Source organism: Martes martes (genome assembly GCF_963455335.1).
Source record: "Martes martes genome assembly, chromosome: 9".
Lineage (NCBI taxonomy): Eukaryota > Metazoa > Chordata > Mammalia > Carnivora > Mustelidae > Martes > Martes martes.
Window position 1 is genome coordinate 92,735,348 of NC_137896.1, and position 72,089 is coordinate 92,807,436.

Here is a 72,089-nt window from a genome sequence, read left to right on the forward strand (position 1 = left end):
TGAGCCTTTATACAGTTTTTGACCTGTGTCTTACCAAAACTAATATATCCTAATACATCCCCTACATAAAACAAGTGAGACGAGGCATGAGATAAGATAATGATGTCAAAATAGGCAAATAACCCTTTACAGCTGACATTAACAAGAGAGCACACAAGAACACTAGAAAAGGAGGAAAAAGTGTTCTCAAATTGCCAAAAATAATCCAATAAATCATTAAGAGAAATCAGTAGAAGGGTGCTTTCTTGATTTCTTGATTAAACATGATAAGTTTTTTTCTAATACACAACTGCAAAGAGCTCTCAAGAAATGTTGTAGCATGTAATAATCCTACATGGAATTACAATATTATATTATTGGGCTTTACTTTGCCAGTTCTTTCCTAGTAATTTCTCTTGCAGTATTTATCTTTTTCCCATTGCTATACATAGATTCTTTATGGAGTAGAAAATTTTATTTATAAATTTTATGTACCTTTTATTTGTTATAAATATTAACATAATGTGTCAATGGAACTTTATTACTAGTGGCTCTGTAATATTTCTACCAAAGCAATACATATTCATTGCAGAAAATTTAGAATGAATGATAATAAAATTATTCATTAAAATCACTTTACACAAAGAAAGGTCAGGCCAACATGGCTTCATTGGTGAATTGTATTAATTAATTAATTGATTGATTAATAATTCAACCTCTTCTTTTTTATTGAGATAAAATTGACATATAACATTAGGTAAGCTTAAGGTTCACAATGTGATGATTTGATACATTTATATATTGCAATATGATTACCACCATAGCTTCAGCTAACACCTCTATCTGGTCACATAATTATTGTTTTTTATGCTGAGAAGATTTAAGATACAATTTCTTAGCATTTGAGTTATATAATACAGTACTGTTGAGTATGATCACTATGCTATATATTAGGTCTCCAGAACTTACTCATCTTCTAATTGCAAGTTTGTATACTCTGAACATGTCCCCAGTTCTCCCACCATCCCACCACCACCCTTGGTAACCAGAAACTTTTTTCTATAAGTTCAGGTTTTTAGATTCCACATGTATGTCATATCATACAATATCCGTCTTTCTCTGCCTGTCTTATCCTGCTAAGCATAATGCCTTCAAGTTCCATCCATGTTGTCACAAATGACAAGATTTCCTTCTTTCTCAGGGCTGAATAATATTGCATTGTATGTATATACCACATCTTTATTCATTCATTCGTTAATTTCATTAACAGACATTTAGGTTATATCCATAGCTTAGTTATTGTGAATAATGCTGTAATAAACAAAGGAGTGCAGATATCTTTTCAATACCCTGTTTTCATTTCCTTTGGACACAGAACTAAGATTGCTGGATCATATGATAGTTCTATTTTTTAATCTTTTGAGGAACCTCCATATTGTTTTCCATACTGAATGCATCAGTTTAAATTTCCACCAAGAGTGTACAAGGGTTCTCTTTTTTCTACCAACTTGCCAACTTTTACCATCTTTTCTTCTTGATGATAATCACTGCAACAGTTATGAAGTACCTCATTGTGTTTTGACTTACATTTACCTGATGTTTAGTGACATTGGGCATCTTTTCATGTACCTGTTAGGCATTTGGATGTCTTCTTTGGAAAAGAAAGTATATATTAAGTTCCTTTGCCCATTTTTAAATTAGATTGCTTTTACTATTTTGATTAGTTCTTGCTGTTGCCACATATGGCATTCTCGGGAAGTTCCACTCACACAGACTCTCACTCTTTGCTGTGTACAAACTGCACTGTCTTTCTGAGACTCAGTTCTTTTTCTGGGTTACAAAAGCAACAGATGCCACACTCCAAGGTGAGTAGAGAAGCCACATTGTAGGGTTTACAAAGACTATAACTGACCTAGTTACAAAACTAAAATCTTCACTCATAAGAAGATTATAATGTGTTGGAAGCTGTTAGAGAGCAAACAGAGTATTTTAATATTTTCAAAGCTGATGGTATTTCCTCTTTACCCTTAGTGAAAAAAGAAGAGTTGTTGTAAGAAGACCTTCTCTCTCGGGGCACCTGGGTGGCTCAGTGGGTTAAAGCCTCTGCCTTTGGCTCAGGTCATGATCTCGGGGTCCTGGGATCGAGCCCCGCATCGGGCTCTCTGCTCAGCAGTTTTTATAAACATATAATGTATTATTAGCCCCAGGGGTACAGGTCTGTGAATCGCCAAGTTTACACACTTCACAGCACTCACCATAGCACATACCCTCCCCAATGTCCATAACCCAACCACTTTCTCCCTACCCCCCTCCCCACAGCAATCCTCAGTTTGTTTTGTGAGATTAAGAGTCTCTTATGGTTTGTCTCCCTCCTGATCCTATCTTGTTTCATGAATAAATAAAAATCTTAAAAAAAAAAAAAAAGCCCTTCTCTTTCTTGGAGAACTTTGTAAATTATATCTACAGTTTGGGGGAAATAACGGACTGTGTGTACTTCTGTCTAGAGTATAAAAGATAAAGTTGGGCAGTCTGGCCAGTATCAATGGATCCAAAGAGAGGTGGCTATATTAGGATTGGCCAAAACATTTTAAAACAAAAGAGAGTGATTCCCATGGACAAGATGTGGGCCACATGTGGCAAGAGGTACAGGATGTTGTTATCACCTGAGATGGGGGAAATACCTCAGCAAAGTGAGGGGAGGCAACTCTGATGCCTGGGGGTTGAGAACATAGGAGTAATCAATGACTGCTGAATGGCATTCCTCTCTACATTTCACAGAAATTTCAGGTTTGAGAGCTCCAGTTAAGGGGTGAGGTTTCTTTTAAGTTCCCACAAAGCGACTCATAGAAAAGGAATTAATATTGCTTGCTTCTCATGTCTAAAAAAAAAACCCCATAAATTTACTTCATAAGCATATTGATCAAATAAGGACTTCTGACCTGTCTCTCCACTGAATATACTGGAATGGCCGAGAATATGATGAATAAACAGGGTGGGAAATGTATGTGGTGTTCATGCATCCACCTATCATGCCAAAGACCAACTTGCTTTCAAGACAGGCAGCTACAACGAGGAGTAAAGACTAAATGTTTTATGATTATGCTAGATGGAACCTGACATATTATTTATTAATTGACACTGTTATCTTTCCTGACAGTGACACAAAAAATCATGGAGTTCATTCACAAGCGGTAAAGCATCATTCACATAGAACAAATGTAGGGAGAGAGGGATAGTAAAATATAATACTCCTTCTGATTAGAGTCCTTGGGTCCTGTTTAATTAACATAACTATTCATAGTTATTATGGATGAATAAAAACATCCATTTGTGCATATCTTTGATATACATTACAAATTATATCAGTATTTTAATACTTTTATATTAATAAAATATTTTTTGCATAGTTCAAAAGCCCACTATAATTTGCTTCTTTTTCCCCAATGCTTGATCTGAAGTGGGAGTCAGTAAAACATTGCTTGTAGGTAAAATCTAGGTCCCTCCCTGTTTTTGTAAATAAAGTTTTATTCAAACACAACTTGACTGTCTTGTTTACATATTCTTTACAGCTACCTTTGGTTATAACAGCAGAGCTGAGCTGAGAGATTGTGTGGCCAGTAAAACCTAAAATATTTACTGTACAGAAAATGTTTGTGAAGTTCTGATCTACAGCACTATTCTATGCAACCTCCAGAATCAGATGCAAGAGCAACTTCATCATAGTAAAATATTTTTCACTCAACAGCTGATTTTCAAATTGATAGTAACAGATTGATTTTAAAGGAAAACAAAACATGTTAATGTGTTTATGTGTATAGCATGCTCTCATGAAATCTTGAAAACTGCCAAATTATGCATCTTGCTTACAAATATTGTTAATTTCTCTCATTTGTTTGTTGCAAAGTCATGCCAGTGTAGTTCCTCTACTCAATTATATGTTTATTTAAATCAGAAGGAGGATGATGTATGAGGCTTAATATATTATAAGCTTCAATTAAAATGATTTACAAGTAATGGACAGGATCTGGAAAAACATTTTTCAAAATTTACAATAATCCTTCTACAATATGAGTGAAATGGATTTCAATTTGTGGCAAAGAGAAAAATGAAAATATAACAATGTAAATATTGTAAAGAGATGAAATGGGACTGAGACAGACCTATTAACTATTAATCTAATAACTGATATCATGACATATATTTGCCATGTAAAATAAAACAGCAACATTAACCTTGCAACCGTTTAGTGACCCATCTACCAACTTCTGCAAAAACACAAAGTTTTAATGACTTTGAAAATTCACTATATTAAAAAAAAAATTTAATATATTATGTAACAAATAGCTCTAGAAAAAATGAGTGAGTAAAAATGAATAGTTGAAGCATTTAAGACAGGAAGTCAGAATTAAGCTTGAAGACATATATTTTGTTTATTTCTGGAATGTATTCACACATGAAAATACCATTAGTATGATAATTGCCAAAACTAAAGGACACAAAAAGCCCTGAAGTAGAAAGATATGATGAGAGAGAAGGGAGGAAAATACAATAAAAAAAGCAAACTACTGTATTCTGTGACATAAAGTCATCTTATTACACATAGCCAGAACTGAATGTAAACTGGTCAGCTGCTCAGTTGTTTAGGACACTTAAATATAAATGTTCAAACATTGTATTTCCAAGATGGAATGATCTGGAAACATATGAATTATTTCTGCTTTTATTTAGCATACTAGTAGAAGTCAGAACCCACACTCTCTTTCTCTCTCAAATAAATAACAAAACTAACAAACATAAAACATATCCAGTCATAGATCTATATTTCCCTATAATATATTATGATAAGCACATGAAGTCATAAACTAGCAGATACTTGATAATCTCAGGCAAAGGAATTCTATGACAAAATCAGTTATGATGTGCTGTTTAGTGGAAATCAATGATGTCTTTTATTACCTAAATGATAAAACCATTAACATACCCCTAGAATGTTCTGGTTTGGCAAATGGCAAAAGATTATTAAAGTAGATTACTTATGGCTACATAAGAAATGTTTCATAAATTTTCTTTTGAACCTTGACTTGAGGAAATGAATTAGCATAGATATTGGTTTTAATTTGCAAATTTTAATTAATTAAAACTGGATGTTTCTACTCCTGCAAAATCACATTTAATGTATATTTAGCAAATATCAGATTGAAGCAAGGAAACTATATATTTTTTCTATTTGTATATCTTTTGAGTTAACAAAAAAATCCTCATTGACAAATTTGTCCTAAGGAAAATTGTAGAGCAGGAACATACAGATCTCTTTTTAAAATGTTCTACTTAATATATTTTATAATAATAAATATTTCTCAAAGTTCTGTTTGTGATTAATTAAAACTAGGATTTGGCATAAAAGTCAAGTGGAACTGGTGCCTGTCATCCCCAGAATGGAAAGTAAAGACTGAGCTATTGGAAGAGCATGATCCAGGTGGTTGTGGTAAGTTATATCATGAGAAGACTAATATCTAAGTCTAGGACTATTGTTCCTTGGGAAAGGAGAAGGAGGAGATAGAGATGGGGAAGGAGGAACAGGGGAGGGAAAGGAAGATGAAAGAGGAGCTATTAAAGCTATTTCTTATGAAATAGGATATCAGAACTAAAGTACTGCTAAAATCTGGGAGATAATAAGAGGGGTTCCCATCTGAGAAGAGTAGCTACATTAAAGTTTTGTCCATCTGAAAGACTGGGATTTATCTTTGTGTAAACTTTTGACTTAATTGGTTGGGAATTGTAGGTGGAAGGACAAACACACCTTATTAATAGAAATGAATCAAGACCCCTACTATTCTGTTTGGAATGTGCAATATCCCCAATGTTTCTATGGGCACAGTACTTCAAGCCCTAATAATAATCCATGGTTTGGATCACAGGCCCAGAGCAGTAGGTAAAAGTAGCAGTAAAACTGGTGGAAACAATATGAGTGCAGAGAGAGAGAACAAAAAAGAAAATATTACCCTCACCACTGTCAACAAATAACAAAGAGAATGGCATACAAAACTTCCAAAAAGCACAAGATATTCTAATGCTAAAAAATATAACCGACAAAATAAACAATAAAATCAAGAATTTTGTTTCATGAAGGCACCTGGGTGGCTCAGTCAGTTAAGCCTCTGCCTTCAGCTCAGGTCATGATCCTGGAGTCCTGGGATCAAGCCTGGAATCCAGACTCCCTTCTCAATGGGAGTCTGCCTCTTCCTCTCCATCTGCCTCTCCCCCAGCTCATGCTTGCTCTTTCTCTCTCTCTCAAATAAATAAATAAAATCTTTTTTTAAAAAAAGAGTTTGTTTCATATGAAATACATTTTATAAAAATAGAAGACAAAATATTCTCAGGAGCATACAAACAAAAGGCATAATTTTAGCTAAATTAATAAATTGGAGCACACAAAAATGAGAAAGTTTGGAAAACTATAAAAGCAAAAGTAGGAAATAATGAAATGGAAAATATTGTGATTGGAATCTAAAATGCTGTAAAGTTTAAAAACAAAATGATCTCTAGGCAGGACAAGTTTAACAACAGAGTGAGTGGACTGGAAAACAATACTGAGACATTCAAGCAAAACACAGTTTAGATAGGAGGTTAAAGAATTAAAGATATTAATAAAGACGGAAGCCAGATGAAGAAGTTATAGTTCTGTCTAATAGGAAGGTGAAGAACTTGGAAGGAATGAGAAGTAGCATTTGAGGAGAAATTCTTTAAAATGTTCCTTAATCTCAGATATTTACACACAGATGCTCAGTTGAAAGATGTGAGATGTGTTTGGTCAAGAAGAAAATTGAATCCAGAAAGAGGTATGGGGGAGAAGCTATTTAACGCAGAAATTAAAAAATAAAAGTTTCTAAGTGACAATATATACTAAAATACATAAAATGAAACATTTTATGCTTAAAATATAATAATAAGTCTTTGAAAGCTTTTAACTAGATGTGGAAGTAGGCTAAGTTGCTAATCATTGTCAGAAAGAGAAAAAATAATTCAATAACTGTAGCATTTGTTATAAAAGGACCATAATTATATCTATCCCCTAAAATCTACAGATAAACACCAAAGGGATGGAAATGTAATCTAAATTTTCTAATCAGAGTGGAAAAGTGATTTTGGAAATTTGATTTATTCAAACAAAAGCCACAGAAATGGGGGAAAAATAAGAAAACTGAAGAGTAAACAAAATGCAAATCAAAATGGCATAAACTAGTGTAAATATGGACACCAGCAATTATAATATCTGTGTGTGTGAATAAACATTTAAAAATAGAATTAATAGATTAGCTAAGAAAAATACCCAGTTATTTGTTTCCTGTACCAAAAAACACACACCTAGCAGCACATAGAAGGACCAATAATCCTAAGAAGCTTTAAAAATCATGAACCTACATGGACTTACTAACAATTCCTTCATTTATTCACTAGTTATTTATTGCTTGTTGTACCAGAAGAGAGAGCTACCCATGAGACAAAATCTCTGATCTTGAAGACCTTGTATTTTAGCAGTGGAGAATATACATTCTCTCTCACTCACTCTCTCTCTCTTCTCTCTCTCTCTCTCTCTCTCTGTCACACACACACACACACACACACACACACACACACACACACATAGGCTGGTGCTGTGAAGAAAAATAAAGCAGGAGAAGGGGGATGGAGAGAAGGCAATGAGGAAGCTTGCCATGTGGACAGCTAGGAAAAATTATAGGGAGTGAGTAGAGCAAATATAAATGTCATGAACATTTGCAATTCTGAATTTGCAAGACATCTGCGGACATCTATGAGTAGATTTTAAAATGCTTATAACTCTGACTTATTAATTTCACTTCCATGAAATTATAGTTAATAGAAGTGGAATTCTATAGACATTACATATCTTATCATATATGTATATTATTCAAATAAGTATGTATTCCTACTTTGGGGAAATGGGTAAAAGCAGCAAACAAAATTAAAGTACCATGGAAAAAGTATTGGTTTAATATTAAATGAAAAAGAAAGGCCAACAACTATATTTTATACTTATAGTTCCCCAAAATAGAAATACATATTTACTTGAACATTGGATGAATGTTGATGATTATTGACAAGTATATATACACTTGTGTGAAAAAACTCCAATGATCACCTTTATATGCCTTCATACTGAATCACCATCCTACCCAAGGTGAAATCAATATTTGATTGATAGTCCTATAGATTTCTTAAAGACATGAAATTACTGGGCCATATGCTAGCCATGTGTTGAACTTTTATGAAACTGCCAATGAATTTTGCACCAGTAACGTGTAAGAGTACCAGTTGTCAGATATCTTTAACATGCAGTTTACTTCTTAAAATTTTAATCAAGCTAGTAGGTTTCTAATAATACTTCATTTTGGTTTAAAAACAATTCACTAATGCCTAGTGATGTTGGGCATCTTTTTACATCACTATGGGTCAATCATATGCCTTTTTTGGTGAAATGTCTCCAAACTTTTTGTCCACAAAAAAAATGGGTATAGGAGCTATTTTATCTATTCCAGAATAAGACCTTTGTCAGATATATGTATCATTACAATTTTCTCCAAATGTAAGACTGGCCTAGAATTTTGATAAACAAAGATTTTTTATTTTGATGATATCAGTTTTCCTTTCTTATATGCTTAATGTTCTGAGTTCTGTCTAAAAAAATCTTTTCTTACTCCAAGTTATCAATACTTTCTATGTTTCTTTCTATGTTTCTGTTTATAGCTTTCACTTTCACATTTAGATCTACATTCCATCTTGTCAGCTTGCATATGGTGTGAGTATAGCTCAAGGGTTTTTTTTTTTTCCTTTTTTCTTATATGGATTTATCTTGTTTTACCAGTCTTTATGAACATCTATCCCCTTTGCTTTCATTTACACCATTGTCAAAAATAATTTTACTGGGGTGCCTGTGTGGCTCAGTCATTTAAACATCTGCCTTCGGCTCAGGTTATGATCTCAAGGTCCTGCCATCAAGCCCCACACTGGGCTCCCTGTGTGCTTCTCCCTCTCCCTCTGCTTCTCCCCCAGGCTCATGCTCTCTCAAATAAATTATTTTAGTGCATATATGTGTGCTTGATTCTGTCCTCTCTTCCAAAACTACTATCTAATCTTATACAAATGCATTATTTTAATTATTGTAGTTGTATAGTAAGACCTACAATGTGGTTTTGTGAGCCTCTTGTTTATTCTTCTTTATCAAGATTATTTTGACAAATCCACGGATTTTATAACACTTTATGAGTCTCATTCTTAATTTATGAATTTCTTTTAAAAATATGGGATTTTAACTTGAATTGCATTGGTTCTATAGATCAATTTGTGAAAAAAATAGACAGTTCTTCAATACTGAATATAACAACTATGATCATTATTTACCTATTTAAATCTTTGTTAATTTTTGTCTCTAATATTTTGTCTTTTGAAGTAAACAGATTCTGCACATGTTTTATATTTCTCATTATATGTTTTCTTACTATTATAATCAGAAGCTTTTTTTTCAATTTATATACTTCTTGTTTATAAATAGAAATGCATTTGATTTTCACGTGGTAATATTTTTTGTGTGCCATTGGTAATCTCACTTCTTAAGATTTAATAGGTTTGAGGTAGATTTCTTTGTATTTTTACTTAACAATTATGTGTTATATTAATAACAACGTAGATTTCTCTTTCAGTTATTTATGCTATTCATTTTTCTTGCCTTATTGCCCTGATTGGGATCACTAGTCAATATTGTAAAGAAGTTGTAGGAGAATATTTCTTTGATATTTTCCTAACCTTAGGAGGAAATCAATTTATATTTTACCAAACCTGATAAGTAAAGTTTTCTCTAGATGCCCATTCTTGGCTTAAGAAATTTCCTTTGTTCCTAATATGCTAAAAAGTTTTATCATGAACAGATAATTATTTGTAAAATAATTTTTCTGCATTGAGATAAAAAGATTTGCTTCAATATGTTCTATTAATCTGAAGAAATACATGGTTTGATTTTGAAATATGGAATCACTTTTGCATTTCTGCAAACATAAATCCGTTTTGATCCTATGGTATTTTCCTATTTTTAGAATTCAGGAATTAATTTAATAATTCTCTTAAGGATTCTGGCATCTAAGTTTGTGATATTCCTTGGTAAATCTTGATTTTTTATAATGCTCTTAACAGAATAGGATGTTAGGTTATAGTAAGTCATGAAACATATTGGGATGTTTTTTCACCTATCATTTTTATAACATAATTGTAAACAATTGATTTCATTTTTTATTAAATGTTTGGTAACATTTACCATAGAAACTTTGGGGCCAGAATATGTCTTTATCTTTTTAAGAAATTTACTTTGAATTTATTTAACACATATAGGGCTTGTGAAGTTGTCTACTTCATCCTGTATCAGTTTTGTAAGTTAAACTTTTTTAAAGTATGTGTCCCTTTCATTTGTTTATTTTCTCAGTGTGAAGTTGTTCAAATTATTCTCTTAATATCTTTTAAAGTCTGTGGACAGGTGGTAGTATCCCTCTATAAATCCTAATATTCACATTTTTCTTCTTTTTTAATGTTGTATTTATTTGAGAGAGAGAATGAGAGAGAGGTTTTTGGGAAGGGGAAAAGGAAGAGAGAGAATCTCAAGCACACTCCTCTGAGTGTGGAGCCTAACACTAGGCTTGATCATATGACCCTGAGATCATGATCTGAGCTGAAACCAAGAGTCTTACACTTAACTAACTGGGCCACCAAGGCACCCCCTCCTTCTTTTTTAGGAAAAGTACTTTAAAAACTTATCAGTTTCCATGGATTCTCTGCTCAGCAGGGAGCCTGTTTCCTTCTCTCTCTCTCTGCCTGCCTCTCAGCCTGCTTGTGATCTTTCTCTCTGTCAAATAAATAAATAAAATCTTAAACAAACAAACAAACAAACAAACAAAAAAAGCAAAAAAAAACCCCTTATCAGTTTCCTTAATTATTTTGATAAATAACATTTAACTTTGTGTGATTTTCTCTATTCCTGCTGGAACAAGAACAATTGTCAGGTTGAATAAATTACTGTTGCATTTTTGAGATGTCTAGACTCTATTACACTACATTTGACTCCTCCATCTTTGCTAATACCTCAGCAGAACTCCCCCCATTTAGGTGATTTTTCAACAGGCCTATATCATGTGCCTGCTTATGCTGACACCATGTATTTGTCCCCATGAAATTATTACCACTCTCTGTTCATACACGATGTTCTGAATTTAGTTCATCTGTGCTTCCTTGTAAACAATGTTCTTTAATAAGTTTCTTATCCAGATTTTTAAAGTGTTTTCATGGAATTAAATATTTTATAAATCCTTTTATATCATAACCAGAAGTAACTCTCTATAGGTAATTTTAAACTTTCCTAGGGTATTTCTAAATCTAACCTCAATAAATATAAATTATTTCTAGATTTAAATAGAAACTTACTTCTTTAAGAAATGGAGGAATATTATTGACTTTTGAAACACTCACTTATATATTTGTCCCTGTCCTTTTAAAGACTATCAGTTATTTGTTTTCTTCAAAAGTGGGACAATAACTATGAGTTTACCTTCTTTGGTTCCTCAATGTCCGGCTCTAAGAAATGAGAACACTACAGGCCTTTCCTTTCATCTTTATTTCCTTTTTAAAAAAATATGTCTCCTTTATTGTAAACTAATTGTGGAGTTAGAATAAACTGAAGAAGGTATGATTTTATTTGTCATTCTAATGTGCTAAATTGTGAATTGATTTTGTTTCTGATGGATTTTCACCCTTGCAAGTAAGTGTAATGAAGTAAAATGTAATTTTGCAATCCAAACAAAATATGTAAGCATCTCTGAAAGTTCTCCCATACATATACAGAATGTATGTGTTTCAGGTATTGCAGAATTGTTGCTCTATAAACTATTCTATAGTACTCTTATCTTTGTAACTACATTTGTTGTAATGAAAAAAACACAAAATGTACAATCATAAGATTTGGGCTTGAATTTCATCTCTCTATAGAGTTAGCCCCTGTTTTTCTCTTTCCTATGTGAAAAATGATGCCATATTAGTATCTCTCTTCTACGCTGAAAGAGGTGAATGGGATAGTGAATGAGAAAGTGTCATCATAAACAGAAAGGCACCATATAATTGATCATATAGCTTAATTTATACTGCTAGAGTGGATGTAGGGCTGAATCAAAAACAGAATACAAACCCTGCAATGTAAATGTCCATCACCTGAAGGTGAATTGTAAAAGAGCTGAATGTTACTTGTCTAGGGCCAGCTGGCAGAAAGCCTATGTTGAGTTAGTGTTTCAGTTTCATTATGGATATTTAAAGAGCACATGCATTCATACACACACACAACTGGGCCCAACTTTGTAAATTCTATTATGCAGCCTTGGCACAATCACTAAGTAGAGCCTCTATCAAAAGGTCACTTTTACTCATTTCTTTAGAACCATTAAAGAATAAGCATCAATTACATATCTTGCCTTGACCAATAGAAAGGTCAAAAGTTGTAAAAAGGCATACCTTTAACTTAAAAATGTGATTATGCTTCCTGAAAATTACAGATTTACGCTCATCTGAAAAAGATGACAATATTTCCCTCAAAGGGCAAACACTGCAAAACCACAAAATCTTTTTTATACTTTCATGCTTCCTAGCTGAAATACAAATTATCCATGATGTTTGGGGAATAGTGTTAGGCAAAGAAAACAGTGATTTAATTTAAAAATAATTGTGTTATATTCATGATAAAAGAGATATATGTTTATTGCAAAAAATTGAAAAAATAGAAACCAATTGCTTTGATTCCAGGATGTTCATTTAAATTCAAATATTTTGATTATATTCAAATTGTCATTGAATTGACAAAACAATTAAAGCAGATAAAATTTTTTAAATCGTTTCTAAAAGGCAGAGAAGTATGTTATCATAGACTGAAATTATAATGTATTTCAAAATTATATACAGCAGAAAGTTTGTACCTTAGAAAGGAAGTGCTTACATGAAAGGATACTCATAATCACACATTACCTGGGAAATACATATCAAAACTACAGTAAGATATCACCTCACATCAGTCAGAATGGCTAAAATCAACAATACAAGAAACAACAGGTGTTGGCGAGGATGTGGAGAAAAGGAAACCCTCTTGTACTGTTTGTGCAAATGCCAACCAGTGCAGCCACTCTGGAAAACAGTATGGAGCTTCCTCATAAAGCTATAAATAGAACTACCCTACAACCCTGCAATTGTAATACTAAGTATTTACCCAAAGGATCCCAAAACACTAATTCAAAGGGATATATTCACCCTAATATTTATAGCAGCATTATCAACAATGGCCAATTTTTAGAAAGAGCCCAATTTTCCATCAACTGATCAATGGATAAAAAGGTGGTGGTGTGTACACACACACACACACACACACACACACACACACACACAGGAATATTATTCAGCCATCAAAAAGAATGAAATCTTGCCATTTGCAAACATGGATGGAGCTAAAGAGTATTGTGTTAAGCAAAACAAGTTAGTCAGAGAGAGACAAATACGATACGATTTCACTCTTATGTGGAATTAATGAAACAACAAACAGGGGTGCCAGGATCTGACTCTTTAAAAAAAAAAAAAAGGATCTGACTTTTGATTTTAGATCAGGTCATGCTCTCAGGGTCATGAGATTAAGCCCACTGTCAGGTTCTGCACGGGGCATGGAGCCTGCTTAAGACTCTCTCTCTTTCCCTCTGCCCCTCCCCACAGTGCTTGTTCTCTCTCTCTCTCTCTCTCTCTGAAAGAAAGAAAGAAACAAAGAAAGAATAGAAAAACAAAGAAAATAATAGAAAAGAAAAGAAAATAAAAACAAATGAACACAAAGAAAAAAGAGAAGAAGGCATACCAAGAAACAGACTTTTAACTATAAAGGATAAACTGATGGTTACCAGAGGGGAGGTGGGTGGGGGATTGGGTTAAATAGGTGATTGTGTTTAAGGAGGGCACTTATGGAGAGCACCAGGTGTTGTATGGCGGTGAGAATCACTAAATTCTACACCTGAAACTAACATTACATTGTGTGTTAACTAACTAGAATTGAAATAAAATCTTAAAAAAAAAAAAAAAAAAGGAAGTGCTTACAACTCTTGATTCAAAACATGTGAGCAACGGGACTATCCAATGCAATCGGCTTGTATCCCTGGGAAAACACCAAGTACTGCAAACTCCCAGATACACACTGAAGGAAGAGATACTGGTCCCTAGCAACCTACTTATCAGTGGAGGTGGATCTATAACTAATACCCTGATGCTAAAGTAGCAGAGTCTAAATGCAATGGTGGCCAAAGACAGCCCATGTGATAAAGACCTTTCACAGAAAACTAAGTCACTGATATAACAACTAACCATCCTTTGTTTGCCTTTGCAGATGTCACTGGAACACATGCCAAGTAAAGCAAGGACATAATTGCCATAGGTTACTTATAAAGGTTGTCCCCAAACACAAGAAAAATAAAACATTTAAGCACAGAAAGGGACTTCTCGGCTGCTAGAATTACTCTCTATTAACTTCCTTCCTACTTGTCAAAGTCAATCAGAACCACAGTTTCTGAAAATGGTATCAGAGAAAATATAAACTTAGGCCTTTTCCCTTTTGTGATTAAAGATTTGCTCAGAAACGAACAGTCTCTGATAGGACTCATATTAAATCACCCTAGTAGGAAAAGAGATGCCTCCTCCTATAACAGTGAGTAAACTAAGAATAATCCCTGGATACATATATGGAAGTATGCAGAGATGTAGATGTATTAAGGAATTCTGGAAAAATAGAGCCAATGTTCTCCTAAAAGCAGACTAGAAAATGCACAACACACATGAAAATGGCCCTTTACTTAGTATTCTAAATGAGATATGAGATAGTATTGTTTATGTGATAATAGCCATCATTTATTTAAAACGTATTATTTGGCAGGTAATATAGTGTTCTCAAATGATATGTCCTTGAAACTTGACAAATCTTTCAGGAAATAGATAACATTGTCCCTAATTTAGACAAAAAGGAACTGGATTGAGGGAGAGATTGCTGGAAAGAAAGAGAAACAAGCAAATAAAAATAACTATCTTTTGCTCAGGGAAAATATCATTTTGTACTAAAAATACCACAAACAACAAAAATATACAAAAATGTCCTGTTAGATTTTATTTTATTTTATTTATTTTTTTTGTACTGTTAGATTTTAAATATTGATTTTATTTTTCCTGAATTATTTGAAAAATAGTTACATAGAAGGAATAAAATATAAAAAAGTAGATAGATTATGGATCGATACCTAGAAAAATTACATTAACATTTTACATATGTCATTTTAGGATTTATAAAAAGCAAAATAATATATGTAAAATGGACTATGTTATAAATACACTAAGTGTGTTTTTTAACATACTAAGAACTATTTTTCACACACCTATTTTTTCTCCATGTGTCATTATTTTTAATGACTGAACATTGTTCTATTAGCTATATTTATTTTTCACTATGGAAAATGTATTTCTAGGTTTTTACTATTATAAAAAGATACCCTTTCATTTATATATTTGTTCATTTTCCTTAATATATCCCTTGTAATAAATGACAGCTATGGAATCATTGAATCCTTTAGGGTAAGGAAAGTTTTAGGGTTTTTTCCCACATTAACAACTTCCTTCAGCCACTTGCATCAATTTATTTATTTAGATATAATGTGTGAACTTCAAGTAGCAAGTAATTTCTACCCCATTACCTGATGAGTTTTGAATAAAAAAAAAATTAAGGTTTACATACCTTAATTTCAGAATAAGTTTTAATGTTGAATTTCAAAAATCAAGCTTTTTTAGACTCTTACATGAAATTGCATTGTCAGACACCTGAACAAGCCACATAATTCTGAACCAAACTTTGTCACCTGTGAGTTCTATATGCAGCAAAAGTGCCTTTGATCTGTGTGGCTGTCATGCTCACATTTCCAGGAATTCAGAACATTTATAATCATTGTATCCAGTTTTCAAAGTTTGTTTTCTTTAGCTTTTAAATAAGAGATCATTATTTAGTAAGATCTCGCAGATAAAGAATTCTGGGCCTTTCTACTGAATCTAAGAGGCAAGATGAAGTGGGGAAAGCAAAAATGTATATTACTTGTGATTATGTAGGGGAACTAAGTAAACACCGCTGTATTCTTAAAGTTGATTAGTAGAGAAATATATGCTTTATAAATTTGTACACTAAAAAGTGACCCTAGATGACATATATTTCCCAATTTACTAAAAGAAAACAAACACACCTACCCACCCATAAAACGAAAAAGAAATATCTATGTCATGTATTAAAATATAGCAAACAAACCATAAAGAACATAAAAATATAAATTATGAATTAAAACATAACTTGAATTGAGCACTAATTATGCATAAGAATTACCTCAGAGTTTTACATGTACTAAGCCATCTAATCTTCCCATCTAACCAATAACGTAGATGTTTCTACAAAGCTCAGACTCTGAAGCCGGACTACCAGGCATTTCTTCAGTAGCTCTACCACTCCCTAGTTGTGTGAATTTATTCAAGTATGAAATGATCAGGGAGTCAGTTTGCTCTCTTGAAAAGTGGGGATAATAACACAGCTGCCTCAAAGGATATGTTAAAATGTAAAATTTTCATTCAAGTGACTGACATAATAAGCCCTCAATGGAAAGTTGTATTAGTTTTGAAAGCCCATTTACATTTGCTTTCTACCCCATTTATCTGATTTTTACAGTGCTATGTTTGCTACATATTGTCTCTAAATGTCTAATTCTACAATGTTTTACATTTTTTTTTCTGAGTATGTTCCCTCACAATTAACTCATTAATGTCACAGATCCACTTTGACCTCTACTATCTGCCTGACACTCCTCCCTGCATTATGGTTGCAATAGTAAACCAAGCTGTTGACACGTTTGTCTTTATAAACTGACATTCAAGCGACAGTGACAACCAGAAATAGGATAAATAAGAAATGCATAGTATGTTAGACAATACTATGGTCTACGGAGTAAAGTATGGCAAAGAAAAGGATGTTTCTGCATGTGTATTTGCAATCTTAAATATTGTGGCCAAATATTTAATGATGGTATCTGAGACATTTAACAGGCAAAGGCAGGATTATGCAGATCTCTGTGAAAGACATTCCAGGAAAATGAAATAAATGTAAAGGTTCTGAAGCAAACGAATGCCTGGTGTGTCCTGGGAACAGAAAGGAGGCAAGAGTGGCTGATGAGTATGAATCAAGGGAAGGATATTGGAAGTAAACTCAAGCCAAGGAGAAGGAAAATGGAGAAGAGAAATTAACAGCAACATAGATTGAGACTGAGTGGCCAGTAAAGTAGAGAGGGAATGGGTGAATTAAATAACTTAGCAGCTAATAGGAGGGCAGAAAAGATTTCACAGAAACTGGAAAAATGACAAACCAGGGGTGGGGACAGTGGAAAGTGGCTGGAGTGGTTTCCTTGTACGGAGGACAGGAAGAGAAACCTAAGTGACCTGCAGCTAGAAGCATAGGAATATATCCTTTTTATGAGGAGAGAATGTCAGGTGTAAACACACAGGAGTTGGGATGTGGGTAGGAACACTCAAATATGATCAAGCCATCAAAGGCAAAGTAGCACAGAACTGCCATTTCATCAGGTTTTGCCTTACTTCAAATCCACTGAGTTGAGCTGAGCGCGGCCGGGCAGTCCAGTCCTCTGAAAGCCACCTCAAGAGAACAAGGAGAAAAACACCTCAGCTGAAATGGTATTATAATTTTATCTCCAATTCTGCCTAACAGTATTTGCATCGACTGATACTGGTTTTAGTTAACATGAATTGGATACTTACTATGTGCTTGATAAATTTAAATGTATTAACTCATTTAAGTTTTCCTCCTCATTTAATTTCACGTCGATTCTATCAGGTAAGCATGGTATAATATTTTACAGATTGAATATAACACCTATATTCAAGATCTCATTTCAGAAACAATATTTTTAATCGGTATGCCATAACTTTTACTTTGCAGTGCACCATCAACTATTACATTTTTGCCCTGTTGTTTTCTGAGATCTGTAAGAGGTGTAGGAAGGTGGCATCTGAAAGGCAAGTCTACCTCACCAATTAGTGGGAGGATGAAAAACATAGATCCCTTGGTCTCCTAGCCAGTTAGAAAAGGGATAAGTACAGAATATTTTCCTGCTTCCCTCCCAACCACTTCCCCATCCCCAATGATCTCTGTTAATTCTGCATATTTTTTTCAATTCAGTGCTCTATGCCTTTTAATTAGCGAACACTCCAAAACTGTAGATTAAATTCTCCCTTAGTCTTGCTTTAGTCTTAATTTTTAGGGCCTTTTTGCCTTTTCATGATTTCTGGTTCTCTGCAGACATTTTAGTTTGCAATTGGGACAGATTGCATCAGATAATTGCCAGTTGCTCTTTCTTGGCTAGGATATCCTCTGATGTTTTAAAAACTCTCTGTGTTCATTAAATAAAAAAGCAAAGAAAGCCAACTATTATTTTTCCTTTATCTGACCTTAGATTAATTTATTCAAAGGGCAAACTATGCCAGAGTTCTGAATGACTCCTAGAATACCATCATTTCAATAATAGTAGTGGATTATTTCCTTTAATGGGTAATTATGGTTTGACTCTAACTTGTCCATTTTATAAATTCATGAAAATCTGTGTTCCAACAGAAAATACATACATTGAATCACTTTTAATTTGCCAAGGGAAACTTAAACTACCTTTTTATATCCACAATAACATACAGAAAAGCTATTTTAACTCCTTTTCTGCAGAAGAGGGCTAAAATTTAAAAAGACATTTCTACTGTTGTTCAGCTGGTTAATGACAGACACATATTTTCATCTAGTCTGTGTGATTAGGAAAATATTCTATTTTTACTAAAACACATCACCAGGTCTCTCCACACTGCTCTCTGTCCATGTACTTGAACTCAGAGGATGAACATAACAGAAAGAAAAAAAAAATGTCTATGAAGATTTTTACAGAGATACATCATGTGTTTGTCAGTGCATAACTTATCAAATAAATTCTGTGGATAAGTTCCTACAAGGCATTAGGAAAATGGACAGCTAGTTTTACTCACTTATGCACCTTTTATATTAAAACATAGGTGGAATTTAAGAAACAAAACAAATAAGCAAAGGGAAGAAAGAGAGAGAGAGAGAAAAAAACAGACTTAATTATAGAGAACGATCTGATCTGATCATTACCCATGGGGAGGAGAATGAGGGGTTGGGTTAAATTGGTGGGGATTAAGGAGTGCACTTGTAGTGATGAGCACTGGCTGACCTATGGAACTGTTGATTACTATACTGTATAACTGAAACTAATATAACACTGTATGTTAACTAATTGGAATTAAAATGAAAACTTAAGAATTAAAAACAATAGTTCCCAGGTGATAACTACCTGAACACCAAAAGCGTACAAGGAAATTTTACTGATTTTTATGACCTGAATAAAGGGAGAATTGAAGAGCTGCATTTAAAGTTAAAATAGGGGCACCTGGGTGGCTCAGTGAATTAAAGCCTCTGTCTTTGGCTCAGGTCATGGTCGCAGGATCCTGGGATCGAGCCCCATATCGGGCTCTCTGCTCAGCGGGGAGCCTGCTTCCTCCTCTCTTTCTGCCTGCTTCTCTGCCTACTTGTCATCTCTGTCAAATTAAATAAATAAATAAATAAATAAATAAATAAATAAATAAATGAAATCTTACAAAAAATAAAGTTAAAATAACCTCTGAATTTTAGTTATTGTTCTACTTCCTCCTAGTTGTGTGATATTTAGACAAATTACTCCACTTTCTAAGACTGGTTGTCTCCATCAGTACAGGAGTCTGGCTGGTAACATTGACCCCATAAGGAATTGGGCTTACATAACCAGTGGGCATTTATTGCATGTTTGCTATATTCCAGGCATGATTCTAAGAACATTCTATGTATTCATTCATTTCATTTGCACATGGTCTCATGAGCTAGGTCCTATCATTGTTGACATTTTACAGACAGGATAAAGCAGCACAGAGTTAAGTATTTAACAAATGCACCCCAGGCGATCAGACATCAGGGCCTGTACTGTTAATCATTGGGCTTAGCTGCTTTTCATCAAAAGTGAAAGCATGGTTTGAAGGTACTTTGAAAACTGCTATTCAGCTTTTAGGTTTCCTTATTATTTATAATATTTTTTATTTCATTATATATGCATATACTGAATACTATTTAATCGAAGATGTCATTTACTATGGATATCGTAATTGTTTTTACATCATGACTATTTAAAAAAAATTCAGAGTGAGGCCTAAATATGTGTTCCATATACTCATAAGTCCAAACAAGTAGTCTAACTTTATAATATTTAATTGTGTACCTTGAGTATTTTCTTCAATTTTAAGATATTAACTAACTGTAACACATGAAATTAGGTGTCCCTGAACATAAGCTTTCTTAATTGTTTTGGGTGACTTTCTTCTCTTCTATTGGACTGTTACCAGTGTTCAATTGTACTTGTAATTGAGATCACCTTGCTTATCGGATATCCCCTACTTCCCTTCATTTCCCATGTAGAAATGGAAGACCCATATAGCCAATGGGCTGAGAAGAGAAGTCTCTTTTCCTCCCTCTCTCACCCCTTTCAGAGGCAAGTAGCTCACCACTGAACAGCACTACAAAGTCAGCTGCTTTGTGGATTTATTAGACCTACAGAAATTTGGTGTAAGCAAGAATTAAATTCTTGTGCGTGTGCGTGTGTATGTGTGTGTGGTATGTGTGTTCCCTAATGCAACATAAACTTATTCTATTCTGATTTATCATTTCCCATAAGCTCTGTACCATTTAAGCAATGAATGGATAACAGTTGTTGTTATCTTTACTAATGTTATCACCATCATCACTGACAAAACGGTAACATTCTGAAATTCCATTTTGCTGTCCTCTTGTGAACTAGGGGTTGATTTAGTAAGAACCAGGATTACTCACCTGTCTCAAAATGTCTAAACCAGGGTTACACAATCATATTTTTAATATTAAATATTAGGAAGGTGATCAGAAATTTTGACCATTTCCCCTGTCACTACGATTTTGGGAGTTTTTTTAAACCAAAAAAGTAGTTTCAAGTATTAATCAGTCAAAACACATTGGTAAAATACAGAAACTACGATGACTGTTGAATCACAGATGCCACATCTTGCTAAGGACTGTCATTCTAAATTTTGGTGTTTATCTTTTATCTTAATCTAAAACTTGTTTATTTGTATCTTATGGAAAATAATCAAAATAGTGACTGATTTTCCATGAATAACATATCTGACTCCAGTTGATAATTAAATTTCTGACAAGTACATTTGTGTTATTGTTCTCTTTTCATCTGAAACAACTGGTTAAGCAACTTCTACTCTTTTATCCTTCACCCATGTTTTTTGTGCTGATGATTTATATTAATGATACTGGATATGAGATCACTAGTATCAGTCCTCCTGTACCAGGGTACAGTTCCATTTCAGATTCGTATCTGCCATTGCTCCTGATGGTGTCCGTGTACTTACCACTGGAATGGGCTATTATTGTTATGAGCAGGGTAATCGTAAACCATATTGCAATGTGGAAAAAAAAAAAAAAACTTGACCAGTAAAGAAAGAACATAAAAGTTCACTCCTCTAAGTGTGGTAAAAGCACAGGGTAGTTTAATCTATGCCTTTAATATGATATTTCACTGATTTACTGAGGACCATTATTAATGATGTTTGTGGGTCTCAAAAAGTTTTAGAATTTTACAGTTAACCCACATTTTCAGAAAAATTACCTCAAGGTATTCCAGCAAATTAAGTATAATTGCAGGAAGAACGTCATGCTATAAAGAAAAATGATAACCCCACTATATCAATGCAGTACTTAAGTTGGATTCCCTTGGCTCCATTTCAAAATATTTTTTTCCACAGAACTCCTAGTACATATCAATAGCAATTAGTATTTTTACATAGTAACTTTCATTGAAGTTTTTGAGATTTTTAAAAATCTACCTCCCTTATAGTCTATATATTTTGTGTGTGTAATTAACTATTAACTAGTTCATGCCTAGGAATTGACAAAATGCTTCATATGGTAATTAATCTGTAAATATTTATAAATTAAATTCAAGTAGCAAAATATTGAAATTTCCCACTACTAACAGTAAATGGTATTATTAACTACTTCAGTCTTTCAGAAGACCAATTTGGAAATTTTATCAAAATTTCAAAAATGTGTTTGTTTTCTCAATATGACTTAATATCTAGGAATTTAGCCTAAAAAAAAATCTTCCATATGTCCAAAATATGGAGTAAACATAGGTTTTATAAAATTGGTATGAATAAAATTTGGTACTGCATATATATATATACACACACATATATATACACACATATATACACACACACTTATGTGATATTTGCATTATATATGTATATAATTTTATTTTTAGTTATCAATATCTATCATGTATTGAGTATTTAACTATAATATAGTTTCAATACTATATAGCCATTAAAAAAAGTGTGGTAAATACTTATGTACTAACATAGAAAGATGCATGATATATAAGTTAAGGAAAAAAAATAGTGTAAACATTCCCTGTAAAATAAAGACCTCGATAATTTGTATGTATTCACCTATGAATATCCTCTCTTTATGTATGGATAATTTTCAAAAGTATATTTAATAAAAGTTGCCTGTTGGAAGGGTATGGAAGGGAATTTCATTTACTTTTTTGTCCATAACTGAATAAATATAATTTAAAAAGATACTATATTGACATTATTTCATGGGTAAGGTATTATTAGTGAGACAAGAAGGGGAAGTATAACAATGCTGAAGTGGCAAGGTAAGCAAATTTTCATATATATTTTTTTAGATAGCCATGTGTTAATATGCCAAGTAGCCTCAGTTTTCAGCTTTTTAATTGGAAAAATTAACTCAATCTAATTACAGATTGTCTCTGACTTCTGATGGTATGACTTCTGATTTTTCAACTTTATTATATTACAAAAGCGATATGCATATTAGAGAAGCCATGCTTAGGGTTTTGAATTCAGATCTTTCCCAACTAGTGATTTACAGTATGATAGTTTGTCATGATGATGGGCAGCCACAGCAAGCCACAGCTCCTAGTCAACCACATCATCAAGAGGGTTAATGACTGAAATACATGCAACCATTCTGTACCCATTCAATCATTCTGGGTTTTTTTTTTTTTTTGCTTTTAGTACAGTATTCAATAAATTACATGAGATATGCAATATCTTATTATAAAAGAGACTTTGGGTTAGATAATTTTGTCAAACTGGAGGCAAGCTAGACTGAACATGATGCTGGTAGGTTAGGTATACTAAATACATCTTCAACTTCTAATATTTTCAATTTATTATGACTTTATTGGGCTATAATCTCATTGTAATTTGATGAAGGTTTGTTCACATTCATAGTTCCCATTTACTTGCTGCACTTTATTGAAGTTTTGAAGCTGCCAAAATTTTAAAGATTTTGGAAAATTCTCTATTTAGAAAAGTTCTGATTAATTCAGTATATACTTTTTAAACATCTCTTTCTACCAGGCAGTTTTGCATGATAATAGTGTATTTATTTCTTAACATTTCAAATTCTTCAGCTTTTTTATCCTTTCATACCAAAAGTCATAATTATTTCCATAGCAACCATGCTCATTGTCAGAGGTAGAAATTTTGACTTCTGTTGGGTATTTCTTTAGGAGCAAAGGAACATTTAAACAACAAAAGGTGCTATTTTATGAAAATCATCAAGAATTGAGAGCAAAAGTATTGGATGTTTCCCTTAATAACTTACAGTGATAACTTATCATCAGTGTAAGTTATTGCCAAGACTCAACTCTATTTTTCCTTAGTTATCTCGTTATAATTAATATCTTCCTTTTCATAGTTATAATTTCTTTCTATACCAAGATAAGTTTTAACATATACAAAATAAAGAATAAATATTTCCACACTTTTCAGTTATGAAATCTGCTCTAAATGTTGTTTTCTGATCCCAGACTTTTAACTAAAGGGAAATTTCAGTCTAGAAGCTCAATTAATTTAGTATTTCATTTAAAAAGTATTCTTTTTCTCCTCTGGCCCCTCCAAAATATTACCAGCATCTTATTTAATATGGCATTGAATATTATGATTTAAAACTAAAGATTTATTTGACTATGCAGGTTTACGAGTGATAGATAATAAGCATTCCCATAATACATTCTTGAATACAAGAATGATGAACACTGAAGCAAAACTTGTTTTTTCCTGCAGCTTTTATTGCTTGAAGTGACTGAGACCACTGGATGGAGATACTGAGTTAGTAAAGTAGAAGGGAGTAGCTTTTATTTTGTCACATCTATTGATTTGTTAAGAGATGGCAGGTAATATAGGTGGATCTTCTTGAAAATCATTATCACTACCACCAAGAAAACATGCTTTGTAAGGAGGAAAATGGGATAGGATACAGAAATACCAGACCTGTCTTGCCCATTATCACAATATGAGTTGGTCATAGATCCTAAGCTACCATTCCCTTTCTCCTGGTTTACTGTTTAGTGAATTGGCAAGTAAAACAAGAGGACAAATGAGATTAAGTTAGCAAAATGTTAAATACGGGGGCTTTGCTTGTGCCAAATTTATTACTGAAATTTAAAGCTTTGAAAGAAAGTTTCCTTTATATGACTTACTTATATATTAGATAAATTAGATAAAAATAGGGGTCCCTGGGTGGCCCAGTCACTTAAGTATCTGATTTCTGCTCAGGTCCTGATCTCAGGGTCCTGGGGTGGAGCCAGGAGTCTGGCTCCTGGCTCAGTGGGGAATCTGCTTCTCCCTCTCCCTCTGCCCCTCCCCGCCCCCACTTGTGCTCTTTTGTTTTTCTCAAATAAATAAATAAAATCTTTTTTTTTTAAATCTTTAAAAGAATATATACCAAACTACTATGTGAAAAGTGAACGCTGTCACATTTCCAGCAATAAATGCAAATTCTTTAGTCAAAATTTAATCAAACTGACAAATTATGAAAAACAAGAAAACTAAGAGTGGGCAAACTCTGGAACGAACACTCAAGTTTTCAAGTTGGAATGTGAGGATTAAACTGCATAGCACATTGCAAAGTTCCTCTTAGGAGCAGGGTGCTCAGCATGAGAATAATCTCAACTGAGAGGGCAGATTTGAGCTCCCTCTGAGTTTTCAATGAGGTCCCATATTTAGGCTAATTATGCTATTCTTCTAGCTGCTTGGTTGGCAATCTCCTCCTGATTTTCACATATCTTTGACCATATTAAAACATTCTCTTATTTCTGTTTTCATCTACCACACCACATGTGAGCTTTCCCAAGACGGGAACTGTGCCTCGTTTTCCTTTGAATCTAAAACCAATATCTGGCAAATGGTACAAATTCAATATATATTTTAAACTGTATTGATATGATATGATGGATGAATCAATTAAATAAAATATTGCCTCATTTCAGCCATCCTCCCAAAGACCCCCTCAAAAATGTCCAATTTTTTAGACCATTAAAATATATTTACCCTGAAATAGTAAGTTTAAAATTGAATATTATATAGCTTTGGACAGTTTTCAAACAGTTTAGCATATGCAATGTCATTTTATCTATAGGTAGATATTAAGGAATATTTTAAGTGATATTTTAGAAAAATCTACTACATATCAGACACTGTACAGTTATTTTATAGGCAGGGAAACCAAGCTTCAAGGTATTTAAAATGAAATGCTCAGTATCAGAGAGGGCACAAATGGCCGCATTCCAAAGACAAGAGCATTCCAATTCCTTTTCCATTCTAGACACTTCATTCATTCTATGTCACTACACTGTGATTCCAGAAGGAAGCTAAACTCTCCAGAAAAATGACACATTAAGCCATAACTAGCTATGTATACTTCTGGGAAAAATTAAAATATTCTTGTTTATTTTTTTGCTCATTAGTTTATTTTTAATAGGGGTGCAAGCCATGGGAAATATAATATAGAGGAGTAAAATTTTGAGTGAAAAAGTATTAAATATTTCAAAATCAGTATACTACAGAAACTATCTTTCCAAAATTTTAAAATAAACAACATTTTGTATTTCTCTAATTATAAGGCAAGAAATACAAAGTGAGGATATTCAAATGAATTTGTGATCCTACTTATCAGCAGTGCAGCTAGATGTTTATATATAATATATAAATAGATATGAAAAAATAAGTTTTTATATGTTAATATTCATATAACATAACTTTTTTATTAGATGACCAGAGTTGGGGGGGGTGTCTAAAATTTTTTTAAATGCTTAAAGAACCAACTCAGAATTTTATATCCAATGAAAAGAATCTTTAAGGATACTAAATAAATACATTTTCTGATTTTAAAAACGAGTTTAGTAATAACAGTCTGTACTAGATAAATGCTAAAGAACATTTTTTCAGAATGAAAAGAAGTGATGTCAAATGAAAATCAGATTTTCAGGAAAGAAGAAATGGTATGTATATGGATAAATATGAAAGACTAAACTTTCCCCTTAATTTTCTTAAAACACATAAGGCTGTTTATATAGCAATACTATGGGGTTGATAGAAGGCAACAGAAGACTTCCCATTCAGATATGATGGCATAAACCATTTCTCCCAGCTCCTTCCTGATAAGTACAACCATGGACAACTCTGGCAACAATGCAGAAGGCTACCAAAAAAAAGAACTTTGAAAGGTGCAAAGAAGAAGGCAAACTGGCAAATAAGTAAAAAATCATACTATGTTCATAGACTGGATGACTCAGCATAGAAAGGTGTTATTTCTCTCCAAATTGACAATAGTTTTAATGTAATTCCTATCAAAATCTCAGCTTACATACGTAAGCTTATTATAAAAAAATTATATGAAAATATCAGGTTCCTTGAATACCTAAAATAATCTTCACAAATAATATTAAAGAAGGAGAAATGCCTCTACTCCATAGTAAGATTTATTATATATGTAGCTCTATTAAACAAGATATTATGATATTGAAAGAGACACAGACACATAAATCAATGAAACAGAATGGACACAAATATGCCAGACATTTCTTTGCAAAGTCACAAGAGCAATTAAACTTAGGAAAGATAGCTTTTTCCACAATGGTTCTGGAACAACTGGGTATCTACCTGTAGCAAAAAAAAAAAAAAAAAAAAAAAGAACTGTAACCTAAGTATCATATAAAACTAACTCATAGTTTTGGTCATAGACTTGAAGTTAAACATAAAAATATAAAATTTTGGGGGTGCCTGGGTGGCACCACAATGGTTCTGGAACAACTGGGTATCTACCTGTAGCAAAAAAAAAAAAAAAAAAGAACTGTAACCTAAGTATCATATAAAACTAACTCATAGTTTTGGTCATAGACTTGAAGTTAAACATAAAAATATAAAATTTTGGGGGTGCCTGGGTGGCTCAGTGGGTTAAAGCCTCTGCCTTTGGCTCAGGTCATGATCTGGGGTCCTGGGATCAAGCCCCACATCGTGCTCTCTGCTCAAGTGGGGAGCCTGCTTCCCCCCTCTCTCTTTGCCTGCCTCTCTGCCTACTTGTGATCTCTGTATGTCAAATAAATAAATAAAATCTTTAAAAAATATATAAAACTTTTAGGGGAAAACAGTATCATAATGTTTTACTGTGGGATTTGTGGTAATAGATGCAATATATATTGCAAGAGTATGAGAAATTCTTATAAGATCCATATAGTATGCCATCTTCTTCCTAAAGCTCTTCTGAGTATTCCAAGTCATTCATATATATATGTGTGTGTGTGTGTGTGTGTGTGTGTGTGTATGTACATTCCAAGTATATATTTATATACTGTCCTATCAGGTATGTGTGTGTGTGTGTGTGTGTGTGTGTGTGTATACCTGAAAGGACTGTGTACTTGTCTTATGATACTTTCCAAATGTTAACTTTTTTATAGTTAATTGTTCACTTTTTAGATACCTCTGATATATTTTAATCTTCTTGATAACAAAGTCTGTATCTTTTTCACTATCAAAAACTATATAAGTTAACAACCACATAGTATTTGTTTCAAGAAACGAACTATTGTAAAGAAAAAAATATGTTGGTAAGTGATACTTCAAAATTCTAGAAGTTTTTAAAAATATTTGTCCTCTAGATGATATCTAGGAAAAATGTCATTATTTCTACATCACTGTATTCATTTCTCTTTCAAAACCTTAATCCATGTCCTTAAATGAAAGATATGCTCAAAGCAGACTGAATATTGTGATGAAGTGAGCTTCTTTAACCCTGAATGCTAGAGGCAAGCAAATGGCTCAGGAATTCCCCCTGGCTAATGTCAAGGATGTTCCCATCAATATATAATGTGGCCTGGTAGAGGCTGAATGAAGTTGAGGTTGAAAAGCTAAGAAAGATGCTTCAGAAGGTGTATATTTTCTCTTATGGATATTTATTGTGGCAAAGCAGTTCTTGAAGTGTCCCCAAATATAAGTGTGTGTGTGTGTGTGTGTGTGTATGTGTAATTTTTATGATAGATAGATCAAAGGAAAGAAAGAATCCTTTTGCTTTACATATATATATATATATACACCTTTCATAATATATACATAGATATGTTTTATAATATGTAGATATGTTTTATATGCATAAGTGCATATTACAAAATGTGGTGTATACTATTGATTGCTTTGGTCTCAAGTTCCTTCTTTACACTGACAGTGGCACCAACAGATTTGTGCTTCAGGTGCAAAATGTTATAATTAGGGGCGCCTGGGCTCAGTGGGTTAAAGCCTCTGCCTTCAGCTCAGGTCATGAACTCAGGGTCCTGGGATTGAGCCCCACGTAGGGCTCTCTGCTCAGCAGGGAGCCTGCTTCCTCCTCTCTCTCTGCCTGCCTCTCTGCCTACTTGTGATCTCTGCCTGTCAAATAAATAAAATCTTTAAAAAAAATGTTATAATTACATGTGTAAAAGCTACAACTGTTTCTGCTTCCCTTGGCTGCCACTCTTTAGCTGAGTTGCTTTACAACTTGAGAAAATGATCGTATTAACCAATAATTATTTTGAGGAAACACTTTTAAATTTCCTTGCAGTGACAATCTTTTTTCTGTTTTTTTTTTATTTGTTTGTTTTTTGTTTTTTGGTGCTTTAATGGGTATTTTTTATAAAATGGTATTTGTATAGATATTGAACTCTTGGTTTTTACCACTAGAAGACAAATGTCTACAGATTCATCTTACTAAGAATTTGCAAGTGACCATAAATATTGGCTTGAGTAATGCAACTGAGCTGTACAGACCAGGTAAGTTACCCCCTTTTATCTCTTCGTATTTTCTCTTAATTCTTAAAACATCGCATTTTAGTCTGTGGTCTGACTCTATGATATAATTTAAAATAATTCATATTTGGATTGGAACAATTTATTCCTAGTAATATTAAAGAACCTATTTTATTAGAGATCAGCTATTTTTATCCACATTGGAGGGAATGTACAACATTTGACAAATTTGACAACAAATAGAAAAAACTTAAAATGTACACATACTTAAACAGAGTGATTCTTCCTTGAGGAATACAGAATACATAATTACAATTGTGCTCAAATTTAGCCTCAAGAATATTTATTGGACAATTATAAATAATCACCAATACTTATAATGATGTAAATAATCAAAAACATGTGCTTGAATATGGTACCTCCTTGAAATGGAATAATGTTAAATAATTACAACTAACAATAGAAAAATATGTAGTGATGGGAAGAATATTCATGATATGCATATAAATGCAAAAAAACCTTTCATGTAGCTATGTATGGATAGAGATGATGAGATAAGCATACACATACACATATGTCTAGTTATCCATAAGAAAAAAAATACTGAAAGCCTGAAATTCAAAACATCAATAGTTGTTATTCCTAGTGAGTTTTGTTTTAATTTTCCAAATTATACCAAAGAATATACACAAATTTTATATTAAGAAATGCAGTACCTTCGAAAAGAATACATTTAAGAGATAGGAACTCTATTATGAAACATCTCCTGAAATGACTAATAGACTATTTTTACTTAGTGCTTTAAAAAGCACACACAGTAAGTATCTGCTCTGTGCCAGGCATTGTGCTAAGTTAGGAACTCATGACTAAGTGCACAAAGAGGAAAATCAGTACAATAACTGTTCAATGAAATTAGTGTTACCATAGATGCTTGAATAGAGCCCAAATGAAAGCTAGAGAAAAGTTTAACTTATATTGAATGTTTCTTTTCATTATAATAATTAGTCTTAGGTTTGATGATTTTACTGTTCACATATGCCAAATTCTTAAAAGAGTTTGCTCTCCTGTACCCTTGATTCATTTAATATTTTCTAAGTTAACCCCACATCATTGTCATGCATCTATCACCACACAGTTGCAGAAGTGATACACACGTCACAACTTCTCATCTGCCTCCATGTAATATTCACTTATTTTTAGCTCTCTTTCCTGGAGGATTAATTTAAACAATGACTTCTTTGGCAACAAGTTAATATTCTTTTTGATACAGCTTTTACTTACTTGGAGAAGCACATGACTTTCATCCTGGAAACTCCCAGGTTGAATAGCTACATCTGTACTTTTGCAGTGCAGGAAGGACTTTCATGTAATTTATCTAAGATATCCAAACTTCTCCCTGTTCATCCTGATTGTGCCATGTTCTAAAATTTCAAAGAGGGGACATAAAGCAATTAAAAATGGAATATTTATCTAAACCCATGGGAACTTATAAAATTGCACTGTAAAGATACAGAAACTGAACAATCTAAATTAGAGAACTACTGGAATAGCATCTTTAAATTATTTATCTACACAAGATTAATCTAAATTGAGCCAGGTATTATAAAAGGACTAAAAAAATCTCAAGAGAAAGTCATAATTAGTAGACATTTTAGACAAGGGCATAGCACAACCATATTGTGTCATTTTTTTCCCATATCTGGTCCCAGTGTGGCCTTGTCCTTTTGTTCTGGATATTTTTCTTCCCCACATACAGGTAGTTAACTGTTGGTGCCATATTTATGGTACAATCTGGACTGCGTTTCATCTGAGACCATCGTGCATTTCCCTCTTCTAGGAGAGCTATGTTCATAAGGTTGCACCTCAGGGTTACGGCATAGCAGCAATGAAAAACAGATGAAAATAGCAGATGAAAAGCATCCCTTTTCAGTGCATCAGAGAAGGCCACCTTCTTGTTTGAATTTTTTAAAAACATTTTTTGGAAAGTAACTTTAGAAATACATGAAAATACAGAAACAGCAGAGATACTTTCCATATACCTCTCAGGTAGCTTCATTCAATGTCAATATCTTATATATAGTATCTTAAAATATTTTATATATAATATCTTATATAACCATTGTACAATTAACAGAACCAGGAAATTAACACGTATACAATACTATTAACAAAACTACAGTGCTTATTCAATTTCACCAGTTTTTTTCACTGCTTTCATTTTTACTTCTCCAAGATCCCATTTAACATTCCACATTAAAGATGATTGTTCATTCTCCTTAGTGTCTTAAGTCTGTAACATTTCCTCTTTCCTTTCTTTTCCTTTAAGATCTTGACACTTCTGAACAGCACTGATCAGTTTTTCATTTTTTCCCCCAAATGTCCCTTAGTTTGAATTTGTCTGATGTTTTCTCATAAATGGATTGAGGTTATGATTCTCACCAAGAATACCATAGAAATGATCGTACATCCTTCTCGTGCATTACATCCCGGGACTCATGAGGTTGATATATCTTATTACTGGTGATGTTGATCCTGATGATTATTTGTGTAAGGTGGTTTCTACAGTTTCTCCACTGTAGTTAATAAATATCTTGGGTATATGCTTTGAGATTATGCAATTCTGTTTCTCCTTAAAATTTTATTTACTTCTTTTAACATATACCAGTGGAATCGTCTCTATTAATTATTTCAGTGTGATGCATTTTCTATTTCTTTCTTGCATACTACATTTATAATATCAGTCCCTGTTGTTCCATATATTTATTTAATCAATTATTTATTATATTGGCAGAGGTTTATGGATATTCATCTTATTTAATGCTATAATCTAATATTATCATAATTTTTTTCTTGCTCAAATTGGTCTGGTTTGGCCATCTGGAGAATTTTAAGATTTACTGTTTTGTTTTTTCATTGAGATCCCATCATTTATTTATCTATCATCTATTAAACACCATGAATTTGTACTGATACATTGACTTGCAATTCAATACCATGCAGTTCATTTTAAAGCCAAAATTTCTCTTTTATAACTTATTTTTCTAACAGTTATTTGGATCTAAATCTGGACTTCAGATACTGTTCTCTACTTACTGTCATTTTATCTCCTTCATTACCATATTCTTCATTATGGAGGCATTATAGTATATTTTAATGTCTTGTCACTTTCAGTTTTTGTATGTTTTCATGGGATATGGTTTAGATATTTGCTCTGTTCCATGTTTCTCTTTTTCTTCATGAAGGATTCCAATAACACAGATCCCTTCTTTACCTTCTGTTTTCATTACTTTCTTGGTCAGTCTTTTCTCTTCTTTGTCTTTTTATCCTATTGGTTGTTAAACTGCCTTCTACATCCATTATTGAAATTTGAGTACATTCTCTCTTGGAAACCTTGTAATTTATTCTTCAATCCTGGGATAACTTGTCTTTTTTCATTCCTGAGTTCAAATAATTCTTCTATTTGTTTCTTCTGTTTTTGTGTTGTCTTTTTTTGTTGTTGTTTCTTTTTTTCTGAATTTCTATCTCAAGGTCATTTTCCATACTCTAAAATATCTGTTGAGTATATTTAATTCTGTTGGAAAAGCAAATTATGGTTTTCTTTGGCTTCATAGTTACTTTCCTTTTTTCATTTCCCTGCTTTTCTGTAGTAGTTCTCTATGGTCTTTACTTAGGTTAATTTTTCTTACATTGAGGTATTTTCCATGATTCTTCGTTTAACAGCACTCTTTTCTGTCAGTCTGGCAAATTCCAGTTATCTTAGTAGAGTTTGTTTTTTTCCTCTGGTGACACGGGTTGCGGTTTTCTTTCAGCTGTAATATCCTAAATCTCCTTATTCTTCATTCTTTGCTGTCTAATTACCAGCAGGCATTGCTTTCTTCCCTGTTGGCTTTTTCCTCTTCACCAGAATTTATGGGTTAAGATGTCCACTAAAATTGTGCTTGTCTTTTTGAGTCAGCTTGCTTCATTAAATAGAGCCTGCCACTTTAAATCACATGCCTGGCAACTTTTATGATATTCCTTCTTACTAGGAATGAATAGTTTGAATGCTTTCCACATAGTTTATAATCTGATATTTGTGATTTTTTTTAGGATTTTCATATTTAGAATGGAATTAATCTTCCTAATGTCACCTTATCTTCATGCTTCTTCCCTAGTGTTCTAACACGATGTATTTCTTATAGTTTTTCTTGTTCTGCTGCTAAGCTCCGTGGTGGCAGAGTGGGGGTGGACGGGAGCATGTGAGAACTTGGCACTGATATTTATTGTTATTCTCTTTTTCCTCATAGTATTTGTGGTTTTGAGATTCTCTGTCTTTCAGTGATCCTGAAGGTCTGGTATTGCACAGAATTTTTGCTAACATAAGGTCATTTCATAGCATTGGGGAGAACACTGAGAGAGGTACTTTATGATGTATCCATTGTCTAGAAAAGACAGTTTCCTAGTGAATATTCTCCACTGTGTTTTTATATTAGAATTGGGAGTTATCTTTTACTAGCTTATATTCTTTTAACATCGCTCAAATAATTAGAAGCTTAATTGCTCTTGCCTCAGTGACTTTTTGGGAAAGATCACAGTTTAAACAATAATTGGGTTTTAAAATATTTCTGTAAAATTTTCGTGTTGAGCAGTATAAGTCTTTGTCTGGTTCATTCTAGATTAAAAGCAAATTTTTCAAAATGTTGTTTACTTATATTTTCAAGGAGAAGCCATCCTAGTAGTATTCCTTAGAAAATTCCCCATTCACAGCCTGACATTTTCTCTTCTTTTCTTTATCCCTCAAAGGGGACATAAACAAAAGTGTCAACATCACTAAGAAAATTGTAATTTAGTAATATAAAATAACAAAACATCCCACAGAAACTTTGACCTTCTCATTAAGAGGACATTCAAAAGAAGAAAATAGGTTTCCCAGGAAACAAACCCTGGATACATTTTTTCTGTTAGGAGGTAGAATCCCAGGAAGGACTGACTGAGAGAAAAGGTAAATGACGGAGGGTTGAGGAGAGTGAAGAAGGAAGATAAACACGAGGAGACACATCACAGATTGTGTACAATTCTTAAGAAAACGATGATTGACGGTATGTAAAACACGTCCAATAAAACCCTTGCTTCTCATATCAGTCCGGGGGAAAGGACAAGCTATCTATTTGTTGGCTCCTTCCTGTTTCCTGCTTTTCAGTGATATTTCTGCTCATGTCACATCGCCCTGCTAGGTAGCCTAGAAAAGCCAGAGCATTGGTAATTCTAATTTCACTGGAGCTGGGTTTAAGACTTATTTCTCGCACTGCTTCTCTTCCTTCTTTTTCAGATCAATGGTGTGGTCTGCTCACTAATGACAACCTTATGCTTGAGTCATGTTACCGGAAGCCAGGGCTTTATGACCATAGGAATGACCTATCACTGAGGCAATTGTAACCCAGAACAAGGCAAGTAGCATAGATCCAGAAGATAGGTGAGGCTGAGGTCATCTGGGATAAAGCATAATGGACCCTGTTTACAGTGCCTAATATAACATCTATATACACTAATTGCTATATATTAACCTACAGTTTAATAAAAGTTACAATATATAATATCCCTGGCTCAATACTATATTGCTTTGGGCTTTGTGATATGTAGTTTATTTTTTCAGTTTAGTATAAAATGCAATTCTTTCTTAACCAGGCATGTGGAAATGCAATGAAACAATAATTGCATTTTTTTCCCTATAGTCTACTAGCTAGAAAACAGATAACAAAATATTGCTATTTTGTTTTTATGGATCAAGATCAAGGCTTTTAAAAAATCTTTTATTACAATTTAAAAAATATATTGATTATTTTATTTCAATGTGTAAGGAAAGAAGAATTTCACTTTTATTTTAATGATAATTTCCTCTTGAAAGCCAGAACAAGATGTTGAACAGATTGTTATTTCCCTTTATAGAGCTATTGAGCGATTTTACTTAGTGTCTTCTCCAATAGGATACACATTAACTTGATGTACATGATAATTCTGGAACTGTTTTGTTTTCTCTTTTTATTTCAATATTCATCTTCAGACTTTGTATAGACTGACCTTTTTGTCTGCATAATACAGAGTATTAAAGTTGAGCACTATTTTAATGACATGAATTTTACAACCCTTTTTCAAAAAATTTGATCCTGAATAATTCCTTTCACACAGTACTCCAGATATTGTGGAAATTCAAAGTATCCCTTTCAAAAAGCCCTCCATATTAAGACTGAAGTATATTCTAGTCTTAAGTGGCATGGATTCATGAATAAAAATATACTTTTTTTTTGTCAAAAGGTGAAGAAAGTAGGGATAATTTTTTTGTACTTTGGTTTATTTAATAAAAACAAAAGTCAAACATTTAAGGCAAATATAAATTTCAATGGAAAAAATCACAGTATAATTCTCAATTCAACAGAGACCTGCAAGCTTAGAAGAAAATGAACTGACGTTCAGGAGACTTTAAAAAAATGGAAAAATGAGAGAAAAATCTAAGACTGAGTAGTTCAAGAAATCTGAATGGAATATGTAGAAATAATGGTCATGAAAATAATTAGTGGAACTACTTTTATGTTTATATACTTATATAATACCCTATGGGAGAGATCAAAGAGCATAGTAAGTATTCATTACTCATAATCTAGATGAATTTTCATAAATGAATAAATGAAATGAATTATCCAAGTTCCCTAAATCCCTTCCTCTGGCAATCAGGAGACACAGAGAAAGAAACAGAATGGTTAGAACCTGGAACTACAGTTTAAGGAAATAACTGGCTTCTTTTTAGTGATGTCCTACCATTTTCAGATTTCCTTTCTGTAGTTTATAACAAGCAAAATTATAAGAGATTCTTATCTTTGCTGTTTAATTTAGTTTATACATCTCTTGTCAACAATGTACATGAGTAGTGAGTTCACATGACTATTCCAGAAAAAATTAGCTTTATATAACTCAGACATAAGTCCTTTAGCTCTGATGGACCCCAACTTTCTTATTACTGAGATGTTGTATTAGAACCTAAATTCTACTTGTTTTTGGCCACATTATAGGGTTCCTAGCAGCAATTTCTGTTTTAGACAACTTCGTCTGTTTTCCTTCTCTCTTTTAATTTCCAGAATTGTTATTATCAACTTAAGATCTGAAAGCTGCACTTCATATTTCCATCTCTGAGTTATGTGAGTAGGATGGGCCCAAAGGTCATTTATTAATGGTGAGTCTAAGCAACACCTTTTCTGCCTAGTTCTGTCTTCAACAGGGTAATTGCACTTTGCAAGTGCAATTCTCACTTCCCCATAGCAGCTTTCCTTCTTGAGTCAGAAAAAGTGGTAAGAAAAAGCCCCTCGAAACACTTTGATTTTCTATATTCCTGAATTTCTGTTCATATTCCCTCAAGATTTTGGCTCTGGTTATAAAGGCATTGTTAGTCTTAAGAAAAAAAGTAAGTGACCTAAGGAATGAGTTTTTCAATCAGTATTCCTTCTCCTTTTCATTGGAAATATTGCTACATTTAAAGCATCTTAAAGTGTTCTCTAAACACCATTGAAAAGTCTTTTTTCTACTTAGACACTGAGAAGCATTATGCACATGTTTCTAAGCCTACCTCCCTTAACCTCCCTCAAGTTTCTCACTGAAGAGAGCACAGAAATATACAAATATTAAAAAAGAAAAATTTACAGCAGCAACTGAACCTAAAGAAAGGTAACATCCATTAAAAAGAAATTTTATATGCCTACTAGACATACTGCAGACAAGAGAAGTATAGCTGAATTGTGAACTTGTATCACATGAAATAATAACTTCATTGGAAAGCTTGTGGAAGAAGACCCATAAGTTTTCACCATAGAACAATTTTCTATTTTCAGATGCCTTTGTTCTGCCTCTAGAAAACAGATCATTTCCTGGTTAGAGATGGGAAAGCGGGAGAATGAGGAATGCAGGAAAATTCTGAGAACCTACTATCTTCTTCCGAAATGTAAGATGCTCCCCATAGTTCATCCAGCCCCAGAAATAATTCCTGCCATCCAGATTCTTTTTCTAAATTCTCTCCTAATATAGAAGCCAGGGTTTTTGTCTAAAATACAGAAATGTAGTTGTAAATAAAGTTAGACTTTAAATATGAGAGTAAAAATGAGTGGCTTCTCAGATCCCTTATCACATTGGCTACATTTATGTCAATCTTTCGAACTACATCATTTACCTATCCATTCTGATGGAGAAAAGAAGCAAACAATTAATGAATCTAAAGGCAGGAGAGAGAGGGATAAGAAGGAAAAAGAGGTCTTTCTGTTTCTAAGGTTCATAGCAGAGCGAACCTAAACTACTAATCCCTAGAAATTTGCAATTGAGAAATTTAGCCAAATCCATTTTACTACATCAGGCAAATGGAAGGAAACATTCTAAGGAGAGAGACAGTTAAGCTGACATTCCTGGGAGATAAAGGAACATAAGAATGCAAAGCTACAGTATTTGAGAAATCCACCTTCTGGTTCAAAAGGTCATTTTCTTAGCCCTTACTTGAGTCTGGTGCTCTTCTCCCTTGGGGTTAGTGATCAGAGATAACCTTCCTCTCCTGTTACATTTACAAATGGAATCAACATTACAGAACAGAACCAATATACATTCAGTAACACAATCAGAAATAAATTATGAATTTTTGAAAGAGATTTATGTAGTTCTGACATCTGAATCTTCTCTTTAGAAACTTTCATCATTTTCTATTTATCACCCCAAAAATTACAACTAAGTTCCTTACCAAAGTCCTCCTCAATTTCATCCCAAGTAAATTTCCTTTACCTTATAATTTATCTTATGTTGCTTTAAAATTACTGTACAAAGTAATTTAAAATTAAAAATTTTAAATTATTAAAATTTAATGTTGTATCTTTTCATGTATTTAATTCTCCCAGTGGAAAGTTCACTTTCTCCACGATTTCTCACAAGTATATATGCATATGCCCCCTTTTAAGGTTTAAATGATACAGGTTTCTGAAGCCCATACAGGTTTTTTTTTCCCCTATCCCTGGCCCCTACCCCTTTCCCCAGCCCTATTATTTTGTTCTTGCTTTTGTTTTGTTGTTGTTTCTTTTTTTGCCTCAAGATCCTTATAACTTTTTCCCTTGTATTAGAAGTAATTACATATATATGGCACCTATCCAATTTCTTCCTCAGTTAGAATAGGTGTAAGAATTCAGAGTATCTGAAATGTGAGGCATATTTTCTCAGGTGAGTAAAACTTAGAAAGCCGAGCACAGACTGACTATCCCCTCCTACTGACAAGCAGGGTGCCTTGTACATAGGGGTCTTCAATAAATATGTCTTCAATACATGTCCATTCCTTTCAAAACATACGCCATTAAGAAAAATAAAAAGAATACACAGTTTACATTTTCAAATCAACAAACCCAGCCATATCTCTTTATGCAGTAATAAGGTTTATAAAAAAAAACCCTGCAAATTCTTTTCCCTGCAGGAATATACAGTCACTAAGATGATTTTATCTTTTGTTATAAAATGGAATTAGGTATCCTGAGAGACCATTTTCAAAATGATTCTTTAAAACTATTTCATATTTCATTGGTAAATCTCCCTCTCAACCCCAGAGAAGATTTAGGTACTTTTCCTGGACATCTATCTTGTTTTATCCCCTCCCAAAGACAAACCTCTTGGGCTTGGATGTTAATGCCAAGTCATGCAGTGGGATAAACAGACCATTAACATTTTAAAAAATACAAACCTCTTTTTTTATTGAAAAATTCATTTTATGACAGATGGAACCTAAAATTTGCATTTAAATCAGGACTATTCAAGTAAGGTACTGCACTAGATTTTTAAAGCTAGCGATTTTAAAATCACTGCACTGTGATTTTTATAAGATTGACAAATATTGCCACCATCACAGATTTTTTTGGAAGGAAGTCAAGGAGTGAAAGACTACTTCCCAAACTAGCGAATGCAAGGATGTCTCATCGCTTTGTTCAGAAATTTTTACTGTATATGTTCTCCATAAACAACAGTCACTTTTCCGAAGTTAAATGTGTTTAAAGGTTTAAAACATTAAATGATATGGTTAGAGACTTCTTTATATAAAATGAGTTAAATTCTAGATGTGACTATTGAAATACTTTTCCTGTCAGTCATTTTTTGTAGTATAAAAATATATGAATTTTTCTCTTGGTGGGCTCCATGACTCTATAATATCTGAAAGATTAAATTTCTGATAACAAACAATGCCCTGGATGAAACCGTTACTGTCTAATTGAAGTCAATGAAATATGCAGCCTATGACACCAATTCTAAAATTTTATAGAGCTTAACAGTTGTATGAGAGTTTACAACAACAACAACAAAATCTAAATCCAAAGATTCTCATTCTGAGTTGAGTGGGACTTTGAAAGAGCAACCCAGTAAGTGATGCATGTTGTCCACAGAAACATGGAGGGTGGGTGGTAATGGATAATACTAAAATAACCAAGATATTACAACTGTTTTTGTTGATTCAGAGGGCTACCTTGTTAATGTAATGATAATTCTTATCTGACCACAAACTTGCTTAATGAGATTCAAACATGAATCAAGACCAAATGGAGGATTTCCTTTTGGAGGGGCAGGCAATGATCACAGCTCCAAGAATTTTCTTCTCTTACATTAGGGCTATGTTTGGAATTGGATGAACAGATAAATTCTGAATAATGAAAGCAAAAAACATAGTTCACAAAAGAAGCTGTTTGAATTCTGGGTCTTTTCAGTTTTATGCTGTTAGTTACTTGAATGTGAAGTGTTTGACTTCCTCTCATTCTCTAGTCATGCATGCTTTTTAAATCTATAATTCCTGGCTTATTTATAATAGGCAATTACAGAGAACACATATATCCTGCTATTTACTTCTTATATTTATATAATTTATATAAAAAATAAAAAAATCAAAAAGTAAATTTATATTTACTTTTTTAAAAAAATAAAAACTCTATTCTTTACCATTAACATGTTGATAAGAGTTCTGGTCCAGGTCATAAGCATATTTAGGAAAAAGTCCATTTCTATTCTATCTTCTCAAAGATTTTCATCTCCAGAAGAGATGGGCTTCCTGTTAAATCTTTTCTTCCCACTTCTGTCCTTAAACTGATTGTAAGATTCTCTCATTTTCATAAAAAAGTACTTATGCTAATCTATCTCTTCAAATATTCCTATAACTCCATACTTATTCCATGAACAAAGTCTTGAAAAATATTCATATTATGTGTCTGACATAGACCTTTTTTTCCCTGATTATACACACACTACACTTTCCCTTAACATAACTACTATAACTAATTAGTAGAAATTTACATGAACATGAGTTTGTACCTCTTCATTATACCTGAATACTCTATATTACCAATATGTATTCATTATATGATCAAGTCAATGGATTATTTACATTATGAGGATTAATATATTTTTTCAAGTCAAAGTGTCTTTGAGTAAGAAGGAACCTGACATTAATTAACCTTGTACAGTATTTCCTGTACAATGTTCTAACAAGTTCTACCTGAACATATCCAGGAAATAGCAAAGTTAACATAAATAGCAAAGTGAACATACTTCACCCTATGATGCTCAATGAGCACACCTAAGCACTCCCCCTATCCACCTATCACTTGCTGCATATTGAGTAATGCCCAATAGAATACATAGGATGACAGAAGGAGAAAAAAAGTGCTTGGGAAACTCACAGGTTTAATGACAAATTTCTGAATAAGTAAGAGAGAAATTAAAATGAACTTTTCAATTGCACCTTAAAATTTACCAAGTTTCTGAAGCTATCTATTAATTTAGTTTACAGTATGCCTATACTATAATTATCAACCTTAATTTAGAAAAGAGAAACTGTACCTTGAGGCATTTAATTAATTTCTCTAAGCTCACACAAGTTAGCAAATAATGAAAGCAAGGTTGATTTGGGGTTTCTTACTGCCTAAACCAGACCTCTTTTCATTGCAAGAGCATTTTGCATTGCATGCTCTGTGGAGCAGTAACATGGGTCAGGAAAGGAGGAGAGGCTTGTGGTACATTAAGTTTGACAGATGCTGACATAAAGTTGCCTACATTTCTTAACCACAGGAATCCTCAGAGTCTGCAATGTACCGTCATGCAATTTGAGTCTTGTAAAGGGAGATATCAAAGGTAATATACACAACATTATCAAACATTGGGTTTGTTGTGTGACTGACTGAACCCTGGGACTAGTAGGGTTCCTTAGAATTCCAAGGAATGCTGAACTTTGTGTTTCTACATTCCATATTTAATTTCTAAGTATCAGAGAAGGGACAATAACACTGAATCTGCATTGGAATTCCAGCTAGAAAAAATACTTCTACTTAAGAGAATCATCTGGTCCCACAATGGAAAAATACAGATAATGTTTTCAATTAGGATTAGCTCTAAGAAAAAACAGAATCAACAGGTTAATGACGCATCTGCTCCTTTGCCTCCTATAGATGCAAACTGGAAAATATTTGTTAAAATAGTATAAGTGATACTGAAATAACCTGAAACCCGAGACTCAAAATTGAGAATTCAAAATGCCAGGGTGGTTTGTGGTGAGCACAGACAGATTTCCAACACTGAGCATTTAGAGAGATTTTTCTCCAAGTTAGTTTCACTATACCTGATTTATGACTTTTAAAAATAGAATTGCTCTCTTATCTCACACTGTGCTCATTTTCTTGAGCTTCCAAAGTCCTCTTTTTTTATTTAAAAAGAAAACAATCACTGCAGTGTATTGTGCTGAATTACATCTAAAAATCCAAACCAATTCTGCAGCAAATTCTATTTAGCTATCCTAATATCATGTTTTAATAAGGGTTTCACCAGCAAGATAAAAATTAAATGTTTGCCAGAGTGATGCATTAATAACTCAAAACCTTTAATTATAGCAGGGCCCAATTTAATTAAACCCTACATTACAAACTGTCGGCCTTCCTATCATGGACCCCTAGGTTGAATGGTTTATAGCTGAACCATTAAACAAAGTTATTCCATGTTTCAGAATATGATACACGTTTTCCACTTAGGAGAGAATAATCTTTGTTTTACAAATCCAACATTGACAATAAAGGCATACTTTTTATTTAAGTAAAGATATTTCGGCACAATTCCCTACAGGTTACTACTAACCTAATTAGTAATTAAAAGAGAAGCAAAATGAGAACAAAATGGAAGGTGAATGAGGTATCTCATATGAATTTCCTTTGACAGAAAGGTGGAGAACTTGATTCAAGTTTTAACAAGGGAATTTAACAAGGGAATGGATCTGGCTATTCAAATATTACTTAATTTTCCCGTGATATTACTCCCTGGGAAAGTTTCCTAAGTTCTCTTCTTTTGTCTTCCTTACTCCATGACTACTAAGGATCTTAGGTTTAAGATACTGGATTGCAGATTCAAGCATGAAGGAGAATCACCGGAAGGGTTTATTAAAAACAGATGGCTGAGTCTTTTTGAGTTTCTGATTGGGTATATCTGGGTGAGGATATTTACATTTCCAGAAAATTTCCCAATGCTGCTGCTGCTGCTATTCCAGGGACCACCCTTTGAAAATCATTGGTGAAGAATAAACAGAGACTAGATTCCCTTATAGGATGTTAATGAAAACATGAATGGACAGAAATGGAAGTTATACTCTTCTCTTCTATAGTTCTACAATTTCATTCTGTCTTCTAGTTCCACCAAACAGTTCATTTTTTTCTCATACATATAAATGTTTAAGTTGTTAAATTAAAAAGCAGAATTATTTACTTCATGATCTAAATTTCTGATTGTTTATATTTTTATATATGTTAAATGTAACATAAAATATTAACAAATACTTTCTCATGGTGTGATTTTAAATATTTTTTTTCCCTGTGGGTTTATCTATTTTTGTTGAAGAATCTAAAAATCACTCTGTACTGCTCAATAAGAAAAATATATTTATATATTAAATTCACATGTGGGAAGCATAAATAAAATATTAATTAAACAATGTCAATTTATAATAGTAAGTTACTAAAATTAGAATATGAAATCATTAAATACACACTCTACGCCACCTTCACTCCACATGTCAGAAAATACAAGTATGTTAATTACCTTAACATTTTGCTTTTTTGCATCAAAAAGATCATATATGTATGTTTTTAGTTTTTTAAAATATTTATTTATTTATTTATTTGAGAGAGAGAGCGAGAGAGAGAGAGAGAGAGAGCACACAAGTTGTGGGGGTGGGGAGAAGGAGAGTTCTTGCTGTGCATAGAGCCTGACATGGGGCTGGAGCGTGGAACTCCAGGATCATGACCTGAACTGAAGGCAGACACCCAACCGACTAAGCCACCCAGGTGTCCCTATGTTTTTAATTTTTATATTTATCTGCAATCTTAAAGAATGAATACTAAACACTTTTATTCTTTTTGTGACTATTTTGGTTCTAAAGAAGTGACTTTTGTAGTAAGAAAGGTCAATCTTGTCAATAGAAAAATAATTAGATTGAAATGCTTATTGCTTTATAAAGCATTTCCCTTTGAAGTTTTCTATACAAAAATGGAATTCCTCCCCCTTAAGTTATATCTCAGAAGGATTAAGAGTACTAGGTGTCCTTCTTTTGATACCTGCCACTAGAGCTTTGCCTGGATAAAATGGGCCAAACTGGCTAATCTCCCACAGCTATTACTGATAGTCACTATGCACAAGGATAACTGAGACATGCAACCCATGTCTTCCCACTGGGAAGAGACTCCATCATCATCTGTCTAACATTGCTGTACCTACTTCGATGAAGGATTCAATACTGAGCTCATTTTGTAAATATGCCAAAGCCATTTTTGCTCACTAATCTCTGCTGGCAGGTGAAATGCTATAGTGGAAATATTGCAGAAGTGACTCCTTTAAGAGAAATTCACAAATTTGCCCCGAAGTTTAGGACTTAATATTCAACATCTTTCTCTTCTAAGTTTCTTCAAAAAAAAAAAAAAGAAAAAGAAAATTGGCTTGCACATGCATATTTTAATCATTTTATTTATCAACTAATTAATGATCAATTATAGTTTACTTTTTGCTTTACTAAGGTATAGATTTATGTTACGAATGAGACATGTATCACAAATCAGATGTGGCATGGCAGCATATGATAAGATTAACAATAGCCATACCCTAAATTCAATTAAAATATAATCAGTGGCAACAACAAAAGTTCAAAGAGTAAATATAGAAAATATTAGTTGATGTAAATTTCATTAAGAGTAATTTGACAACATATATTGAAGACTGAAATCAACATAACTCCCTGTCCCTGTATCGAATAATACTGACCATTTCTCTTATCTTAAAATGTTAGGGACAAGCATATATCTGCTTCTGGGAGATCTGACAGTAGGCTAACTAAAATAGCTTTCCTTGGGGTGCCTGGGTGGCTCACATGGTTAAGTGTCTGCCTTTGGCCCAGGTCATGATCTCAGGGTCCTGGGATCAAGCCCCGCATCAGGCTCCCTGCTCAGTGGGAAGCCTGGTTCCCCTTCTCTCTCTGCCTGCCTCTGCCTACTTGTGATCTCTCTCTCTCTGTGTCAAATAAATAAATAAAATCTTTAAAAAATAAAATAAAATAGCTTTCGTATCAAGACTAATAGCTTGCTTAAGACTCACTTCAAGATCCTTACCTCATTTTATACACCAATCTACAGATTACCAAACCAAACCAAACCAAACAAAACAAAACAAAAAACACACACAAAAAACAGATTATCATAAATATTTGCTTAAACTCAAACAATTCATACACTGAAAGCCTCACCTTACTATCACAAAACTCAGGTCCTCAAACTCTATAAAACACTCTCCTCACTTCCCCCTGCTGAAATACTATTGATGCTATGTCAACTTGGTATCCCCCCTTATTACAGGAAGTCTAATAAACTTAACTTTGCTTAATCAACAGGTTTTGTTTTGTTTTGTTTTGTTTTCCCACCTGGTAATCTTTGGGTGAGCAAAAATCAACAATAACAAAGCACTTGTAATATTATATAGAACTAAAGATTCTATTTCTACAAGTTCATCTTTAGAAAAAAATCCAATATTAATCACAATGCTATATACAATGGAGAAATATTCCACAATTAGAGGGATGTTCATTTGAATTAGCATATGTGCACAAGGTGAAACGCCATAGCATCATCAAAAAGCAAGTATTTTAAAAATATATTGTATTATTCTCAAAGGGAGTGAAAAGCGATAATATATAATTCTTGCCTGCCACTCCACCCAAATCTGTCTCTCCCCAGTTTTAGCCATTTCTATAAAATACATCAGCATCTACTTTGTTGCTCAAGTAAAAAAAAAATACATATTTTATATATATACACATATATATATTTTATATATATACATATTTTGTGTGTGTATATATATACACATACATATGTGTGTGTGTGTGTGTGTATAAATATATATATATGGATCATTTTTGTACCTTCCTTTTTTTTTCTACATCTTGTCCAGACCTTTATTCTGTATTTAAGTGACAAAATATATCTGGCTACTTTTTTTCAGTATTAGTATTTCCTATTCTTGAAGCCATCACAGCTCTTTCTGAGGATATTGGAACACCAACTGTTCTTCCCTTCTTAACTCTTAAATTAATTCTCAACATAACAGCTGGTTTGATCATTTACAATCCAAATTAGATACAGCTTGAACCATTTCAACATCCATTCATTGAAAGCAGAATAAAATCTGAACTCCTGATTATAGCATAATATTCTTATATAGTATCGGTTGATATAATTCTTTCTAAATTCATCTCATTCTCTCACTCCCGCCAACCAACTTCATGATTTCTTGTACTGTCTTTCCTCTAAGTCAAATTCTTTCTCCAGTTTTGGGCTTAATATGTGCTATTCCATTGGAGTACTATTTTCCAGCTTTTTCTTACCTTTTGGATACTGAAGGAGAAATACACACACACACACACACCTGTGTGTGTGTGTGTCTGTGTGTATTTTTAATCTTCTCCCAACCCAGAAAGTTAGCAGAGAAAGAGAACACTTTTATCATGCAATAAGCATTAAACCAGAATGTGATGCACAATCCTAAGAGATTGTAAAAACAGAAAGTAATCTTGCCCTTTTATGTAGGCAAGAAGATACAACCTGTTACATAGGTCTTCTTAAATAAACAGTAATTAGTCCTTAAGTAAGAGGAAATAACAGCCCCCCCCACACACAGTTCATCCTAACATTATCTGGTAAATGGGGTGACCATCTATGTTCGTTAATTGAGTTTAGTCAAAGGGAAAACAAACAAACAAACAAAAAACAAGAAAGATAAACTAATTTCTTTATGACTGAAAATAGTTCTATAACTTGGAGCAAGACACTCACTAAAGTTAAGTGTCTACCTGCCTCAGAAACAGGGAGATAAGGAGAAATTTACATTTCAATCTTATCAATGGGACTGTTATTTCTAAGTACAGATACTATCCCCAAATGCCTTCCTTTCTACCTGTTTTCTTATTGCCTTTTCACAATTTCAAATTATCTTTTTTTGTTTATTATTTATATTCCCCAAAGGACATAAATTCCTCTAAGTCAGTCTGTCCTGTTTAGTTCCCCAAAGTTATTAAGTTGCTGTTGCAGCAAGAATACAAAATACAAGGGTAATGCTGAGAACTGATGAAAAAGATCTGAAAATTGAAAATTGTAAAACACTGCTAACAGAAATTGAAGAAGACCTAAATAAGTGTAGAAATTACCCTTTTCATATGTCAGAAGACTCAATCTTGTTAACAATTCTTTCAATATTGATCTTTAGATTCAATGAAATTCTAGTGAAAATCCCAATAGATTATTAATAAAAATGGATATTTTTCCTAAAATGCATACAGACACTCAAAGGACCAAGAATATTTTCAACTGTGAAAATAACAATTTTTCATTGAATAGCTAACATTGTAAAGTGTATACTATGTTCAAAGATAGCCTAAGTTTCTATTTCTGAACTTAATACTAGCCTTGCCTCTAAAGATACAGAACTCTATGGACCTGTGAAAGTGTTTGCTTTTATTTTCTTTATACCTCTCTAGGCTTCATTTTGATATATATTTTGTAAAATCAGTATTTTATTTCCTTATCCCTGAAAATGTCTTCCACATGTTATTTCCTCATAGGATCATAAAAGAGAGAATTTTATTTTCATTCAAGAACTCTGATCCAATTTTCAAATGAGGGGCAGCTCTCAGTTTTTACTGCATGTAAATAAGGATACAATCTCTCTCTTTCCTCTGATTTTGGTCATGAATTTCTAAGCAACTATTTCAAAATGGTCTATACTCAGTATTACGTAATTTTATCTTGCACGATGGATGTATTAGATGCTCTTTATATTGTTTTTAAAAAAATCCTACCCATCTAATTTCATATCTTAATAAAAAATCAATCATGACACTGTGAAATCACATTCAACAGTTGTTGGTTTGTGTATTTTAGTAACACTCTAATTTTTACAACTGCAAACAGAAAATCAGTCTCAAACATTCTGCCCCCCCCCCCCCCCAATTCCTGCAAAAGATCACAGAGGAAACCTCCACAGATTGTTCAGGTCGGGAAGGAAAAGACAGTGTCACTTTCTCTTCAATGAACATTATTGATGCTGGGCAGCTATTCAGGAGAGAAGTGGTCTCTAAATATAGACTCATGAGTTTGACACCTCCCTTTTCAAGTTCTTGACAATATTACTGTTCTTTTACAAAAGAAGGGCCAATCATTTGTGATGTGTTGAAAAGGAAGAAAGGATAGTTGGTACAATGCCTTAAAGAAACGCTATTCACATCACAATTAGGCTGTGTCCGTCTCTTCCCACCACTGTGTCCTCAAAGTTACCTACAAGTCTTGTTTGACCAGGGATCAAGATAGAGCACACCCTGAAAACTGACCCTTTTTTCTGTATGTTGCTTTTAAGTTGTACTTCCTCTAAGAAGACTTCCCTACTGCCCTCCCACTTATCTCTTTTCTGAATTACATAATATAATGTGTATAATGTGGCCACTTTTCCCCCGATGCTTCATAGATTATGTCTATATGCTTGAGAGGCTGATTGTGCCTCTCAAGATAATACCTTAAATCCTTAAAGAGCTAACTTCTAATTCTTCTGCATATCTCTCCACATTTATCTGCTGGCTGAGAATATCTGAAATACTTACTATACTGATACTTTTTAATAGATACTCTATAAACTTCTAATTTTGCCACGAAAGTATGCAGAACATTAAAACGCCTATATTGTCTTTAACATTAGCATTTATAACAACTTCAAAAAGTCTCATACCTCTTTCATTAAAGAAAGAGGCTACAGATGTCTCTTCTTGCTGTGAGAAACATCTCCCAGAATATTCCCTGGGTTGGCCCTATACACATATTTAGCGGGTATCAAACCAATTATTCATTTTGCTTCTCTCCTAGCTCCTCCTGTGTCAGAACAAGTAGATTCCACAATGGAGAACAAATTTGGTCTTAAATACTTTTTATTTATTTTTTTTCTATTGGTTACGTATTTAAGCATTTATTCCAAAATTAAATGTGTCAAATATAGACTTAAGATGTTTGTGTGGGAAAACAACTGTTTTATATTAAAATAACTTTTTAACAAATTGATTTTTCAAGAGAATGCTTATTTCTATTTGCATGACCTAGATGAGTGAGTCCCAGTGAACCAGTTAAGGATCAGTGAAAATGCCTTCAAGTTTTCAAGATATCACTCATGAGCAGGATTCTGGACAATATCCCAATTTCTAAAGAACAGCACTGCCTTTATTTTTCACTTTGGAGTTTTGTGCAATGGGTGGGCTAATCCACTGGGTCCATATCAATTAGATATTCACAAAACATTTTTGCTCATGTGTTTTTCAGTACTGAAAAAATGGATTTTCAGTTAATGCAAAAATGTGTATCTACTTAATTCTCAGAAAAGTTTTATTATATATTCTAAAGATAATAGTTTTTAATGAAATAATCTTTTAAAATACCACATTCACAAATCAAACGTAGATACCACTAATTATTCACGTTCTTTTTTAAGGTAAGTTGAATAATGAATGAAAATAAATTCTAGGTCAGCTTGAAAACATATTTGACAAGTGTGTGTATGTGTTTAATTTCAGGCTATTGGGGTACCTGGGTGGCTCAGAGGGTTAAAGCCTCTGCCTTTGGCTCAGGTCTTGATCTCAGGGTCCTGGGATTGGGCTCCGCATCGGGCTCTCTGCTCAGTGGGAAGCCTGCTTCCCCCTACCCACCCTGCCTGCCTCTCTGCCTACTTGTGATCACTATCAAATAAATAAATAAAATTAAAAATAAAATAAAATAAAATAAAATTTCAGGCTATTAAAACATGTTACATTTTCCTTTTGCTTTTGTTGAGTTTTCCATAATGTTTAGATCTACCTTTGTTTTTTTTCTTATGATTCTTCCAAGTAGAACTTTAATCTCTAATTCCTAGTTAACATCACTTTAGCATGTATTTTCTGGGTTTAGAATTTCAGTTTTGCCATTACATCTGACTTAAGATGACAGTCGATTAACTATTCTCATCTTCAGTGGTATTTGTTATAGTTGCATTTTCTCTTTGCAAAAGTGCTGAAAAGACATATATCTTTTCTAGTAAGAGGTATTTTTCTTTGGAGTCTCATTTTCCACTTCAAGTGGAGTAGGACCCATCAAATGTGACTATTAAGTGGTCTCCTATGGAAACTTTCATAATTGGACGTAATTTTCAGTATTTCTCATTGGTTAACCTGTAGAACAGCAGTGATATTATCCTATTATTTGGTGAAGATCTATTCAGAATGTAAATACAATAGTTACCTGAACGCAAACTTCATCAGCTTCACCTGTGTGACTTCTTCATTCTATTTATTTTGTATTTTATGCAAAACTACAGTTTCCAGTCTTTGGGAGTTCATAGAGTTTATTAGTTAAAAATTGGAATACTGTGGACTCTGAGAAACAAAATGAGGGTTTGGGAGGGGAGGGGGTTGGGGGGATGGGTGAGCCTGGTGATGGGTATTATGGAGGGCATGCATTGCATGGAGCACTGGGTGTGGTGCATAAACAATGAACCTTGGAACACTGAAAAAAATAAAATAAAATTTAACTTGAAAAAAAATTGGAATATATACACATTATATGGCCAGTAGCCTGCTAAAATAGAATGCTAGTATCTATTATATTAAACAAAAGGAATTAACTTCAGAATAAAGGACTATCCATTAAATGTAAATAGTATAACTTCATAAACATTAGATTAATCTCATTTATCTTATTTCACTACTCACTATTGTGAATTTTTAACACAGTATTATCTGTTTCCAGAACAGGATGTTAAGGATCACTGATCTAGAGTAATGGACTCTGAAGTCTCATGTAAGTCAACCAAATAGTGTCCAAGGAAATGTATCAGTGTATTAGGAGAAAATATTAAAACTTGAATTTATATTTAATTTTTAAATTTAAAAATTCAAATGTTTTGATTTAAACATTTGTATAATGTATATAATATAAAATGTACAAATACAGTAGTATAATAAGATAACATAAATAAGTGGAACTATATTGGGAATGAGGACTTATTTTTTAATTTTTTAATTTAAATTCAATTTAGTTAATATATCGTGTGTTACTAGTTTCAGAGGTAGAATTTAGTGATTCATCAGTTGCATATAACACCCAGTGCTCAGTACATCAAGTGCCATTCTAATGCCTATCACCCAATTACCTGTCCCCCGACTCACCTTCCCTCAAACAAACCTCAGTTTCTTTCCTATAGATATGAGGTTTGCCTCCGTCTCTGTTTTTATCTGATTTTATTTTTCTGTCCCTTCTCCTATGTTCATCTATTTTGTTTCTTAAATCCCACATATGAGTGAAATCATACGGTATTTTTTTTCTCTGACTTATTTTGCTTAACATAGTAACCTACAGTTCCATCCATGTTGTTGCAGATGGTAAGCTTTCGGTCTTTTTGATGGTTGAATAATATTCTATTGTATGTATATATGTGTGTGTGTGTGTGTGTGTGTGTGTGTATACATATACCATCTCTTCTGCATCCATTCATATGTTGGTAGACATCTGGGCTCTTTCCATATTTTGGCTACTGGAGACACTACTGCTATAAACATTGAGGTATATGTGCCCCTTCAAGTCAATATATGTATAGCCTTTGGATAAATACCTAGTTATGCAACTGCTGGGTTGTAGAGTAGCTGTATTTTTAAATTTTTGAGGAACCTTCATATTGTTTTCCAGAGTGGCTGTACCAGTTTGCATTCCCACTAACAGTGTAAGAAGTTTTCCCTTTCTCCATCCTTGCCAACATATCTTGCCAACAACATCCCATTGTTTCCTGAGTTATTCATTTTAGCTGTTCTGACTGGTGTGAGGTGGTATCTCATTGTGGTTTTGATTTGTATTTTCCTCATGACAAGTGATGTTGAGCATTCTTTCATGTGTCTGTTAACCATTTGTATGTCTTCTTCAGAGAAGTATCTTTTCATGTCTTCTGCTCATTTTTTGACTGGATTTTTTTTTTTTGGGGGGGATGTTGAGTTTCATAAGTTCTTTACAGATTTTGGATACTAGCTCTTTATTGATAAGATATTTGCAAATATTTTCTCCCATTGCATAAGTTGCCTTTTAGTTTTGTTGACTGTTTTCTTTGCTGTGCAAAAGTTTTTTTATCTTGAGGAAGTCCTAACGGTTCACTTTTGCTTTTGATTTCCTTGCCTTTGGAGACATGTGTAGCAAGAAAGTTGCTGTGGCTGAGGTCAAAGAGGTTGCTGCCTGTGTTTTCCTCTAGGATTTTGGTGGAATCCTGTCTCACATTTAGGTCTTTCATTCATTTTGAGTCTATTTTTGTGTATGGTGTAAGGAAATGGTCTGGTTTCATTCTTCTGCACATGGCTGTCCAATTTCCTAACACTGTTTGTTAAAGAGACTGTCTTTTTTCCATTGGATATTCTTTCCTGCTTCATCCAAGATTAGTTGATCATAAAGTTGAAGGTCCATTTCTGGCTACTGCCCAGTGAACTAAGATATGAACAGTAAGTATTATATGCAAGGATTTAAAAGGAAGTGGTATCTCTTTTATGTTATATAATATTATTGCTTGCATATACAAATAGAGACAGAATAAGAGGAAACATGAAATAATGAGGAAATCAAAATGTAAAAAATACTACAGAATACAGAGAAGAGAGGCTTAGAGACACCATCTGGGTAATAGGTATCTCAGAAGGAAAGAAATGTAAATAAAAATTTGAAGTATCAGAAGACAAAATGATGATAAATTTCTCAGAATTAAGGCAAATAGAAAGCTTCATATTGAATGTGCTCATAGAATCATAAATAGGAAGGATACAGTGAAAACTAACCTAGACATAATGTTCTTAGAAATTATGATTAATTCAAAGTTTGCAGAAAAAATATACAGATTAACTACAGAGGAATAAAAATCCAGTTTATATGAGAATTTTGAACACAATATTATATATAAGAAGATAATTAAATATATTTTTAAGTATTCAAGGAAAAAATAAATTATTTGGTTCTGTATTTAGTCAAATCACTATTCCAATGTGATGGTCTACCTAAAATATCCAAAAGTATTTAACCCTCAGAATCTTTACTGAACAAAGACCCATATTAAAAATATAGGATAATTTATTCAACCATTAAAAAGAAAGAGTAATTAGTAGACTCTGAAAGATTTGAGATGTAAAGCTGAACAAATACTTTGTAACTATTTTTGTTAAAAAAAAGCAAAAAATAAAAATACACAAAAAAATGTTACTTAAAAAGGAAAAAAAAAAAGGGAGAATGCAAACCCATAAAACCTAAAATTGAAATTTAGAAAGTATCCTTGCCAACATCTGTTGTTTCCTGAGTTATTCATTTTAGCTGTTCTGACTGGTGTGAGGTGGTATCTCATTGTGGTTTTGATTTGTATTTCCCCCATGATGAGTGATTAGCATTCTTTCATGTGTCTGTTAGCCATTTGTATGTCTTCTTCAGAGAAGTGTCTGTTCATGTCTTCTGCTCATTTCTTGACTGGATTTTATTTTTTTAGTGGGTGTCGAGTTTCATAAGTTCCTTATAGATTTTGGAATCTAGCCCTTTATCTGATAAGTTGTTTGTAAATATCTTCTCCCTTTCTGTAGGTTGCCTTTTAGTTTTGTTGACTGTTTCCTTCGTCGTGAAAACATTTTATCTTGATGCAGTCACAAGAGTTCATTTTTGCTTTTGATTCCCTTGCCTTTGGAGATCTTTCTAGCAAGAAGTTACTGTGGCTGAGGTCAAAGTGGTTGTGGCTTGTGTTCTTCTCTAGGATTTTGATGGAATCCTGTCTCACATTTAGGTATTTCATCCATTTTGAGTTTATTTTTGTGTATGGTGTAAAAAGTGGTCCAGTTTCATTCTTCTGCATGTGGCTGTCCAATTTCCCAACAGCATTTGTTGAAGACACTGTCTTTTTTCCATTGGATAATCTTTCCTGCTTTGTCCAAGATTAAGTTGATCATTGAGTTGAGGGTCCATTTCTGGGTTCTCTATTCTGTTCCATTGATCTATGTGTCTGTTTTTGTGCCAGTACCATACTGTCTGGTTGATTACAGCTTTGTAATACAGCTTGAAGACTGGAATTGTGACAGCTCAAGTTACAGTTTTGTTTTTCAACATTTCCTTGGCTATTTGGGGTCTTTTCTGGTTCCATACAAATTTTAGGATTGTTTCTTCCTGCTCTGTGAAAAATGCTGTGGTATTTTGATATGGATTGCATTGAATGTGTAGATTGCTTTGGTAGCATAGACATATTAATACTATTTGTTCTTCCAATTCATGAGCATGGAATGTTTTTTCCATTTCTTTGTGTCTTCTTCAATTTCTTTTGTAAGTGTTCTATAGTTTTCACAGTACAAATTCTTTACCTCTTTGGTAAGGTTTATTCCTAGATATCTTATGGTTTTGGGTGCAATCATAAACAGAATCAATTCCTTGATTTATCTTTCTTCTGCTTTATTGTTAACATATAGAAATGCTACTGATTTCTGTGTATTGATTTTAAATCCCATGACTTTGCTGAACTCAAGTATCAGTTCTAGCAATATTGGGGTGTAATATTTTGGGTTTCTATGTAAAGTATCATGTCATCTGCAAAGAGTGAAAGTTTGATTTTTTCTTTCCTGATCTGGATGCCTTTTATTTCTTTTTGTCTGATTGCTGAGTCTGGGACTTCCAGTACTACGTTCAACAACAGTGGTGAGAGTGGACATCCCGCTGTGTTCCTGATCTTAGAGGAAATGCTCTCAGTTTTTTTCCCATTGAGAATGACATCTGCTGTGGGACTTTTGTATATGGTTTTTATGGTATTGAGGTATGCTTCCTATATCCCTACATGGTGGAAGGTTTTTATCAAGAAAGGATGCTCTATTTTGTCAAATTCTATTTCTGCACCTATTGAGAGGATCATAAGGGTCTTGTCCCTTTTTAAAATTAATGTGGTGCATCACTCTGATTGATTTGTGGATATTGAACCACCCCCTGTAGCCCAGGAATAAATCTCACTTGGTTGTGGTGAATAATCCGTTTAATGTACTGTTGCATCCTGTTAGATAGTATCTTGGTGAGAATTTTTGTACCCATGTTCATCAGGGATATTGGTCTCTAATTCTTCTGTTTAGTGAGGTCCTTGTCTGGTTCAGAGAAAAGGTAATGCTGACCTCATAGAATGCGTTTGGAAGTTCTCCTTCCCTTTCTAATTTTTGGAACAGTTTCAGAAAAATAGGTACTAATTTTTTCTTTAAATGTTTGGTAGAATTCCCCTGGGAAGCCATCCAACCCTGAACTCTTGATTTGTGGGAGATTTTTGATTACTGATTCTATTTCTTCTCTGGTTATGGGTCTATTCATGTTTTCGATTCCTTCCTATTTCAGTTTTGGTAGTTTATATGTTTCTAAGAATGTATCCCTTTCTTCCAGATTGCCTAATTTGTTGGCATATGGTTGCTCATAATATTCTCTTATAATTGTATTTCTTTGGTGTTGGTTGTGATCTCTCTTCTTTCATTCATGATTTTATTTATTTGGATCCTTTTTATTTTCTTTTTGACAAGTCTGGCTAGGGGTTTATCAATTTATTAATTCTTTCAGAGAACCAGCTCCTAGTTTTGTTGATCTGTTGTGCTGTTTTTTAATTTTTATTTCTATATCATTGATTTCTGCTCTAGGTTTTATTATTTCTCTTCTCTTGCTGGATTTAGACTTTATTTCCTGTTCTTTCAACAACTCCTTCAAGTGTAAGGTTAGGTTGTATATTTGAGACTTTTTTTTATTTCTTGAGGAAGGCCTGTATTGCTATATATTTCCCTGTTAGGACCGCCTTTGCTGCATCCCAAAGGTTTTGAACTATCATGTTTTCATTTGTTTCTATGTTTTTATTTTTTAATTCTTTAATTTCCTGGTTGACTCATTCAATCCTTAAACCTCCATGTATTTGTGGTCCTTTTTTCTTGTAGTTGACTTCAAGTTTCATAGTATTGTGGTCTGAAAATATGTGTGATATGCTCTGAGTATTTTTGTCCTTGTTGAGACCTGATTTCTGACCCAATATGTGATCTATTATGGAGAATGTTCCATGTGCACTTGAAAGGAATGATTCTGCTGCTTTAGAATAAAATGCTCTGAATATATCTGTTATGTCCATCTGGTCCAGTGTGTCATTAAAAGCTCTAGTTTCTTAGTTGGCCTTTTGTGTAGATGATCTGTCCATTGCTGTGAGTGGGTTGTCTCTTCTTATTATTGTATTACTATCAATGAAGTTTTAAAATTTTGTTATTGATTGATTTATACATTTGCCTGCTTCTGTTAGGAACTTAAGTACTTACAGTTGTTAGATCTTCTTATTGGATATACACCTTTACTATGATAGAGTGTCCTTCTTCATTTCTTATTACAGTCTTTGGTTTAAAATCTAGTTTGTTTGATACAAGCATGGCTACTCCAGTTTTTGATTTCCATTAGCATGAGAAATAGTTTTCCACCACCTCACTTTCAATTTGGAGGTGTCTTTGGTTCTCAAATGAGTCTCTTGTAAGTGGCATATCAATGGGTCTTGTTTTTTTTTTTTTTTTTTTTTAATCCATTCTGATACCCTATGTCTTTTGATTTGAGCATTTATTCCATTATATTCAGAGTAGTTATTGAAAGATATTAATTTAGTGCTATTGTATTGTAAAATCATTGTTCCTGTAAATCATCTCTATTCCTTTCCAGTTTTTGTTACTTTAGGGTCTCTCTCTGCTTAAAGGATCTCCTTTAATACTTCTTGCAGGGTTGGTTTAGGGTTCATAAATTCCTTTAGTTTTAGTTTGTTCTGGAAACTCTTTATCTCTCCTTGTATTCTGAATGACAGCCTTGCTGGATAAAGTATTCTTGGCTGCATTTTTTTTTTTTCCATTTAGCACATTTAATATATCATGCTAGTTCTTTCTGGCCTACCATGTCTCTGCAGACAGGTTTGCTGACAGCCTTATATGTCTGCCTTTGTAGGTTAAGGACCTCTTGTCCTAACCTACTTTCAGGATTTTCTCTTTATCTTTGAAATTTGAAAGCTTCCCTATTTATGTTGAGGTGTTGACCTACTTTTGCTGATTTTGAAGGGGGTTCTCTCTGCCTCCAGGATTTGAATGCTAGTTTCTTTACCCAGATTAGGGAAGTTCTCAGTATAATTTGTTCAAATAAACTTTTTGCCCTTTCTCCCACTTTTCATCTTCTGGGTACCCTATAATACAGATACTGTTTCACTTTATGGAATTGCTAAGTTCTCTAAGTCTCCCTTCTTGATCTGATAGTTTTCTTTCTTATTTTCAGCTTCCTTATTTTCCATCATTTTATTTTCTATATTACTGATTCACTCTTCCTATTCACTCATACTCATTTTTACGGCCTTCTTTTGGGACTGTACCTCGGTAATAGTATTTTTAATTTCCGCCTGCCTAATTTTAGTTTTTATTTTTACAGTAAGGGATTCTCTAGTGTCATCTATGCTCTTTTTTTAAGCCCAGCTAGTATCTTTATAATCATTTTAAATTTCAGTTCAGACATCTTAGTTATATTCTTATTGATTAAATCCTCAGCAATGAGTACTACCTCTTATTCTTTCTTTTGGGGTGAATTTTTCTGTATTGTCATTTTTGTCCAGAAAAGAAAAGAAAAAGAAAGAGAAAAACAACAATAATAACAACAACAGAAAAGGAAAAAAACAACAGCTAGATTCTGGGTGTGCTTGTAAAAGAAACTAAATCCCAAAATAAAAATTAAAAATGATTGAAAAAATAAGAAAATAACTTAAAAATAATACTAAAGGACTAAAGAATAAAAATACAAAGAGTGCTACATACTGTTTTTCCCTAAAGCTTAAGCTTTGCAGCTCTCTATGATCAGTAAACTTGGTGTGAGCAAGTTGTTTCTGTTAGTCTTCTGGGAGGAGGGGCCTGTTTCATTGATTCTCAGGTGGACTTGGCCTAATGGAAATGCACCGCCAGTACGAAGGGAGGCAAGACTCAGTGTAAGCAAGGCCAGACTTCACTAGGTGGTTTTATTTCACTCCCTGAAGGCTTTCAGCACTGATGGGTGGAATGATTATGGTGTTACCCTGTTCTCTAGTCCCGGAGCCGAAAATTCACAGCCTCCCACTCTTCAGTGAGCTCTCACAGAAAATCTCACTCTTGTCTCTTCATTTATGCCAGAACTCTGTGTTCACCTGGCCCTTGACCAAACGTCTTTATCTAAGGCATGTCACTGAATTCCAAACTCTTAAATTTTACATATTCCTGTGGCATGGACCTGCACTGTTCCTCCCAGGGGAGGGGGTTCTTGCCGCACTTCTGCCTTTTGCTGGGCCCCTCCCAGAAAAGGTGTCACATGACCAGACAGCACTTCAGAGTTTATGGCCACACCGAGCACAAAACCAACACCTAGACTCACTGTTTTCAGCCAGCTTCCCCACTCCTGTGCCTGGGAACTTTGCTGTACTCAGGCACCATCCATTTTCTCATGACCCTGGAAATCCTGAGACTGTGATGTCACACCTGGAATTCCACCCCATTTCACTACCTGAGCACTTTTAAGCCAGGAACATCCCCCATTGTAGCAGGCTTCTAAAAGTTCTGATTTTGCACTCCACTCCTTATATAATACTTTGCAGTATCCTCCTTGAGCAGGCTCTCTCCCCTCTGCTGTGTCCTCAGTTATATCACACCAGATTCAAACTTCACACCTTCTACATTCCAAATGGTAGTTGCTTTCCTCCTTGTATACTTGCAGGATTTCTTTTCTCAGATCTCTGACTGAGTCTCAGGTGTTTATAATGATTTGAAAACTATCTAGTTGTATTTGAGGGACCAGATGAATTTAGGGTCCCCCTATTCCTCTGCCATCTTAACTCCTCCTCTGAGGATTTTTTTTTCTTAACTGATACAATATACAATCAAGTAATTGAGGCCCATTAATACAGTGGATTAGTCGTCACTAATCCTGTGTTCTAGTCTAGGAATTTTATATTCTATTGATAGGAAATCTTGGGGTATTAGATAATTCTTTGATAGGAGTCACAAAGAGAAGAGAGAAGGATCTCTTTCAGGTTCTCTTTAGTTCTAGTTTTGTACTAAGGCATCTCTAACTTTGTATGTTTTATAGAATATAGAATATACAGAATTATAATTTCTTTGTTTAAAAATTTCATCAATGATTTTTCCTGCTACTTATCCATTTTTTCAAGTTTTTATTTAAATTCTAGTTAACATATAGTGTAATATTAGTTTCAGGTATAGAATTTAGTGATCAAACACTTCCATACAACACCAGTGCATTCCTTGATCTCCATCACTTTTTTTAAACTATCCACTCACCCACCTTCCCTCTGGCAACCATCAATTTGTTCTTTATGGCTAAGAATCTGTTTCATAGCTTTTTTTCTCTTTTTCTCTCTCTTTCTTCCCCGTATGATCATTTGTTTTATTTCTTAAATTCCACACATAGGTGAAGTTATATGGTATTTGTCTTTCTCTAACTGACTTATTTTGCTTAGCATAATACTCTCTAGCTCCATCCATGTCATCACAATGACTTTTAAACATTTGCTATAAACCACTTTTATGGGAGAATCTGGCATTGTCATTTTGAACCAGTATAAATCATGTTAGTTATAGTGATGGGAGAAAAAAGAAAGGACTTGCAAATAGTGACTTATTCCTGGTTCCCACAGATGCCAGAGGTGTTTCCAGTAGTAAATACATGAACAAGTTAGTGGGGAAAAATTTATTCTATAGGATGTCAGGTGGTACTGCAAAATGGAGTAGTAGTGAAGCTAGAGGCTCAGAGTTAGAGATGTAATGATGGAAACAGAGGTGAAAGGGAGAGAGAGAGAGACTGGGAGAGAGATTTGAAGTATATTTTCCTCTAGAGTCTCCAGAAGAAACACAGCTTTGGCTAAACCTTGGTTATGGGATTTTTGACCTACACAACTGTAAGACAATAAATTTGTGTTGTTTTAAGCCATGAAGTTTGCTGTTAGTGTAGCAATAGGAAACTGACACAATTTTAACAATAGAGGAAATTGGAGGAATTTCTGTACTATCTTTGCAATAATTCTGTTAATCTAAAACTGTTCTAAAATAAATAAATTCTTTAAAAAGAAATTAAGTAATTGAGTGGTAGGAGAGAGAAACAAGCACTGGGGGTAAGCAACTTATATGCCCCTGACATACTGTGACACTTAGAGCATATGTTTAACTTTATATTTTTGTCTTCTGTCTTATTTCACTCCTGCTGGGCCATCAGGTCTCTGCTCAGGCATTGTTTACTTAAAATTTTCTCCATGTTTCAACTCTAAAAGTAGACTGTATTTAGGCTAGCTCTCTCTCTCCTTAACTCCAGATCCTATGTCCAATTGTCCACCTACATCTCCACTAAGATATCTAATAGCTACCCCAAACACACAAATATACTATCTCCTCCACTTTAACTGGTGGCAACTCCTTCCTTTTAGTAACTCAAGAATTCTTTATTCTCTTCTGATTCAAATAATTCGCTATTTACTCTCTGTTTTTATTCAGCATAAAATCACTATAGTAGTCTATAAAGCCCTAAATTATATGACCCTATTACCTCTCTGATCTCATTTCCTTCTAACCAGCTGATTAAACTTCTGCCACAATGACCTCCCTGTTGTTTCTCAAACATGATAGTCATATCCCATCCTTAGGCATTTTCTGTGCCTCTTCCCTTTGTCTGTTTTGAACTTTCCCCAATATGCCCATGTATATCTCCTGATTAGTGAGACCTGACAACAGCCTTCTGTAAAATTTTACTCCTACACTCCTGATTCGTTTCAACCTATTCCCTTTCTTTCATAGCATTTATTACATTTTAACACACCATTAAATTTGGTTGTTTTGTGTTTATTTTATATTATTTTATTTATTTTCTGCTTCCCTGTTCCACCCTAGCTCATTGATTTCAATGTAAAGTAATTTAGGAAGAATTATAATTTGTTGTATTTACTATTACATTCTAGACCCTGAAAATTCTGCCCAGCACATAGTATAAACACAAGATATAACTGATGAATTGATAAATAAACTATTCTATTTAACAAAAAATTACAATATTTGGTGTAAGCAAATCTTAATTTTCTAAAAAGTATAATACATTTATTTTTTAGAAGTATAGTGTGGTTGGAGTGCCTGGGTGGCTCAGTCATTGAGCATCTGGCTCTTGATTTTGGCTCTGATCTCAGGGTGGTGGGATCCAGCTCCTGCTGGGCTCCCCACTCAGCAGGGAGTCTGCTTCTTTCCCTCTCCCCTCCACCCTCCTGCCCTGCTCTGTCTCTCTCTCTCTCTCAAATGAATATATCTTTTTTTAAAAAGAGTATAGTGTGGTTGTCAATCTAACATTTCCCAATTTGATATCTTTAAGAATGAATTATGGAAAATCTTTACCCCCATAAAGGAGAAAAATTCCCTGATTTTAAAAAACAAAACAAATTCAAAAGTTTTACCTGTGAAGGATTTGTGAGTGCATCCAAACACTTCATAAGAGTATGCAAGAAAATATGCCAATGATTTCCAGGCAAAATTTAACTTCCATACCCACAGAAAATTCACTAAGTCATATAAACAATAAAAGCTGTCACTTCAATAAAGGGCAAGAAAAAAGGGATGGCAACTTATCCCTTTTAAGGATGGAATACACAGAAGTATTTCAAAAGTTAAAATCTTAAGAAGATAGGATTTTAAAGAAGAGCAAGAAATTAATGATTTCTCTGAGACGTTAATTTTACATACTCTGAGGTAAAAGAAAAAAGCAGCATCTGGAATAAAAAGTAAAAAATTAAGACATTTCTAGAGGGAAAAAAAAACAAAAACAACAAAACCAGGATTTCAATGCGTTACCTTCAGTTTTCAACAAAACAGAGTGAAAGTTTGTAAGTATTTTCATATATGCACAGATACAGGCATAACTTAATAAGATGAAGAATATTCTGTGTGATTAGTATAATGCCCAGGTTCTCCAGAATTCTGCCATCAAGATAGTGCATATACACTAGGAATAAGATCTCTGCTACTTTAATAGGAAATGAGAAGAAACTACCATATGGGGTTGAAGATCAGTTCTTGCCATCTATCTACCCAATCACTGGAAGAAGGGGCACTAGACACCCACCCCTAAATCTTGACCTAAACACCATAATCTGCCTTCAACATAACAGAATTAATTCTTTCTGTTATGTCTCAAGAAAACTCTACCACACCCAGGTAACCTCTTGCAGCTTTCACAATAATCCTCGGTCCATTATCAGCTACATACCTTATACTTTCATCATGAACTCTAAATATTTCCTTCAAGTTTTGTCCTAATGGCAATCTGAACCTCCCCCTAAGAATCTTGGTTAACTCTACTTACCATAGATCTCACTCACTAGACTAAGATCCATGTGCCACTGTCCTTGTTTGTCATTGTCAAATTTAAACCATTCTCCCTTCCTGTATCAGAAGAAATAGAAGAAAGAGGAAGAGGAGGAGGAGAAGGAGGAGGTGGAAAGAGAAAGGGAAATAGAGGAGGGAGAGAAGAAGGAGGAAGAGGAGGGGGAGAAGACAACAACGTAGTAGTAGGCAGTAAATAGAATCACTTCTCATTTCATAAGATTGTATTCAACCATATTCTTCATTATTGATGTTATATATTGTTCTCAAGTTCACAGTTGAATTGTGGAGAAAAACAAAATGCATTTTTAAAAGATAATTTGTATACTCATAACCTGCTTTTCTTACTCAATAATATATCATAGTAATGTTTTCTATACCATGAATTTTAATGGTTGTATATTATTCTATTGTATGCCATTAAATTTATCTAACCATTTCCTGTTATGTATTTTGTTCCATTTTTGTTATTAAAATAATGCCCTTATTTTTTTTCTTAACAATAAGCATATTGCAGATTATATTCTTTGATTTCAGAAGACTTGAAAAGTATGTAATGAATTGTACTCTACAATTTGCCTTTTTTATTCTCATGGCATATTTATTTTTAAAAAACTGTACTAAAAAAAAAACTATATTTAGACCACAAAGAAAACCTTAATGAATTTAAAAGGAAACAATCCAGAGGCTATACTCCATGGCCACATTCAACCTAAAGTATGGTTAAAAATAGATTGTAAAGAAGAAAAAGAGCCACATCAAAATAAAAAATATATATTCAATTAAATAACTCTTGGGTCTAAGTATTACTAAGAACCATAATTATAGAAGCCTTACAAAACAACAAAAATAAGAATGTTGTATATGAATACCTATATAATACTGTGAACAAAATTATGAACTAGGCATTTTTTTTTAATGAGTCAGAAAGAAAAGCATAAAACAAATTTACAGAAAGCAGGAATTTCCCAAAGATACAAAGATCTAGACTTCAGACCTGTCTGCGCTCCGTAGTTTGTAATTTACAATAGAAACAAAGTAAAAAAGATAGTTTCACTGGAAATCATTTGGCCTATTTCAGAGGCTTTAATAAAAATTGTGCTTTTTATAACCTCTGCCAAATGGCCCAGATAGACCATCACAATTTAAACTGCAAAGCGTTAAATGTTACAGGAAATATGCTGTAGAAGTTCAGTATATCAAAATATCTTAGTTCTATATAGCAAGGCTTTAGCATGACCTATAAATGAATAAATAAGCTTCATATGTAAGACAAATTAAACATCCAACAAAACATTTTGAAGCATCTTGTAAAACTATAATCATACAATCCCTCTTGGATTGTTGCCTTCATTTTGGTGATTTGGAAGCAAGAGGAAAGTAGATAAAGCATTTACTATGAGAGATGGTGCCTCTATGATGTACAAGGGGAATTATAAACTTAGCCCTATGGTCCTGCCATTAGTCTTTTTAATGATTCTGAGCCACAACCTTTCTGAGATAATATCTTCTCTCTCTCTCTCTGGTTGAGCTTTGAGCAGACTAGTGGAATCTTGGGTTTTTTTTAAGCCTGTTATTAAATTTAAGCCGAGAAATAAGGGAAAACTAACAGAAAAGGATTAGAGAGGTTTATTCAACACTGTCACAAAGCAAATCCCAGCCTTACTGCCAAATATATTAAACTCCTGATCTTACAATTGCATAAAATTATTACTGGCATTATATCTATGTCAATTAAACCTAGTACTGGAGAAATGATTTAACCAGCTCCCTCTTTCAATGTCACTCAAGAACTCTAATTAGTTTGAGAGGTGTGTTTTTTTTCTAAGTAGTGCTATAGTCATCTAGGTATTATTCAAGTGCATCATTGAAGATCATTAATGTGAGAATATTTCAGAGGTGTTTATGGGCTTTGGGGAGGACACTGTTCAGACATATTTGTTCATGAAAAATATTTTGTATTGAAAATCTCACAGTACAGTATTTTCCATCAACAAAAAATATTGTTCCATTGTTACAGGCAAATTGGTAACATTTCTGCTTATATTTCAAAGGTCCCCAATTTTTATAACACATAGACTTTTGTTTCCTATTTCATTAACATTCAGGAATGAGATCTTATCCAATACCCTCTTTTTGTAAAGGAGGAAAAAATAGCACAAAACTTCAACTACGCTTCCCAAGTTTGCATAAAAACCTCTTCTATTTTATTGTTGGTCCTAACTATAAATAAACTGGTTTAAAAAATAAGTTTGTAAATCTAGTAGTAGACTGCAAATTATATTTTGAAAAGCACTGCTTCCAGACTTGCATTTTCTATCCTTCCTTTCTTGATTAGTGGCCAAGCTCACTGACTCAGGTGTCATTGAACTCCAAACAGTTTTTGGACAGTCTTATAGTTTTGTAGTATAAGCATGCCTTATCAAACAAATTACTATCAACCTTAGGATAGGGAGCTGGCTTATTTATTTCCAGCTCTTCCCAATTCAGTACTGGGTACGCAGTTGGCAACTCCTTTACTCTTTGTTGATTTACCACTTTATTGTCTAAATAGGGAAGATAAAAATTAACAATAAAAATAATATTTGTTTACATATTTTCATCATGTTGAGTGTAGGTGAGTTACCTTAAAGTGTTCATATAATCAGCACTTATAATCAAGTGAATTCTACATATCAGGCGCAGTGCTAAGTGACAGAGATACAGACAATAGTATGATGTAGGCAAAGACTTCAAATGGCCCCGTGTCTGGTGAGGAAGAGGAATAAGTAAACAATAACTATAAAACACAACATGTGCTAAAATTGAAGAAAAGATGGAATGAGATATAATGTAGAATAATGATTCTTAGCCTACATAGTATAAGGTTGAGCATAAGGTTGTGAGGTTGGAATGAATGGGGCAGAGCAGGTTTCCCATAAAATAAGATGTAGATCTAAATCTTGAAGAACGGATAGAATGTAGTGAAGAGGGATTTTTGAGGAAGAATATTCTAGGCAAAGAGAACAAAATCTGCTAAATCAGATAAAGGCACAGGATAGACAAGGAGTTGAAGTTAATTTCATGTTCTTGACAGAATGTGTATGAGAAACTTAAGAAAGAAAGCTGGAAATATAGTACGCAAATGACTAACAACCAAAATGATATTAAAGAGTTAGCACTTTCTTCTAAAGTCATGAAAAGAAATACAGAGGAATAAGAAATGAAAGAAGTAAATAGAAAACAAGTAATGAAATGGCAGTCTGAAGTCATAATATATCAATTACGACCTTAAATGTAAAAGACCTAAAAAATAGCAATTAAAGCCAAATATTATTAGGAGTTGGAGGAAAAAAAATGATCAACAACTCAATTCTAGGTTGTTTAAAAGAAGCCCACTTGAAATTTAACAACACAGGTAATTTGAGTGTAAAAGATTAGGAAAAGATATACCAAGAAAACATTAATTTAAAAGAAAAAGCAATAGTGACTACTTTAATACCAGATGAAATATACTTCTTAATAAAGAAAATTACCGAAGATAAAGAGAGGTATTACAAAACAAAAAAGTTTCATCCACTGGGACAATACAAATGTCCTACGTATGTGTGTCCAAAACAACAGAGCCTCAAAATACATAAAGCAAAAACTGATAGAGCAAAAATGGAGAATAGACAAATCCACAACAAAAGTTTGTGACTTCAACATTCCCCTCTTAGTAACCAACCGATAGAGCTAAGACAAAAGTTAGCAAAGATCCAAAGGTTTGAACAACACAATCAACTAAGACATTCTAATTGATATTTATAGAACACTCTAACCGAAAACATTAGAATACACATTTTCTTTCAGGCACTATGGAATAATCATTAAGATATATTATATCCTGGGCTATAAAACAAATCATCATCAAATAAAAATAATAATCAACAAAAAAATTAAACAAATAAAACCGTTATATATTCTCTGGCCATAAAAAAAATCAAAATAAGAAAACAGAAAAATATTTAAATCCTTGGAAATTAAAATAAATACAACAAAATAATACATAGGCTAAAAAGGAACTTTCAGAGTAACTTAAAAATATATGTAGGGGCGCCTGGGTAGCTCAGTGGATTAAGCCTCTGCCTTCAGCTCAGGTCATGGTCTCAGGGTCCTGGGATCGAGCCCCGCATCAAGCTCTCTGCTCAGCGGGCAGCCAGCTTCCCCCTCTTTCTCTGCCTGCCTCTCTGCCTACTTGCGATCTCTCTCTCTCTGTCAAATAAATGAATGAATCATCTTAAAAAACATATATATATATATATGTTTTTTAAGATGATTCATTCATATATATATATAAAGAATTCGGGCACCTGGGTGGCTCAGTCAGTTAAGTGTCTGTCTTCGACCCAGGTTATGATCTCAGGGTCCTGGGATCCAGCTCTGCATTGGGCTCCCTGCTCAGTGAGGAGTCTGCTTCTCCCTCTGCCCATCCCCCAACTCCTGCTGGCTTTCCCTCTCGCTTTTGCTTTCACTTTCTCCTTCTCTTTCTCTCAAATAAAGAAATCAAATCTTTAAAATATATATAGAGAGAATGGAATGAAAATGAAAATATAACATATCAAAATATGTAGGGTGCATGTAAATCAGTGCCAAGATGGGAAATTTTAAAAGTAAATGTGTGTATTAAAAAGAGGAAAGGTCTCAAGTCAGTCATCTAGTTCCTACCTGAAGTCACTAGGGCTATTTTTATTTGGTTTTTATTTTAATAAAAATAAAACAAAATAAAGGATATCATAAAGACTAGAAATCAAATAAATTGAAAACAAGAAATTAGGTAACCTGGGTGGCTCAGTGGGTTAAAGCCTCTACTTTCGGATCAGGTCATGATCCCAGCGTCCTGGGATCAAGCCCTGCATCGGGCTCTCTGCTCAACGGGGAGCCTGCTTCCTCCTCTCTCTCTGCCTGCCTCTCTGCCTACTTGTGATCTCTGTCTGTCAAATAAATAGATAAAATCTTAAAAAAAAAAAAAAGGAAAAACAAGAAATTAGTAGAGAAAAATCAATGACACAAAGCTGGTTCTTTAAAAAAAAAAAAGGAAAGAAATGGGGAAAAAAGCTCTAGTAAAGCTGACAGAGATCAAAAGCAAGCAAGAAGATAACAAGTCACTGTGTCAGGAATAAACAGTATCCTGCAGCCATTGAAGGAATAATGAGTATACTACAAACAACATTATGTTCTTAAACTTGACAACTTAAGGGGAAAAAAAGGGAGGGGACAATTACCAACTTGTTTTCTCAGGATAATATTACCTTATCCCAAAATCAGATAATAAAAACAAAAACAAAACAAAACACAAAAACTACACACATGTATCTCTCATGATGCTTGACACAAAATTATTTAACAAAATATTAGCAGATTAAATTTAACAATGTGTCAAAGTATTATATACCTGAGTGGGATTTATTGCAGGTACACAAGGTGAGTTCCACATTCAAAATTAGTAAATGTAATCCAAGATATCAGCAGGTTAAGAAGACAAATTATATGATCATACCAAAGCAAGGAAAAGCATTTGCTAAAATGCAATATTAATTCATAATAAAAAAAACCTCTTAAGTTATGAATTAGGGAAGCTACCACCACTTGATAAAGATATTGAGAAGAACGCTCGAGCTATCTCTACACATGATGTTGAAATATTTAATATTTTTCCTTTAAAATGGGAATATAACAAAAAGGACCCACTCTTGCCACTCTTAGTCAATATAAAACTGAAAGTTCAGCCACTGTAATAAGGCTATGAAAAAAGAAATTCGCAAATTGAAAAGGAAGAAACAAAACTGCTCCTATTTGAAGATGAGATGATGATACATGTAAAAAATCCCAAAGAATGTACAAGAAAGAAAACTTTCAAAGCTAATAAGAGATTTCAACAAACTTGCAGCATATAAAATAGTGTGCATGCGTGCGTGCGTGCGTGTGCGCACACACACACACTACATTTCTATATACTAGCAATGAATGTATGGAAACTAAATTTAAAAACAATATATAATTTATAACTGCTTCAAGGAAATTAATTACCATGGCATAAACTTAGTAAAACATGTATAGTATCTATATACTAAAAATTACAAAATGTTGATGAAATAAAAGATATCCCAAATAAATATAAAGGGATATTGCATTCATGGATAGAAAGACGTAGTGTAGTAAAGAAGTTTTTATACAAACTTACCCATAGTGTCCGTCCGTGAAACTCCTATCAGAATTGCAACTCTTTTTTTTTTTTTACGCTTACACATTCTAGAATGTATATGGAAAGATACAGGCCCCAGAATATCTAAAACAATTTTAGAAAAGAATAACTTGAACATACTATCTTTACCCAATACAAAGATTTACCATATAGCTATAGAAATCATGAGAGTGTGGTATTGCCGGAGGGACAGATGATGGATTGATGAAAACAGGATGAAGAACCCACAAATATGCTCAAATGATTTTTTTTTCGAAGTCAGTAAAAAAAAATTCAGTGCAGGAAGCATAGTCTTTTAAACAAATAGACACCCATAAGCAAAAAGCAAGAAAAGAGAGGGAAAAATTGACTTTAACTTCATACTATATTTGAAAGTTAACAAAAAATGGTTCTTGGGCTTACACATAAAATGTAAAACTATGAAAATTTCCACAAAAATTAGCAGAAAAATTTTCAAACTGAGGCCAGTGAGGACTTCTTAGATTTGACACCAAAAGTACAAAATATAAAAAGAGAAAAAGAATACATTGGACTTCATCAAAACTGGAAACCTGTGCTATGTGAAAGACACTATTAAGAGACGGAAAAGACAAGCTATGGGACGGAAGAAAAGGATTTGCACATCTCTTATGCTGGCAAGGATTTGTATCTCAAAAATATATAGAGAATTCTCAATGCTCAGTTTAAAAAGTCCAATCAGAAAATGGGAAAGAAGACTTGAACAGACATTCACTGAACAGGGTATACAAATGGCAAATAAGCCCATGGAAAGATGATGAAACATTAGTAACTACTAGTGAGTTGCAGGATGAAATCACAAGTTATCACTACACAACTATCAGAAGAGCTTAAATTTAAAATCAAATAGTGATTTTTTAATCAAATGCTGGCAGGAATGTGAAGATACTGGTCACTCATTCATTGCTGGTGAGAACACTAAATAATATAGCCACTTTGGTGATTACTTGACAGTTACCTATAAAACTAAACATGTACTTACTGTCTGGCCTAGAAATTATACTTTAGGCATTTAATCCAGAAAACTGAAAACCTATGTTCACATTAGAACCTGTAAATGAATGTTCATAGCTTTATTTGTAGTAGCCAAAGACTGGAAACAACTCTGTCCTTGAATGGATGCCTGGTCAAGTAAATTGTTACTCAGGCATACTGTGCAATTCAACTCAAAGATAAACAAAATATTGATACATATAACAACTTAGATAGATCTTGGGGACACTATGCCTCCTGAAAAGAGTCAATATCAGAAAGTCATATATTCCATGACTTTAACAGTTTCTAAATGTCAAATTTCTTGTTGTTGTTGTTATAACCCCAAATTGGAAATAAACTAATACAACCAGATAGGTGTATAGTAAAACGGGTTGTGAAATGTTTCTACTGTGCAATACTACCAGGCAATAAAGGTAAGGAAACAATATATATGGCAACTTGGATGAACTATTACAGAATTATACTGAATGAAAAAAGCCAATCCCCAAATTTAACCAACTATACAAGTCTATTACAATAACGTTATTGAACCAGAACATTTATGGCAATGAAAAACAAATTAGTGGTTGCCACGGTTTAGGAACAGGGGAGGGAAAGGATGTGGGTGTGCTTATAAAAGGAAAACATGAGGGGTCCTTGGGATGATGGAAATGTTTTGTATCTTGAGCTGTAATAATGTCAATATTCAATGATACTGTATTATAGTTTTGCAAGATTTCTCATTGGGAGAAAATGAGTAAAGCATTCACATGATTCCTTTGTGTTATTTCTCACAACTCAATGTGATTCTACAATTAACTCCATATGAAAAGATTAATTAAAAACATAAGGGAGCGCCAAATGATATGTTTGCACAGATTATCTCTAGCAAATATTTTTAAAAGAAACAAAGAACTAAAATTAATGCTAGAAATATGAAAGTCAACAATACCTAAGTTGTAGAGGATGCATTTTAAATGACGGAGAAAATGGTTGTATTAAACCAGACTAAAAAACGGATATACTGTACTAAATGCATTCAGATGTGCAATAAAGCAATTTAAAAGCTGATCTATTTCATAAAAAATAACTGTGTTATGCTGTCATATATTAGAGTTAAAGAAGGTTGAATTAGCAGACATTCACTACATTTTTTAACAAACATGAATAAACTTGACTCTGACAAATAAAAACAATATATTTCCCTCTACAGGCAACAAAGGTAAATCTGTATATACAATTCTTTTTTTTTTTTTAAAGATTTTATTTATTTATCTGTCAGAGAGAGAGAGAGAGAGAGAGAGTGAGCACAAGCAGACAGAGTGGCAGAGGAAGAAGCAGGCTCCCTGTGGAGCAAGGAACCCGATGTGGGACTCGATCCCAGGACGCGGGGATCATGACCTGAGCCGAAGGCAGCCGCTTAACCAACTGAGCCACCCAGGCGTCCCTGTATATACAATTCTTAATCTTATTTTATTTTGAATAGACTGTATATCAATAAATATACCTTTAATATTTTTAGTATTTTATGATACTTCATGAAATTATTGAAATTATATGGATTATGTAAAAATTATTTCATTAAAGTTAGATATTCATGTATGTTTTTTATGTCATAGAAGTGAAACTGGTCTGCCAAAGGATATGAACCTTAAGTAGGCTTTTGAAGATATTGTTCAGCTGTTCTTTCCTCTGCAATATGTGAAGGTTGCTGCTTTGTGAGTCTTTGCCATAGCTGGAGGGCTGAAAACTTTTTCCCTTCTTTTCTTCCTTCCCACTCTTCCCTCCCTTCCCTTCTTTTCCTCCTTCTTTCTCTCTTCCTTCCTCTCCTTTGTCAATGTTATTGGAACATGATTTGCATTTAAATTGCCACCCTATTGATTACTCTTCAGAATGAACAGATTTCCATAAGACATTTGTTCATATTTTTATTATTGCTTAATAACCATGTCTCTTTTTAAATCATTACTCATGTATACTTATTAGTATAACATTAACCCTTTATTGACCCAAGAGAATTTCCAGGTGGAACCAGAGGTTCGTTCATAATGTAAGCTATGGTTTATCAGGTTCACTGCCATGATCGCTGTCACTGTTGTGTTGAAAGCATTTCCAAAGGTTCTTTCTTTCACATTTCCTTGGAAAGACAAGGAGGTGCTCACAGCAGAGTAAATACACCTTGATGCCTCCTCAGAGGACCTCAGTCAGAAATCTATTTTTAAATGATTTTATAGTATTGTATTCATAGCATTAATTCCTTCTAGAAATTAGGAGTATGAACTATATGCTGGACTGTTTGAATTTAATTTCAGTGCAGCACACTATCATACTTGTGACACCAGTAAACTTTCTCTTTTATTCTCAGTTTCCTCGTATATGATAGTTAGGGCAACCTTATAATGTTATAGGAGGATTAAAAGTGCTGGAATATGGAAAAATTTCAGAACAGGACCAGAACATAGTACACACAAACTAAAGCAA